Raw genomic sequence first — 72,089 nt, forward strand, 5'->3', positions numbered from 1 at the left:
TTTAAACAAGAACCCAATACTCCTATAATATTAAATAATCAAACATAAAAGACAAGATTGTTAATACAAATACTTCCCTAATCCAATGCTGTATTAATATCCGGACTTCATATTGTTATATCTAATCAATTGTTTTATGCATGTTTTAATATTTTAAACAATAAACAACATGAAATGACATCCAGTCTTGTAGGAACTCCCTGCCAATCAAGTTGGAAAATGCGCTGATGCGCGTTTCTGTGGGAGACCTGGTTGCAGGGGTCACACCTTCTTCAGGGTGCTTTGAGAATAAGATGAAGAGACAACAAATGCCTGGGGATGCTGAGCTCAAAGGGTAACCCACACTGGTAGAAATCGTAGCCTTACTTAGTACCAACATCCAGCGGATAAAATGATGACCTCAGGAGACATGCCTGAGACACTGGGCTAGAGGCACAATGGAAGAAATAAGGCCCTGAGGTAACTGGGCAGGGATGATGTAAATAAAATATGTATTTAATAGGCAATATCCAAATACGGTGAAGTAAATCAAAAAAGCCATCAAGGAAAGAAGATACGATCTGATGAGATAAACTGCATAAATCACAGGGCTGTTTGGGATGGCAGCACCACCATTGTCTCAAAAACATAGAGTTGCTTAATCAAACACCTTCAGGTCTGCAGCATTTATTCAACTCCGTAGACATTTATCTTGAGCTTAATGCTAAGATCATGACAATTGGAGTTTCTCCATTTAGATCATGGCCCTGATGCTCACCAGGGAATCCAATTGACAAGCTATAGGTACCTTGGCATCTTGTTTGTTAACAACAATTCCTTCCAAAGCCACTTTGATTTCCTCAGGGCTGAAGCAGCTACTAACATCTTCTCCTTTAAGGCTCTTTGTGACAAACTAGCCCATCTTTTGAATGTAATTTCAGCTAAATTAATTCCAGCCCAAACTTACAGCTAATTTATTTTTCGAGATAAATATGCCAAATTATTGGACCTGTTATAGGTCAAGACGGTAAATCGATCTTTAGGATTTAGACATACATTGGCGAGCCCCAAATTTGACTAGAGTTGACTAAAGTTTGCCCTTCAAAGGCTGGATGAAAGGATCTAGTGCACCAAGTAGCATTCTTGAAACACTCTCATTCCCTGGCCTCATGGGAAACAGGATCTCTTGCTAACATTTGCAGATTAGCATCCCCAACTCTGCTCATACTTGCCCATGGAGGAGGTATATGATGGATTCCCACCAAGCCTTAGGCCAAAGGGATCATAAACCTATTCAAAGAACTGCAGATTACTTAAAGCACTCAGTGAATCATTCAGCTCCATACATGCGATATTCATTCCTGAGGGTAATACCTGGTGTTTCTCCATCTGAGGAGGGTACTCCGCTATGGTTAGCCAAATCGTAAAAACATATAGTGTGTATATGTTAACATCTAATAAACTTCAGTCGAGTTTTGCTGAGACTCTTTTTCTTAGAAGCAGGGCAAAAACGTGCAATCAAGCTCTGATTTTATCTTTATCTGGCACTTCTGTTCCATTCATCTGCCAGTTTTTCAAGTATTTGGCTGAGAAAAAACTGTCTGTTTCAGATTCACAGCAGTAAGTGGTCCATTAGGATGTAGGGCAGATCACCACCACCCACATGGGGTCCGCCCTACATCCTTCCCCGCCCGCCACCAATTTCCCACGCCATATTAGTATGGGACGGGAAGACCGTCCACCGCTTTTCCGCCTGGTCCACAAGTCGGCCGGGCGGAAATGGGTTTAATTAGGTGGCGGTGTCTGCTAGACACCAACATCCATATCAGGATGCAGGTGGGAGGCAGCCTTTCTGTGGTGGGGTTGCCGCCACAGAAAGGCATGCGGATTTTGAAGTTGGAGGCCCGTTGCGGGCCCCAAGATGTTGGAGTGTGGGGGGCCACATATGGGTACCTAGGTACCCCCCAATGCATGTGCGTGCACAACATGGCAGGCACCCCACGGTGCCTGCCATGTTGTACATGCGTATGCACAACATGCATTTTTGGCATTGCGGCGGGTGATGCTGAAAGCACCACCCGCCACAATGTTAAAAATGCAGGATGCACCCGCCAGTGTGACGTGCACATATTAATCACCCCCATGGGACTGCCACTCATATGACGAGCGGCCCGTTTTCACATCAAAGTCTCACCATCCTAATGATGCCCTAAGTGATTTGCTTTATAATTTAACTTGCTTTCTAACTGAGGACTTTATTGTTTACTTATCAAAAGACAGTTAGCTTAATGAATTATTTTTCATATCCATTAAGTCACTGCATTTTTTGTTTAATTTTTGTGTTATATTAGGGTTGAAATGGGAACATCAGTAAATATTGTGTACCTCAGCACGTTTGCACATGCTTTGTGAATGTGTTGCACATGTTTTTGCTGCTAACATCAGTTGACGAAGTAAAATATGCACTTCACTAATGCATATCTATAGTGACTCATGCATCATTATGGCTATGAAGGATGGGGCCCTCTGGGGCCACGCGGGTTCCTACAAGCACCTGCTATGCCTTCCCCAAAATGAAGAGTCGGTCACACAGTAGAGAATACAAACTTACATTTATTCAGCATATACTCTGCAGAGGAGCCCAGTCCGGTCTTCACCCTAAGATGTCTGCCGAGGGGACTGACACCCCTGCATTTGCTAGTACAGAATAAACCTTTCTGGAGACTGCGGCCACGCCCCCAATGGAAAGTTACTGGCTTTAGCTGGGCATGAACCAAGGAGCCACAGAGAGATGAGCTAGCACCCACCAGATGGGCACCTTTATCAGTTGGCCAGGGCCACTGCGCTGAGTCTCAGCGTCTCCTAACGTGGAAGCAGAGTTACACATTGAGATTGAGACAGAGCATCAGCTTATTAGCAAGTCGGGTTAAAGCCTTGAACAGAAAAAAAGAACAAAGTACAGTGTTCTGCTGAAGGGAGCTGAAATGAAGAATGAAGCCTAGTACGAACACAGCCTAGGCAGTCTAATAATGATTGTGAAATACAAAATGGAGTCACACAAGCTAAATAAAGCTTACATGCTACAAGGATAACACAGTGGGTTATTTATTATTTATTTTATTTTAATAATAACATTTATAGAGCGCGAACGAATGCCCATGGGCATCTCGGCGCTACATATAGTGCATACAAAATGTCGGCTTTGAGCCACATATTGCTAACCTAATATAGCATAATCAAGTGAATTACGGGATGGCTAATTTCAAACCTAACAGACCCTCCTTTTAGCTTATGTTTCTAAAAGCTTTTTTGCTATCCGGTAGGATCTTTATAATTCTAATTGGGTGTGGCGAAACGACATAGTTATTCATATCACAAAACGAAATCAGAATAAATGTGAGTATCAAAAGCATTTTCATCTAGTATTCGAATATTCCCTCGTCTATGAGCATAATTGACTATATTTCTTGCATCATCGTGGTAGAGTACTTATTATCTCGTTTAGGCAGTGTAATGTTGGGCGTGAGTTTACTCACACAATAAGTGCAACAGGCTGGGAGGCAATTGATACATAAACAACAGGTAAATATGACTCCTGCGATAGCCATTAGGACAAGAAATCTCTTTCAACCCCATGAATCTAGCAGACCCCAGAGCCATCCTGTAAGGGACCATGAACCATTATCCTGGTGAATTTCTGAGGCGAGTTTGTGCAATTTCTGTATTGCAGAATATACAGACGGGTCACTATCAGGTACGTAAACACAGCAACTGCTTCCGATGACGCGACAAGCTCCATCCCGGTCAGCTAGAATGACGTCTAAAACCATCCGATTTTGAAACGAAATGAGCCTTGCAGCTTGGAGCTCAACCATAATGTTAGTCAGTATACAAGCAGTAGTGTTAATGACTCCCTCAACTACTCTGGAAAGGCGACGTAGTCGCAGCTATTAAACATGAATCTAGCAGACCCCAGAGCCATCCTGTAAGGGACCATGAACCATTATCCTGGTGAATTTCTGAGGCGAGTTTGTGCAATTTCTGTATTGCAGAATATACAGACGGGTCACTATCAGGTACGTAAACACAGCAACTGCTTCCGATGACGCGACAAGCTCCATCCCGGTCAGCTAGAATGACATCTAAAACCATCCGATTTTGAAACGAAATGAGCCTTGCAGCTTGGAGCTCAACCATAATGTTAGTCAGTATACAAGCAGTAGTGTTAATGACTCCCTCAACTACTCTGGAAAGGCGACGTAGTCGCAGCTATTAAACATGGGACTCCAGAATGGCACAATACCCTTCATTATATCAGTGAATTGCTGCAGGGAGGTATCTGTTTGATCAATATCATCTGTATTGACAACGACCACCCTCTAGCGAGCCAGGTATTAGCTTGTTCCCCACAGATTAAATACACAATTGGAGGTCTCAACGAAGGTGGGCTACTAGTGGTGTTTAATTTATAGGTTTAATTACAATGACTGCCCTACGGAAACATTCCCTAACTGTTCAACACAAACACTGGCAGTTCCATTTATCACAGGGATGGGCATAGCTTTATCTTCAGTGATATTGCTCTCTTGGAAGCATTTAAACCCTTGTATGCACGTGAATGCCTGGACCCGTCATGAGTCATGGTGGGCGTGTGCGGAGGACGTTCCCTGGCTGTCCGAATCCTGCCCACTAATGAAAACTCCAGCACAGCGTAGAAATTTTGCGCGCACGGATGGGGTTAAAATATTCAGTGACATTGATTCCTTGGAAATCTGATTCTTCATTTTGTAAACATGTAACATTTTCGTTAACTGTGAAAACCTTCATACAGGCATCAGGTGTATGGTAACCTCCTTTCCATCTGCTCCAGGCGGTGCACAGACATAATATCGAGTTGGAAATATCGAAGGGACAGAATATCGACATCAAGAATATTGGATGACCAGAATACCAACCTGAAGGTAGGAAATATCATTTTTGTTAATATCAGTAATATCATTTGCAAAAATATCGTTGTTAATAATATTGATGTTTATATTAGTGTTTTGTGTTTTATTATGTATTTTATATGTATGTGCTCTATATTTTTTGTTAAATATTGTATTTTTGTTTAAATATATGTTACATTTGTAAAAGTTAGTAATTGTTTTTGAAAGTAAGTTTTGTATTTTAGTACTGTAGAGGGTTGTGGGTTTATAGGGTAATAGGGTAGGAAGTAATTTAATTATAGTAAATTAAATAATGATGGTTATGAATTATTAATTATTTTTAATAACATTTTGGGGTCGATTCCGATTTGGGAAAGAAAACCGTCCGACGAATCGTATTCGTAGCCGTTTCCGTACAAATCGTACAAATCCGTCCGGATCGCCTAGTACGATCCGTTTACAATAAATACGTCCAAATGTTTTAGAACCGTACGAAAAACAAGCGAAGTTCCGTCCAATACTGACTCCGGATTTGAACCGTACGATCCGGACCGGGGACCGAGAACGCGATTTGTACGGAAAGAGGCGAATGAGCAATTCGTACGGAGAACCACACATACACATACGCACTGTACCCCTGCGATCATGGGGGTACGCACCGTACCCCTATGTTCTGCACCCCTACACACCATACACCTACGCTACGTACACCCATGCACCATACCCCGATGTACCGTACCCCCGATGTACGGTACCCCTATGCTCCGTACCCCGACGCACCGTACCAATTTGCACCGTACCCCTGAGATCATGGGGTGCACTCGCGTACCTGAGGGAGTCCATTTTGCACGCGTTTAGAGTCGAAATGTGCTTTCACGGATGTTTTAAAGTCCCGTAGAAAAAGAGTCATACGGAGTGTCGTCCTGACGAATCGTACTTGCTGGTTCGTAAAAAGCTGCCTCGATCCGTACGAACATTGCATACTGCGTGTTCCGAATGCAATTCGTACGGATTCTTCAGTTGTATGGTCTTCCGGACGATTTGTACGGAGATAGGCGTTGGGTTTGGATCGTACTTGCTCGTACGTACGGGGATGTTGAAGGTGTACGATTCGTATGGGAAAAACGCTCCGTATGGCAATTCGTAGGGGATTTTACCGAATCGGAATCGATCCCTTGTGTTTTTGTTCAGTAGTGGGTTGTGGGTTTATTGGGGAATGGGTGATAAGTAATTTAATTATAAATTAAGCAAATATTAATTTTTATTTATTGGTATTGATTATTAATTTATTGGTAAATAATTATTATATGATCATTCATTTGTATTAATTAATTAATTGATCATTATATTAATTGTGTTCATTTATTTTAGGAGCGGGTTGTGCGTTTATAGGGGAATGGGGTGGGAAGTAATTTAATAATATTAAAGTAATTATTAATATTTCTTTATTGGTATTGATAGTGTATTTATTGATAATTAATTATTAATTGGTCATTCATTTTTATTAATTGATTATTATATTAATTGTGTTCATTTATTGTAGGAGTGGGTTGTGTTTTTTAGGGGAATAGGGTGGGAAGTCATTGAAGTATAATATAGTCATTATTCAATTTTATTTATTTGGATTGATAATTACATTATTGTTAATTAAGTATTATTATTATTATTATTAATTGGTAATTATTTTTTATTAATTGATTATTATATTAATTGTGTTAATTAATCTTAGGAGCGGGCAGTGAGTTTATAGTGGAATAGGGTGGAATGTAATTTAATTTTATTAAAGTAATAATTCATTTTTATTTATTGGTGTTCATTAAGTAATGTATTGGTAATTCATTACAAATTGCTTATTTAATTTAAATAATTATTTATTTGATAAGCATGTTAATTTTAACCCTCTGCTATCCAACACTTTCCCTACAGTTACACTCTCTGGAGTGAGAATAGTAATTTTTACCCCTACTCTAGCCAAACACTTTCCCTACAGTTACACTCTCTGGAGTGAGAATAGTCATTTTATCCCCTCTGCTATCCAATATTTTCTCTACTGTTTTAGTTAATGTAGTGTATAATTTATTTAAAAAAATATATATATTGTAATTTTTTAATTTGTTATATATATATTTTATATTTGTATTGATATTATTGGTGTATCAATTGGTGTTATCAATTTATACATTATTCATAAATATTACGAAGTATATATTATATTTTAGACTTATATATGTGTCATTTATTTTTACATTATATGTACTAGCTATAATTGTAAACATTTCAAATAATTTTAACTGTTTCTTTTAATTATATATATATTTTTTTATAAATCGTTTTATTATTATAACACAAGAGGAGAAATATACATATCAGATGTCATAAACGAATACAACACAACTGTGGACGGGCAAGTGAAGTGAAGAAATACCATACAGTCAGAATCAGCAAAGAAATCAACACCAGCGTAAACCAGAAGCAAAACAATGAGATAGCAATGACTGCAGGCACCCCCCCACAGCACCCGCCCACCAGGAGTACAGGATATACGAGGCAGACATATGACACCCAGATACGTTTAGGCAAAAATCAGGAGAATACGCCACATCTCTTGTGAAGAAAGGAAAAGGGAAATAGAATGGTCATAGAAAATAACAAAGGAAAAATAAAAAACAACCCCCTACCCTACACCCCTGCAGATGGCTACGACCTAACCCCACTAGCAGCGTGCCTGTCGCCCCCTAAACTACGCCCCAAGGAAGGGAAAAAGTTTGGAGGAGGAGAATGTTGCAAAACGATACGAGCTCCCGGACTCCCATCCCCCCGCCAAAAGCCGACACCCCCCACCGTAGTATTAAGCAAAGTTCAGCAAATCAAAAGACAGTCCGTAGGGGAGCCGCAAACAGAAAAAGGACCATCCCGCCCGACCCCCAGCATCGCAGAGGCAGCAAATCCCTTCCCGAGCATATCAGACTAATAATCAGACAATCAGATTCACATCTGGCCCTCGCTCCCACAGATACCACCCAGAAAAGACAAAAGAAACAGTGCATCAAAGTCCAATCAAGTTCAGCCCAAACCCTCGCGATCCATCACGATGACCCCGTTCAGTACAAATAGGTCGCTGCGTTTCTCCACGCAGGCTCTGTCCAGCTGAACCGCCATCACAACAAGATTAATAGAAAATAGTAGAGTGTCAAGATCAATTCAATAGGAGGGAAAGCAGGATAGACGGGCACAGAGTCCAAAAGTCAAAGCAAATCCACTGCCCTCCAGCAAAAAATCAGCAAAGCGGTTTTGATCACTCACAAAAAGAGGCAAAGGTGTAGTCCGACAGACGTTGGAGAAGTCACAATGGCTTACAAAGATAGTCACTTCCATCTCGGGCGGGGTCGACATAGGGCTAAAGAAACGTCCAGTTCTTTCGGGCTCGATAGCCGCCATCTTAGGGTCGCAGTAGATTTCCGTGTCGGTATCCTGCACAGGGTCCTCGGTAACAATCAAGGCGTTCTCCGCGGAAGAAGTATCTCGGCTCTCCAGGAACAAAGGGCCGGAATCCGCTCCCAAGCCTATATGATCGACAATTATGATCATCTCCTGGAAGGTGGCGGTGAATCGTGTGTGGAGCTCCAAAATGGCGGCCATTACAGTACGTAGCGACGGTGTCGTTTCAGCCCGCCCCATCGCCCTTCAATGAGCGACCGGGCGGTTGTCCGAACCTCGGAGGTCGACTTCTCCGGGGCACAGGGCAGAAGCAATGTAGAAACCACCATTAACACGTCTAAAGCACGATAGCAGTACCGTCGCCGCCCACGAGGAACCGAGCCCAGAAAACCCCGGGAGCTCAACGGAACCTCCGGGCAGCGGAAACCCGAACAAATAGTCGGTACAATAGGCCACCGTAGGTGCTGGGTAGAGCTGTCACCAGACCACCATCCATAACGGTAGAGGAAAAACGCCACTTCTGGAGACCGGAGGTCCGCGGCCGATGTTGTTCAACTCCAACCCGGCCGGATTAAAACTCGAGGCCCCGGCTTCAAATCTGGGGTAGGCCAAGAATGGCACACGACCTATCTTTGTCGTCCGAGCAGCTAGAAATTCCGGGAGTGCACCTTTCGAGTCAGGCGCAGTTCACCTGCACGGGAGTCCGGCGGGAAATCAGGATAGGAGTCAGGATTCATGAGCTTCTGGCGGAGGTCGGCGGAGCCGGGAGCTTATGCGGCCATCTTGGTTACGAGCGTGGCTCCTCCCTCTTAATTATATATATTATTTACTTTATTTTCAATTCTTTTTTAAACATTAAAAAAAGATATATATTTTGAACAACAATATTTTTGACAACAATATTTGTTTTCTATTTTTTTTGTACTTATTTTGTAGATAGGATTTCGATACTCTTGACATCGACATTTTGGTGTCGATAATTTTGTAGCTCGATATTCTGTCTATCGATATTCTGTCAGTGATTCGCTCCAGGCGTGTGTCCCTGATGTACCATAATCTAGACCTGCCTCATATTCTGCCTGAGTCATTTTCATGGCATCCGCATGGTAATGCATGTAAACCATAGAGAGCAGTTGAAACCACGCCTCGCAGCTACCTAAATATAACAAAGGCAACAATATCAGTAGATCAATTTTATGCATAACTGAGGGGAGTAGGCCACAAACCTAAAACATTGTGGCGTTAGTAGTGATGTGTACTTGATGAAGCATTTGGATGTATAAGTTTGTCTATGACTTTCTTTATGTGGGGCCAATGTAATAAACTAATGCTCAGCTGGGGCGGGGGTAGTGCCTATTAGGGTATGCAAAGGGTGTTGCTCCTCGAAGTACCAGACTACCCCAAATAGTGGTACCGTCACCAGGAAAATGATTACCACTACCACTACCTTACCCCGAGTAGACCAGCTGGACCACCCTGGCCCATTCTGCTGCATCGGAGAAGCCACTAGAGGCTGCTCCTCTCTCATAATTACAAGACGAAACGGGTACATAGAAAATACTTTAGGAATTGAAGCCACAAAATACAACCAACCAGAGGGTATTTTTCTCTCTGTGTTATTGGCCTCACAGGTAGGCTGCTATTATTCATCAGAGATGCACTCCCATGGAGGACCGGCGGGGTCGCAGCCCTTGCTGTAAAACAATGCAGCCCTTACTGAGAAACAAGTCCTTCTTCTTTCAGGATAGAAAAACCTCCCTCCAGGGCAAATACCCTCAACAATCCTGTCCAGTGTCTAGGACAGTGCACTAGTGTTCTTCACTCTAATCTAAAGCAGGCACCGAGGACACAGCACCTGCGCCCTGAACTCAAATGCTTCCCTAACTCCTGGATTGCCCTCCTGGTTCATTGGCCTTCCGTCGGGCCGCAGATTGTACCTGGTATGCCCAGGCACTTCTTCATCAACAAAGGTATGAATCTGGATTCAGGTGGGCATCGAGACTCAGGTGTTTGTACACCAGGAGCTGGAGCATCCGGGCGGGACTTATCTCATGGGGAATCACCTTGAATAAGACCTCGTCACTCTCCTCATCCGTCTGCGCCCCTCTCAGCCAGGCATCAGAGAAAAAAAAAACGAAGCGGAGTACCAGCTCACCTTCCTGGTCGGCGATCCCTTCCCAAACTCAAGCATCGTATGGAAATGGGAGAAGTACCTTCTTCATGTGTGACGCGTGTACCCAGTGATTCCGACCTTCTAGCTTGACAGCCGTCCGGGTGGTGAGCAGCACCTGGGCTGGTCCTTTCCACCTTGGCTCCAAACAGCTTTTGCGTCGGAACTGTCTCACTATAACAAAATCAACGGGCTGTAGTCGATGCCCGGGCCCCTCTTGTACTGGTTGTAGTACGCCGTTTATCTGTTGATGGAGAGAACGAAGATCTTTAGACAATCCATACAGGTACTCTATCAAAAGGTGGTATTCTATCTCGGAGAAGCGCTCGGGTCTTAAAACTCCCCAGACATTAGCAGGGCGCCAGAAGAAACCCTGTTCTAGAATTCACTGTCACTCTCGTAGACAATAACGCTAATGGTAAAGCATCTGGCCATTGCCATACTGTACTTTCATGATTTTTCGCTAACTTCAGTTTGAGAATAAAATCACCATTTATTTGTTGCCTTGCACCTACCCCGCCCCCGCGAAGCCTTTTCCATGCGCTTTGTCGGTTCCAGCCGATCTTAGGGCTGTATACCGAGTTGAAGGGGAAAAACTCCCAACGGCAGACATCTTGAGTTGGGAGGCGGCAGCTGTCACAGCGCTCTAGCCATCCCTATAAAAGGATACGGACAATCTCCGCGTCAGCGGACGCGCCTCGCCAGCGCCTCGGACGTGCCCCGGTCATGACTAGAGCCATGGCGTCCCCTCCATCAGGTAACAATGACCATTTAGATTTTCCTTCTACAATTAATGCGTTAACAGATACAAATGCCCCTTCACGCATAAAATATGCAACTGAATATCTGTTATCCCTACGACCTGCTAGACATCCCTTATGTAGGCCAATAGAGCCTGATCTAAAGAAAGCTATCTGCCAATGCTGCCAATTCTCCATTGACCCTGCAGAAACAAGAGCTTCGCAGGTCAGAAAACTTAAGAATATTGCAACAACTAGTTAAAAATCGTTTTTATTTTTTAGTATCAACTGTCGTTCATTACCCAAACATAAAACTGACATTTTTAATTTACTTTTGGATGAGCCACCTGAAGCTGTGTTCTTAACTGAAACTTGGCTTCAGGATAGCTCTGGCCCAGACTTAGCCATGGCACTCCCTGACACATACGCTATTGTTAGACTGGACCGTGAAAAGAAATTAGGTGGAGGAATAGCAATTGTTTTTAAAAATAGTTATAATTGTGAATCCAGCAAGCTCCCATGTGAAGGTTGCGAAGGCGCAATTTTCAAACTCTCACTTACACCTAACTTTACCTTTTCTGGAGCACTTATTTATAGGCCGCCAGGAGCCGCCTCTAAATGGCTACCAAACCTGTTAGAACTCATTGGTCCTCTAGTTATGAAAATGGCCAGCTTCACCATTTTGGGGGATACAAATTTACATTTGGAGAAAGAGGATTGCTTAATAGCCAATGATTTTATAGCGGATTTAGCATCCCTTAATCTGACCCTAAAAAATTCCGGCCCCACACATAGAGCCGGTCACTTGTTGGATCCCATCTTTTCCAACTTAAATGACATATTTACACACACTGCCTTCCCATGCCCTGGTCAGACCATTTTCTGATTAAATTCTCCCTTCTTGTAAAATTTTCTAACAAGGATAATGCACCGGTACCTACGCAACTAGTCAGGAAATGGAAAAAGATTGACATGGAAAACCTCAACTCCTTTCTTGAATGCCATCTCCCCTGTACAAAATCAACAGTACAAGAGTTTTCAACATCTGTCCAAAATTGGCTTACAAAAGCAATCGATTCCTCCCTACCCAAAACAAAATTAAAACAAAATTCCCACCGCCCTCCCGCCCCTTGGTTCACTGAGACCCTAAAACAAGAAAAAGGCAGCTGCAAAAATGCAGAACGGCAATGGAGAAAAACCTACTGTCCAGATGCCAAATTAGCTTATAAAAATAAACTTTCAAATTATCAGAGGCTATGTGCTAAAGCTAAAGCTGAACATGCCTGCACAAAAATAACAGAAGCTCTTGGCCAGTCTAAAACACTTTTTAAAACCGTGAGAGAACTAGCTGGTTCCCTCACTATACAATCGCCGCCAGACCTTAATAAACTACAATGCGACTCCCTTGCGTTTTTTTTTTTCGACAAAGTGGACAAAATATATCAGGGCATAGAACAAGACACAATCGACCTGGTCAAGACTCATTTGACTCTGCCTCCTACCCCACCTATTGATACTAGTTTCGAAACTGATACTTCAGATTCCATCACCCCTGCTGAACAGTTCTGTCTTCCTGTCCACCCTCTTCTGACGTGACACCTCCCGCCATTCTTAACAACTGGCCGAAGCTTGACCTTGACCTGGTTCGTAAATTATTAAATACTATCAGATCAGGCTCACCCAATGATCCACTACCCTGCTCGGTCCTAAAAAAACTCAGTAACGGGGCCTTGGATATAATCACCAATCTTCTTAATAAATCCTTACAGGAAGAAACTGTACCGAATGAGTGGAAGCACGCGATGATTCATCCGTTGCTGAAAAAAATGGGAGCAGATCCCAATCTGCCATCCAACTTTAGACCTATCTCTCTGTTACCCACCTTTGCAAAAATATTAGAAAAACATGTTCATAGGGTTCTCACTGATTTTATTACCACTCATGATTTGCTACCCCTCCATCAATCAGGATTCCGCACAGGCTTTTCCACAGAGACGACCTTGTTAGGCGTCACTGAAAACATCCGTCTAATGCTGGACCGTGGAGAAACGGTAGCCTTGCTGTTACTCGACCTCAGTGCAGCATTTGATACTGTGTCACATTCTGTCCTTGAACAAACACTCCATTCCATAGGTATCAGGGGCGCAGCTTGTAACTGGATTAAATCCCTACTGGAACAGCGCACTTTCCAAGTCTTCTCTCAGTCCGCCTGCTCTGACACTATGACTCTTAAACATGGGGTACCTCAGGGCTCCATATTGAGCCCGTTACTTTTTAACATTTATATGAGCCCGCTGGCCAAAATGATAGAAGAGACTGGATTACTTATGTTCTCCTATGCTGACAATTCTCAGCTTATCTTCTCTCTATCATCTACAGAGTCTAATAACACCTCTTCACTTAAACTCGGCTTAACCAAGATCGCGGAGTGGATGAGAAATTTTTTTCTCAAACTCAATGGTGAGAAGACTGAGCTACTTGTCTTAGGTAAGAACAAAGAGCTCTGGGGACCCCAACACTGGCCAGACGAGATGGGTACCCCCCCGATCCCAGTCAAATCAGCCCGCAACCTTGGGGTCATCATTGATGAATCGCTTAATCTTAATCAACAAGCTGCGAAGACGTCAGCTACCTGTTTTGCGATATTAAAGTGGTTGAAAAAAATTTGTTGGATGCTGCCCAAAAATACTCAAAAAACTGTCATCAATGCTTTAATAACCTCCAGACTCGATTATGCTAATGTGCTATACTTGGGGGCCAATAAGGCTACAACCCGCCGATTACAGACAGTGCAAAATGCAGCCGCGAGATTACTGTGGAAAATTCCCATCTCCACACCTACCACCAAGTATATCCGCGAACTGCACTGGCTGAAAATCGAGAATCGGGTGAAGTTTAAATCTTTATGCTTTATGCATAAGATCTCTACCAACAGTGCACCCAAGTACCTACAAAATCTAATACATCCCTACCGCCCATCTCGAACCCTTCGTTCAGCCACGGCCAATCACTTTGTGATTCCAAAAATCAGGCTGGCACGAATGGGCGGAAAATCCTTTTCATATCTTGGACCCTCAATTTGGAACTCTCTCCCGGTGACACTTCGGCAGGAAATCAACTATATGAAATTAAGGAAGGCCTTAAAAACCTGGCTGTTCAACATCTAAAGACCTGAATCAATCAAAACACTGGATCACTAGCGCCGGGAAACCCTTTGTTGGGTAGCTGTTGCGCTATATAAATGAAATAAATAAAAATAAAAAAAAATAACTTTCTACTTCTCAACCAGGTCAGCTTACTCGGGGTAGTTTCCTGCATGAAACTTTTGTGTGAACCGCAAGCCCTTGCACACCAAATCAATGACTTTGGCATTGAAATGGCTCCCATTGTTACTCCAGATCACGCGTGGCAATCTGTAGCATTGGACGTACTCTTTTAAAAGTGCCTGCGCTGTTGCCATGGCCGTATTCTCTTTAGTAGGGTAAGTCTCAATCCATTTACTGAGTGAACAAACTACCACTAGTACATATTTCAAATTATTTACTTATTCCATTACGATGAAATCCATCTGGACAACCTTGAAAGGGAAGGAAGGGGGTGCAAAATTACCAGCAGGTATAGTGGTACCCTTTCCAGGATTGTAATTTAGACAGATAATACAGTGCTTCCTCAAATGCATGGAAACCTTGGAGATATTATCATTTTGCCATACTGTGGCTAGCAACTTGCATATTCCTTTGGCATTAATGTGCTCCGAGCCTTGGGCCATAGTAACTACAGGGAGAACAACTACATTAGGCAACAACCATCTCTACTTCCCTGACAAGTCAGTCTAATACCCATCCTCGTGCAAATGTCCTGTCCTCTCCTCCCACATTGCCAGTTCATCTACAGTTGCCTCTCTCTGTATTCCCTTCACACTTTCTACTGTATCCTCGAACATCACGTTGTCTGGGACCCATCTAGAAGGACCTGCCAGGAGCATCTTGTTCATCTTTGATCTAGCTGTCTCTTTAGCTGTCTGGTCTGCAAGCGCATTGCCCCTCCCGGCATCATCTGTGATAGATTTGTGGGCGCTTCATTTTATTATAGCCAGCTTGTCAGGAAGTGTCAATGCTGATAACAATCTAAGTATTAATGGACCATGCTGTATTCTTTGCCCATGTGAGGATAGAAACCCTCTCTCTGCCCAGAGGCGCCCAAAATTATGGCCCACCACGAACGCATATTGGCTGTCACTGTAAACATTAACAACCAATCCCTCACTGAATTCAAAGGCCCTAATGAGGGCAATTAACTCTGCAGCTTCGTACGACTGATATGGAATGCGGGATGTATCAACTACAGTGTGTAACGGCGTGATTGCATAGGCTGCAGTAGTAGTGCCATCCAGCAGTTTGATTCAAGAGCCATCGACATATAGTTCCCCTTGGGGTCAGATAAGGGAACATCAGTCTGGTCTATCCATCCCTTTGTTTCTTCCTCAGTCTGAAAAAAACAATCAGGGACATTATTGTCTATTTCTTCCGAAGGGAGGGGTAGTAACGTGGATGGATTCAAAGTCGTGCATCGTTTGATGGTAATGTGTGGAGCACATAAGTTCAGCTCAAATCCAGAGAGACGCAAACTAGTAAGGTGCTGCGTCTTCGTCTTGTTCAAAAGCGTGTCCACAGCATGGGGTACCACCACTGTGAGATCAGTATCAAGGACGAGCCCTGCTGATTGTCTGATAGAGACTGCAGCCGCTGCTGCAGCTCTTAGACAGCTAAGGAGCGCTCTGGCAACTTTGTCTTGGATAGAGGAGAAATAAGCGCAGGGTCTCTGCTTACCACCGAAACCCTGTGTAAGAATAGAAATCGCTCAACCTTCCGCCTCATGTACATAGAGCACAAAAGGTTCTGGTAATCAGGAGTACCAAGCACAGGGGCTGAACAAAGCGCAACCTTTAATTGCTTATAAGCTTCCTAGCATGCTGGTGTCCAAGGAAAAAGAACATGCACATCTTTAAGTTAACCCCAGAAACGAGCGTACCTCACGTTGGGTCTGAGGAACAGCCATGTTAGTGATAGCAGCTATGTGTCAGTCTGCAACCCTCCTTCGATGGTAGGCGACCTCAGTAGGTGACCTCCTGTCGACAATATTAACATTTTGATAAGGACAGCTCGTGGCCATGCTTTGCCAAATGTAACAACAATGTAACAATGGCTTCTTTACAGCCGTTTTCAGTGTCTGAGGCCACAAGGAGATTGTCAACATATTGCAGCCAAACATTACCAGGGAGAAGTTCCAACGTATACAATTGTGTTTTTAAAGCCTGACTATAAATATTGGGGCTTTCAGGATAGCCTTGTGGAGCACAGCAGAATCTCTAGAAACTAGATACACGTGGGTGTCTAGAAAACTAGACACCCACGGGAATCGAGGATGCTGTGACTTGTCTGGCTCTCACCAGGTTCTGTTACCCACAATCCCTTGAACACCACAACATTTGTAAAAAACAAAAACATTTTCCTTACATTCCTGTGGTGGAAAGTTCTGGAATCTGTGTGGATCCAGAAAATTCCAGCCATCCCGCATTCCCCAAAGCCTTCTAAGAAAATGGTACCTCACTTGTGTGGGTGGGTCAAGTAACCGTGACAGGCAAGGGCTGATTTCAGGTAAATTGAAGTTTTGCAGGGGATTTTGGGTAAGAAATGACCTATCACAAAACAACCTGGTTTTGCAAGGGGGGTCACCTGGGTTTTTGGCCCCGGGCTCAGCAACCATCCTGGGAATCTACCAAAGCCACACATTTCTGAAAACTAGACACCCGGGGGAATGCAGCGACATATGGCTTGCGTGCACCACCCAATGTTTCCATACCCAGAATGCCCTGCAAACCTCAAAATTAGCTTCTTTCCCCCATATTTTTTGGGGTGAAATCACCATGCCCGCGTAAATGTCCTATCCCACAGTGTTCCTCCAAGTCTTCTGAGTAAAATTATACCTCACTTGTGTGGGTGGGCTAAGGGCCTATGACTGGGAAGAGCCCAAAACATAGGGATTTAGGGTGTAACACTGACAATAATATGCGCAATTTTTTTTCAAAAAATGCATTTTTAGCCAATTCTGCATTGGACACCCACACAAGTGATGTATCATTTTACTCGGGAAACTAAGGAGAATGCTGTGGGGTAGGACATTTGTGCCAGCATGGTGATTCCACACAAAAATATGTGGCAAATTATTTTTTTCAACTAAAGTCGAGGTTTGCAGGGGATTCTGGGTATGGAAATGTTGGTGCACCCACGCAAGCCATACCTTGCTGGACTCCTCCGGGTGTCTAGTTTGCAGACATGTACCATTTTTCTCAGAAGACTTTGGGGAATGCTTGGTGCATGGAATTTTGTGGTTCCACATAGATACCAGACCTTTCCACCACTGAGATGCGAGGAAAATTTGTCTTTTTAACAGATTTTGAGGTTTGCACAGGATTCTGGCTAACAGAACCTTGTGAGAGCCAGACAAATCACCCATCCTGAATTCCTCTGGGTGTCTAGTTTTTAGAAATGTATAGTTTTGCTAGGTTTCCTTAGGTGCCAGCAGAGCTAGGGTTCAAAATCTACACCTAGGCACTTTGGAAAAAAGGGTCCGTTTTCACTGTGAAAATGTGGTGTGTCCACGTTTCATTTCGGGCCGTTTCCTGTCATGGACACTAGGCCTACCCACACAAGTGAGGTACCATTTTTTTTGGAAGACTTTGGGGAACACGGGGTGCGTGTATTTTGTGTTTCCATGCAGATTCCTGAACTTTCCACCACAGAAATGTGGGGTAAGTGTTTTTTTGGGACAAATTGTGAGTTTTGCAAGGGATTCTGGGTAACAGAATCTGGTGAAAGCCAGACAAGTCACCCCATCCTTGATTTCCTTGGGTGTTCAGTTTTCAAAAACGGTATAGGTTTTCTTGGTTTCCTTATGTGCCAGCAGAGCTAGGGTTCAAAATCTACAGCTAGGCACTGCAAAAAAGGATCAGTTTTCACTATGAAAATGTGGTGTGTCCAAGTTGCATTTTTGGCCGTTTGCTGTCACGGACACGAGGCCTACCCACACAAGTGAGGAATCATTTTTCTCAAAAGACGTTGGCGAACAAAGGGTTGGTGACATTTTGTAGATCCACGCAGATTCCAGAACTTTCCACCACAGAAATGTGAGGAAAATCTGTTTTTTAGACACATTTTGAGGTTTGCAAGGGATTCTGGGTAACATAACCAGGTGAGAGCTAGTCAAGTCACCCCATCCTGGATTCCCCTGGGTGTCTAGTTTTTAAAACTGTATAGATTTGCTAGGTTTCTCTAGGAGCCGGTAGAGCTAGGGTTTAAAACCTACAGCTAGGCACTTTGCAAAAAAGGGTCAGTTTTTACTGTGAAAATGTGATGTGTCCATGTTGCATTTCGGGCCCTTTCCTGTCATGGGCACAAGCCTACCCACACAAGTGAGGTGCCATTTTTTATAGAAGACTTTGGGAACACGAGGTGGGTGTAATTTTGTGTTTCCACACAGATTCCAGAACTTTACACCACAGAAATGTGAGGAAAGTGTTTTTTTTGGGACAAATTGTGAGTTTTGCAAGGGATTCTGAGTAACAGAACCCGGTGAAAGCCAGACAAGTCACCCCATCCTTGATTTCCCTGGGTGTTTAGTTTTAAAAAATGTACAGGTATGCTCAGTTTTTCTTATGTGCCAGCTGCGCTAGGGACTAAAATCGACAGGTAGGCACATTGCTAAAAAAAACTCAGTGCCTAGTGGGCTTTCTGCTGCCCTGGGGGGAATCGGGGAGGGGGTTTGCCCTGATATGCCCCCAAAGGGGGCAGAAAGACTGTGGCTATTTTTTACGTATGCACATTCTGGGTAGCCCCCACCCCCACGCAAAAAAAAACCAGTGTAATCGCTGGCGCCTAGTGGGCTTTCTGCCCACCGCAGGGCAGATCAGGGGCCACTGCCCCCATCTGCCCCCTCGGAGGGGCAAAAAGACTGGAATTTCTCGGTGGGGGTGGGGGATTTTAATGCCCATTTTGGGCAGCTCCTACACGAATAAAAAAAGAAATCCCTGGTTTCTAGTAGGCTTCCCTCATATGCCCGCCAGGGGGGCAGAAAGACTGTAATTGTTGCAGGAGGGGTGGACGCATTGGCATGCATTTTTTGGGCAACCCCCACCCTAATTCAAATTGCCTCCAGAAAACACCCTGGCATCTAGTGGGCTTTTTGACCCCGACGGGGGCAGAAAGCCTGTAATTATGATGTGGGGTGAGGGCATTGGCATGTCTGTTTTGGGTAGCCGCCACCCTAATTATATTGCCCAAAAAAATCCCTGGTGTCTAGTGGACTTTCTGCCCCCTGGGGGGGTAGATTGGGGGTTACTGCCCCATCTTTCCCCCAGAGCAGCAGAAAGGCTGCAATTGTAGTGGTGGTGGGGTCATTGGCATGCCCGTTTGGGCACCCGCCACCCTAATTAAAAATTCCCCAAATACATCTCTGGCGTCTAGTGTGTTTTCTGCCCCCCAGGTGGGGCAGAAAGGCTGTTATTGTGGGGGTGGGGGCATTGAAATGCTTGTTTTGGGCAACCCCCACCCTAAAACAAGAGCCCAAAACAATTCATGGCATTTAGTGGGCTTTCTGCCCCCATCTGCCCCTCAGGGGGGGGCAGAAAGACTGAATTTGGCCAAAGTGTTTTTTGGGGGAGTAAAGGCCCTTGCCTAAGGTGCCGATCTCCCCTCGCTGGTGTCTGGTGGGTGGATCCCTGCTTGGGGATCGCCCTCCAGGAGATTCTCCCCTTTCCAATGATACCTCTCCAATCTTTCTACGTGCTCAGGGGGCTGAGATAGCCCCCTGCATGTAGAAAGTTAAACTAAAGTGAGCCTAAAGGCTCATTTCAGTTTCGGTTTCTGTGAAATCAGCACAACGTGCACGCTGATCGTCATTTCACAGAAACGGGGGCAGCATCGGGAGCTGGGGAAGTTCATCCCCAGCTCCCGAGGCTTTGGGGTAGTAAAAGAAATCCCTTTGGTGCCTGCACCTGAGGGATTTAATTTGCAATGGCATTGGACGCGTGGGAGCCATCCGACGCACATTTGAACTTATGCGTCGGACAGCTCCTGCACGTCCGATGCATGGAAGAGGTTAATAAATCTAGTCCCAGTAAGTTTTCACCACAATTGGATGTTAGTAGAAATGCAGAGTCAACCGTAAAGGGGCCAATAGTTAAAGGGAGAGGCTAGGAAATGGGGCTAACAGCCGGCTCGCCTGAAAAAACCACCAAAACAGGTTGTATGACGTAACAATGCATACTTTTACAACGCACGCCTTTACAACACATTTTTTACAACGCAACATCCATTACAAAGCATTCCATTACAACGCATGCCATTACAATGCATTTTTAAAAACTACCTTTACAACTCATTCCATTACAACGCATACTACCTTTACAACGCATACCATTACAACGCATAACATTACATTGCATGTATGGAAAGTATTGGATAGTGTAGGGGTAAAAATTACTATTCTAACTCCAGGGGGTGCAACAGCAGGGTAAATGTTGGATAGTGTAGGGGTAAAAATTACTATTCTAACTACAGTAGGGTAAGCGTTGGATGGTAATGGTATGCGTTATAATGGTATGCGTTGTAATGCCTGCGTTGTAAAGGTTGTTTCCCACCAAAACATTATTCTGCCCAGCGAGAGCTGCCCCCTGGACCAGTAAACGGTAAACAGAGCTATTTAGAGCCCCTGTATCAACTAAGAATTTCTTGGTGTTACCTTGGAAATCTTCTGTAACCTAGGGTCCACGTGGATCTACAGGCACCGGAATTGGTCCCTTGCCCTGCCCCTGGCTGTCCTAACTGTGAGACAACCCTGTCACTTCATCCTTATCATAGTCGTCATGGTAATACTGTCTTCCCCGGGGGTCATCAAAATAGTTCCTTCTCTGCCTATCATAGGACGTGTTTTCTGACTGTGTCCCCCCTTGGCCTCCTCTTCCACGTCTTCCTCCACCAAAACCCCAACCTCTCGGAGCCCCACCTTTCTGCACCAATACCGGGCACTCATTCTGCTAATGTCCCTCCTTTTTACAGTGCACACATTGATTGGGTCCCACGCGCGCCCCTGAAGCACCACCCCTGTTAGATCGAGGTGGCTGGGGCCCGAACTCGAACCTCGTCCTCTTCCACCCCCCTCGCAACTTGCTGCATCAACACTCTTGTCTTCAAATCTTTTGACTTCTTCTCTACTCTTTCCTTATGTTCGTTCTCTCTAAACTCGTAATACTGTGCCATACTCAATATGACTGATGGTGAGGAGGTCATCCAGGTACTTTCCAAGGCCTGCAACCTAGTTGCGACCTCAGAAAGCAAATTAGTGGCAGACCTGTCCACAAACAAACGAACGCCACCCTCCTGCGACAAGTCCTAGCCCCTAAAATCTAAAAACACCCCTTCAAATCTGGTAAAGAAATCCGACACACTCTCTTCCTTCTTCTGGCCACACGCAGTCAACTTATCCCAATCCACTCGCTTCGGTGGGATAAGAGAGTGCATGTACCCAATAATACGCCCCAGTAAAGCCAGGAGCTCTGCCTTTGGCTTCTCACAGGGCTTGTACTCCTTATCCCATGCTCCAATCCCGTCCCTTGTGTCACCCAATTCCAATGCATGGTCCTGCATATGGACCTTTCTCTATATGTCCACCGGTACCAGTAAATTGAAAATAGCTCTATGTTGACTAATGTCATCACTGTGGAGGAGGCCACCACTGTCAATTCATTATAATATGCAGTGTGGTTTTTCTGTGGGTAAGGCAACTGGCTGTTTAGGAAAATGACCTCACTCCTTTTCCAAGGAGTAAAGATCCATTGTTCTTGAAACTGAGCATCGACCCATAGTCTTATTGCAGTATTTGTGGCGTCACGCCGCTCTGGTATTTCAGGATGGTAGATGGGATGGACTTCCCTCATGGGGTGCTGCGTCTCTAGTGTTGGAATATTTTGGAGCAACCTTCCCTGGTAACAAACCAATGTTGTGACATTGCTGAAAACCTCATTCGGGGCCATATCAGTAACATATACTCTGTCTTGTATGTCATAGATAATCTGCGGTGCAACACCCTGGAAGCACTGTTCCCACAGCTCTATCAGCATGGTTGACATGTGCTTAAGAGCGTGATGCTGTATGAAGGGCTCGTAATCTTTCATCTCACTCCACACATCTTCCACACAATAAATTGGATGCCGGGCCCATTGAGCTGCCGGATTTGCCACCATCTGTTTCTCCTCATTACCCACAGCAGATCGCACTAACACTTTCTCCATGTGGTTTCTCGCTGCTGCCCAGTTGGCTGCAGGTATTCCACGTGCAGGCGTTTCAGCATTCAACGGTGTTTGGGGTGTCACACTCACAGGGGAAAGGGCAGATGCAGAAACTGGCACCATCATATAGGGAGACAGAGTTGTAAGGGTGAAAGGGGGCATGGCAGACAAGGAGAGTCAAGAGTCGGGCAGGAGAATGAAAAGACAGGGCAGGGGAAGAAACGGCATCCGCCTCTGCGACTAGCGGGAACACAATGGAGGCAAGTGCAGCTGGGGCAGTGGCAGTAGTACCAGAAACAGTTGCAACACAGTGAACGGCACCAGAGGTCGAGGACCGCAGTTCAGCATTGTCTCTCGTTTATTTATTCCACAGTGTGCTAAACATAATAGGGCCAATACCATGCTTGACATATATGTCAAAATTCGGACCACCCTCAGGAGGTGCAGGCTGGCTCTCTTCTAACTGAGCATCAGTGGAACAACATCTAGATCTGAAACATTCTAACTTACATCTTAATACAAGATACAGACCCTGTCCCTAACCAACTTACATAACACCAATGACTGTAAATAAAGAGAAATAGAATAACGAAAATCGCTCAAGAATCAAAACTAACTGTCCAGAAAGCACAGTCACCACTCACTCAAACAAGCATTACAGCAGCACCGTAATCAGCTTTGGGCCACAGACCTCACAGCACTCAAACACACGGACAAAGCGCAAGTCAGCCCGGAGGCTGCGTCACATCCAAGATGACAGTTCAGAGATTATATCAAGTTACATAATACAGGTTTAAACCCCAGGCCCTTTCGAATGCAGGGTAATTGCCAATCGGCCTGTCAGATTGTTCACAAACAGTCCCAGACATTATCGTGTGCAGGGCCAAATTTCCAGTTGGCCTGTAAGGCTGTTCACAAACACTCTGTGTCTTTTCCAAGCGTTCGCAAACCCATCAGGTATAAACCAAGACATTATTAAAACCGAACCAAGACACAGCCCGTTGACTCGTGTCGTTCAAGTAATGCAGTTCAGAAACTGGAGACAAGACAGTCCGGAGACTGCACCAATACAAGAGGACAGGCCTCAGCCACAGACCTTTTCAAGAGCAAATACAATTTCCAGTTTGTCTGGCATATTACCTGGTAACGGTCGCGGACCTTTTCACAAAGAGGCCAACTACCAGTTGGCCCGGTAGACTACTCACAAGCGCTCTGTGTCCCACAAGGGTCCACAGACCCACCAAGTTCAAGACAAGACAGTCCACAGACTGTACCAGATACAGCCCACAGGCTCGTGCCGGCTAAGAATGGCGCCATTTTCCCAGGAACCAAAGCACTGACCTGGTGCACACAGGTCGAGTCAATTTCTTCTCCACTGCCAACTCTTCAGACCAAACGATCAGCTCCAAGGTTTTGCCTTCACAGGACCCCAGCCAGTGACCACTAGCCGAGGATCTGCCCAATCGGAAGGGCGGGGCAGCTGCGAGAACCGAGCTTGGTCTTTTGTGGAGTACCCCGATCTACCCGACCAAACACCCCCTCGGCCCCTACAACCTGGTTACCGATGAGAGAATCACCTTTTGGGGTCCCTGTTCGGTCACTAACTGAAGGATGGGGCCCTCAAGGGCCACGTGGGTTACCTAAAACCACCTGCTATGCCTTCCCCAAAATGAAGAGTCGGTCAGACAGTAGCAAAGATGAACTTACATTTATTCAGCATATACTCTGCAGAGGAGCCCAGTCAGGCCTTCACCCTAAGATGTCTGCCGTGGGGACTGACACCCCAGCATTTGCTGGTACATAATAAACCTTACGGAGACTGCGGCCACGCCCCCAATGGAAAGTTACCGGCTTGAGCCGGGCATGAACAAAGGAGGCACAGAGAGATGAGCTAGCACCCACCAGATGGGCAACTTTATCAGTGGTCCAGGGCCACTGCGCCGAGTCTCAGGGTCTCCTAACGTGGGAGCAGACTTACACATTGAGATTGGAATGTCGAGACAGAGCATCAGCATATTAGCAAGTTGGGTTACAGCCTTGAACAGAAAATAATAATGAAGTGCAGTGTTCTGCTGAATCGAGCAGAAAAGAAGAATGAGGGCTAGTACGAGCATAGCCTAAGCAGTCTAATAATGATTACAAAATACAAAATGGAGTCACACAAGCTAATTAAAGCTTACATGCTGCACGGATATCACAGTGGGTTACATATAGTGAATACAAAATGATGGCTTTTAGCCACATATTGCTAACCTCATATAGCATAATCAAGTGAATTAAGGGAAGGGGAATTTCAAACCTAATAGCTACCCATGTATGATGCTAATTTTTCTAGATGAATATGGGGGGGCAGTATCACTGATCTAAAAATGTACCAAATAATCTGAAATGTGTTTATCAGGGCAGTGAAAGTCTTTAATTTTAGCTTTCATGTTGAACCAATTTTGAGGTGAAAGCTTTGGTTTTGAAAGTAATCTTTCGACCTTCCAGCACTGCCTGTTATCTGCTGCATTAAAGGGGGGCAAGCATTAATATGGGAGTGCTGGGCTCTGCCAGTCCTGCTATGGCTACAGCCATGGCATCATAACAGATCACATGTGTAAGTAAGTATTATGTGTTCTGGGCACCTGTACCTGGCGCACCGGGGAGTGTACTTTGGTGAAAAACAGTGAAAAAAGTTAGAGTAAAGTAATCATTTTGAGTGATTACAGGTAGGGTAGCCCTGAAAAGAGCTTTTGGGTTCTGTGGCTGATTTAGGTACCTACAAATAGGTACCAATGCACAGTCTTAAATTCAGGAGGAATATTCTATTCCCCTCATCTGAGAAGTGCACACCATCTCCTCTGTAGATATCTTGCATGTTGTAACGCAAGTTGTTGTTTTATATTGAACCCATTCCATAGTCTCTCATGTAAGCAGAAACAGATTTATTCACATGTTTCCGTGCTTTCTCAAATTGTGGACAAAATTGGTTGGACCACTTCCATTTCTGTCTTTGGCATATATTGGAATATACCAAGGCAGTTTGTGGAAAAAGTGTCATCAATTGCCCAAAGGTGTCCTTTAAAACCATTTCCAGACCTACCCCAGTCAAAGTGCCTAGGTCATTTCCACCACAGTGCAAAATTATAAGGTCAGGGTGTGGCAGATGGTGAAAGGTTTTCACCAATGGTAGCAATTGGTGACATCTCAATCCTCTTTGGCTAATCCATTTGATGTGCACATTTGGTAAATCAAGGTTGTGAACATTTCTGAGAGCTGCATACCTTTGAGCCCAGTGGATATAGCTATGTCCAATAATCCAGACAGAATACATGGTGAGAGGAGGTTCTGGTGCAGTCAGATGAAGTGTGGGAATAAATTGGCAGTTGGAACAGTAGGAGTTTGCAAAAAAAAACTGTGGAGTTTCAGTGCTCTTGAATCACAAGCAATGATTGGTGGATTCAGATAGTTGAAAACTGAAAGTTAGGGTGCATGGTTCTGTTCTGTGAAAGAAGTAATTTGAATGGTTAAGAAAAAGTCATTTAAAGAAACATTGCACCTCATAAGCTGGTGTATTGAGAGGTCAAACACCCTTGCTGAGTTCATTTGCCATATTGTAGAATAAACTTTTAACTCTGAGAGCTCACTGAGGAGGGAGTTGCTATGGTAACAGGTAGAAAGGGCTGAGGGGGGGGAAGGGTGTTGGTTTGAAAATAGAGAGGGAAGAGTTTTGATTGGTTAACAAAAAGGGATATGTGTGTAGAATTAGAGGTTTTCTGTGCCATTAATGGTTGCAGTGCCTGGAGAACATACCTTTTGCTCTGCTAAAGAAATATTGGTGTGTGTATCTGACACTGTTCTGAATATCCCAAAGCATGTGTAAAGGTGAGTTATGATTCATTTAGATAGAGAGTTCAGATTAAGAAGCACATTGATTTTTTTTTCCTGTTGGTTTGTGTGATGCTTTTTGAAAATGCATGGTTTCAATATTTGCAAGATAGAGGATTTGTCTTTTGTGAAATAGTGAGGTTTTAGTAGTGAAGTTGAATGGCTGTACATAGGACCTGCACTCTGTATCTAAAATGTTATTTGAAAAACTATTTTAGGGCAAATCAATGGGTTTCAGTAGTGAAAATGAATGCTTGTACATAGGACCTGTGTTCTGTTCCTAAAATGGTAATTGAAAAACGATTTTAGTGCAAATCAATGGGTTTCAGTAGTGAAATTGAATGCTTGTACATAGGACCTGTGTTCTGTTCCTAAAATGGTAATTGAAATCGATTTTAGTGCAAATCAATGGGTTTCAGTAGTGAAAATAAATGCTTGTATATAGGACCTGTGCTCTGTTCCTAAAATGTTAATTGAAAAACGATTTTAGTGCAAATCAATGGGTTTTAGTAGTGAAATTGAATGCTTGTACATATGACCTGCGGTCGGTTTCTAAAATGTTTTTGAAAAAACGATTTTGGGGCAAATGAATGGTTTTTATATTTTTAAGAAGGAATAAATAGTGTGTGCATGATTACATAAAAATATTTGAATCTTTTACAAACATGTCACCTGTGTCACCTCAGATTAGGAAGCACATTGAGGGCCTTATTTATGAAAACAGCGAAGCGTTAATTTTAACTGTGTACTCCTTGTGACACGAATGATGCGTTATATTTAATGTATGACACATCATGTTGCAAGGACTTACAGATACGTCAGTAAAAGTGATGCATTGCTGGAGTGTGTCACAAAAGTGACGCTACTCCAGCAATGCATCATTTCACATGTGGAAAGACCCATGTGAAAGGGCTTGCGTCAGTCTTACGCCTGCTGTGAGGCAGGCGCAAGATTTTGATGTTACAGCGTCCTAAAAGTGATGCAGTGCGTTACTATTATGAGGCTTTTTGCGGGGGAACGCCCCCTCTGCATACATTATACCTGATGCAGGTATAATGTGGCTCAGGGGTTTAAAAAGTGACGCATCTACCTAGATGCGTCACTTTTTAAATATGGCGCAACAAGGCACATGTTTTATGCCGCCGATGCGTCAGAAAAAGTGATCTATCAGCAGCGCAAAACTGACGCAGGGTGTCATGAGGTCCTGAGCTTCTTTGCTGTTGCTTTGTGTCATGCTTTTTGATAATGCTTGGTATCTACATTTGCAAGATAGAGGATTTTTATTTTGTGAAATACTGAGGTTTTAAGTAGTGAAGTTGAATGGTTGTACATAGGACCTGCGCTCTGTATCTAAAATGTTATTGAAAAAACGATTTTGAGGCCAATCAATGGGTTTCAGTAGTGAAATTGAATGCTTGTACATAGGGCCTATGCTATGTTTCTAAAATGTTATTTAAAAAACGATTTTAGGGCAAAACAATGGGTTTCAGTAGTGAACTTGAATGCTTGTACATAGGACCTGTGCTCTGTTTCTAAAATATTATTGAAAAAACGATTTTGAGGTAAATCAATGGGTTTCAGTATTGAAATTGAATGCATGTACATAGGACCTGTAGTCTGTTTCTAAAATGTTTTTCAAAAAACGATTTTGGGGCAAAGCAATTGGTTTTAGATTTTTGAGAAGGAATAAATAGTGTGTGCATGATTACATACAAATATTTGAACGTTTCACAATCATGTCACCTGTTTTACCTCAGATTAGGAAGCAGACTGAGTTTCTTTGTTGTTGGTTTGTGTCATTCACAATCATGTCACCTGTGTTACCTCAGATTAGGAAGCACACTGAGGGCCTTATTTATGAAAACAGCGATGTGTCAATTTTAACTGCGTACTCCTTCCGACACGAATGATGCGTTATATTTAATGTATGACGCACCATGTTGCAAGGACTTACAGATAAGTCAGTATTTCTGACGTATGTGTAAGCACAAAAGTGACGCATTGCTGGAGTGTGTCACAAAAGTGACGCTACTCCAGCAATGCATCCTTTCACATGGGGAAAGACCCATGTGTAAGGGCTTGCGTCAGTCTTACGCCTGCTGTGAGGCAGGCGCAAGATTTTGATGTTACAGCGTCCTAAAAGTGAGGCAGTGCGTTACTATTATGAGGCTTTTTGCGGGGGAACGCCCCCTCTGTATACATTATACCTGATGCAGGTATAATGTGGCTCAGGGGTTTAAAAAGTGACGCATCTACCTAGATGCGTCACTTTTTAAATATGGCGCAACAAGGCACATGTTTTATGCCGCCGATGCGTCAGAAAAAGTGATGTATCAGCAGCGCAAAACTGACGCAGGGTGTCATGAGGTCCTGAGCTTCTTTGCTGTTGCTTTGTGTCATGCTTTTTGATAATGCTTGGTATCTACATTTGCAAGATAGAGGATTTTTATTTTGTGAAATACTGAGGTTTTAAGTAGTGAAGTTGAATGGTTGTACATAGGACCTGTGCTCTGTATCTAAAATGTTATTGAAAAAACGATTTTGAGCCCAATCAATGGGTTTCAGTAGTGAAATTGAATGCTTGTACATAGGGCCTATGCTATGTTTCTAAAATGTTATTTAAAAAACGATTTTAGGGCAAAACAATGGGTTTCAGTAGTGAACTTGAATGCTTGTACATAGGACCTGTGCTCTGTTTCTAAAATATTATTGAAAAAACGATTTTGAGGTAAATCAATGGGTTTCAGTATTGAAATTGAATGCATGTACAGAGGACCTGTAGTCTGTTTCTAAAATGTTTTTCAAAAAACGATTTTGGGGCAAAGCAATTGGTTTTAGATTTTTGAGAAGGAATAAATAGTGTGTGCATGATTACATAAAAATATTTGAACGTTTCACAATCATGTCACCTGTTTTACCTCAGATTAGGAAGCAGACTGAGTTTCTTTGTTGTTGGTTTGTGTCATTCACAATCATGTCACCTGTGTTACCTCAGATTAGGAAGCACACTGAGGGCCTTATTTATGAAAACAGCGATGTGTCAATTTTAACTGCGTACTCCTTCCGACACGAATGATGCGTTATATTTAATGTATGACGCACCATGTTGCAAGGACTTACAGATAAGTCAGTATTTCTGACGTATGTGTAAGCACAAAAGTGACGCATTGCTGGAGTGTGTCACAAAAGTGACGCTACTCCAGCAAATGCATCCTTTCACATGGGGAAAGACCCATGTGAAAGGGCTTGCGTCAGTCTTACGCCTGCTGTGAGGCAGGCGCAAGATTTTGATGTTACAGCGTCCTAAAAGTGATGCAGTGAAATCTCATAAAAATAATTGAACGTTTCACAATCATGTCACCTGTTTTACCTCAGATTAGGAAGCAGACTGAGTTTCTTTGTTGTTGGATTGTGCCATTTTTTGGGTAATGCTTGGTAGGAATGTTTGGAAGAGATAGGAAATGTATTTTGAAAATAGTGAGTTTTCAGTACTGAAGATGAATGCTTGTACATAGGACCTGCAGTCTGTTTCTAAAATGTTTTTCAAAAATGGATTTTGGGGCAAATCAATGGCTTTTTCATTTTTGAGAAAGAATAAATAGTGTGTGCATGATTACATAAAAAAATTTGAACCTTTCACAAACATGTCACCTGTGTTACCTGAGATTAGGAAGCACACCGAGGGCCTTATTTATGAAAACAGCAATGCGTCACTTTACACTGCGCACTCCTTGCGACACCAATGATGCGTTATATTTAATGTATGACGCATCATGTCGCAAGGACTTACAGATAAGTCAACATTTCTGTTGTATCTGTAAGCGCAAAAGTGACGCATTGCTGGAGTGTGTCACAAAAGTGACGCAACTACAGCAATGCCTCGTTTCACATGGGGAAAGTCCAATGTGAAAGCGTTTGCCTCAGTCTTACGCCTGCAGTGAGGCAGGCGCAAGATTTTGAAGTAACAGTGTGCTAAAAGTGACGCAGTGAAATCTCAAAGATTTCACTGCGTCACTATTACGAGGCTTTTTGCGGAGGAACGCTCCCTCTGCATACATTATACCTGACGCAGGTATAATGTGGCGCAGAGGTTTAAAAAGTGACGCATCTACCTACATGTGTCACTTTTTAAATATAGCGCAACAAGGCACATGTTCTATGCCGCCGATGTGTCACAAAAAGTGACGAATCAGCAGCGCAAAACTGACGCAGGGCCTCATAAATGAGGCCCATCGTTTTTTTCACACTACTCCAGTTTAGTCCTGTCCACTGCACTCTTGGACACACCTTTTGTGCTCCTATGGACAGGCTTCATCTCATCTGCACTCCTGCTTAGGACTCACAATCTTTTTTAGAATATCATTTCAAAAACAGAGAAAAGGTCATATGTATATGCTTTTCATTACAGTACTGAAACATCGCTCATTTATAAAATACAATTCCTTTATGCACCAAGGTTTCTTTACCAATTATTATGAATAATGTATAAGTCTCTGATATATTATGTTCCTGACTAACTGTATTTTTACATTAGTCCCCTTCAAACATCCTTTCTGGGACTCATTCCTTTTTACATCCTGATTCTGTGTTATACTCTCTTACACTTTCTCTTTAACTTACTTTCTCTTACACCCTGTCTCTGATTTATTCCCTTTCTCTTATTAGTCCTTGTTACACCTCTCTCTGATTTAGTTCCTCTTACACCCTGTCTCAAACTTACTCTCTCTATCTACCTTTTACAGCCTCTCTGTGTTTTAGTCTCTTTTACATCCTGTCTCCTTCTAACACCGTCTCTCTGTATTACATCCTCTTACACCCTCAGTCTGTCTTACACCCTGTTATATCCTTTTTCTAACTTATTCCCTATGTCGATTTCTTTGACTACTCCCTCTCCTTATTACATCCTTTTTCTGTGTACATATTATACACTATTTCTGTCTTACTCCTTCTCTATGTTTTTCTTCCTCTATCTGTTTCTTTGTCTGACTCTCTCTGTCTTTTTGTGTTAGTTCCTTTAGATCTTTTTCTCTGTCTTAATCCTAGTTACATAGTTGTTGTGATATAAACTTAGATATGTTGTAAAGTAGTGTTTATATAGTTTGTTTATTGTCATTGCTTTGTTCTTTGGTAATAGTGGTCTTAAATGTGTTATCTTTTGTTTTATCACAGATTGAAATCAAGATTTGCATAGTAAGGAAAAATGCCGTCAAGGCAAAGGAGAATAAAGATGTGAAGCGGAAAAAATTAAAAACAGCAACGGAATTAAAGCACTCTTCTACAACCAATACTTCAAAAGAGAGGAAAAAAGCTCCTGGTAAGACAACTAAGTCTTTCTTTCGGAAGATATGTAGATAAAAAAAAAATGTTGATGAAAATGTCCATAAACAGAAGGAGAGACCAAATTTGAAGAAGAAGGAGAGGTCTCCTAAAAATGTTAATACTGCAGGAGCAGAGAATAATATGTATAGGAATAGAAGGCAAAACCAATTTAGGGACATTCGTAAACGAATGTTTCGCAATAGGGTCGTTTTAAATTTGTTAAAAAACATTAAGAAAGGTAAACAGAGAGCTGCTTTTTACAAGAAAAAGAAAAATGTAGAGAAAATTGTTGATCAGGCTTTTGAAGTTAAGAAAAAATTATTTATTTTAGTAATCAATAGAATTAGGACACTTAACAAGACAATTGATGTTTTCAAATCAAAGAGTAGATGCAAAAGAGTAATTAATCGGACTCATTTTTGTAAAGTTTTTTCTGGAGAATTGATGCATAGTTCAAGTTGTGAGCCATTTTTTAATGAGGAGAGTTACTTTCAGGAGAATGATTTGGTGCATGCAGTTGACACCAGTGGTCGAGCATATGAGGTGAAAGATGGTTGTCCGATTGAAAAAGAGAAACTTGTGTCTAGAGATGCAGAAGAGGTGTTAACTGATGAAGTTTTAGGTAGATGTACTAAGGGTCCAGTGTACACTTGGAAGTGTAGTAGTATTTGTAGTGTGCGGCAGGAATCAATCGATTTGCTTCGTAATTTCCTACATACATATAGTAAGAAAAGTCTAAAACAAAAAATAAAGATGTTGCAAGACTTAGATCCTTGCAGAGTGAGAGAAAAGACAGGTTTGCAAGGCCATTCACTGGCTTGTCTTTCAATAAATGTATGTCAGAGTCTTTTTCATCATTTTAGGATGTTAGCAGTGCATCATAACAAAATGAAGAAATTAGTGAGAAGGTTGTATTATGCAAAAAGTCCAGCACTTAAGCTTAAACAGTTAAACAGTGCTCTTTTGCATGGAACTGAATTAGATGTGAAGATGATTTGTGAAGACATTGAGTTTTGTTATTTTAGTGAAAAAGAGGACAGTGTAGAAATTGACACAGTAATAGAAGGTAATGTGGAGACAATGTACAGATTTCAAGTACAGAAAAGTATGACCAGGAAATTATTAAGTTTAAGGTAAAATCAAGTGAAAGGCCTAATTTTACTTGTGTGTGTTTTCGACGTACTCATTATAAGATTCAGACTAGGTTAGTTGATTTATATGCAAAAAGTGAAATGGAAAATAATAGTGAATGGAAGAATTTTGCAACTTATTTGTTGGTGGAGAATTCTTTTGATTTGAGTTCTGATCAGCGTATTTGTAAATATTGTTATAATAAATTAAATGAAACAGAATGCCTGCTAGAGCTGTTCATAATAATCTTTAGTTGGTAGACATTCCTGCTGAATTGATCGATTTAAATACATATGAATCTATTCTGATTCAATGTGTCCATCCTTTTCAGGCTATTGTTCGCATGGAGCCTAAGATAGGGAAATTGCCTCCTTCAGATTTGCAGAGAGGATTAAAGGGAAGAGTTGTTTATTTGCCTCTAGATTTCAAGAAAAATATTGATACAATTGGTGTAGAGAAAGTGGAAGAAGAACCTTTAGTTATTCTAGTTAATGGGGTTCCGAAAAAGAGTAAGAAAATCTGGCAAGATTTAGTGGATGTTAGGAAAGTCAAAAAGGCAACGTTGTATTTAGTCAAAAACAATGAGTACTACAAACATGTATGTGTTGCATCAGAGGAAATAGCTGCAGAAGAAGACAGTGATTGTTCAGCCGGCCAAATTGAAAAAGTTGATGTGTCTAGAAATGAAGAAATATATGAACATTATACTGTTCATCCTTTGCATTCCAGAGAAATAATGGGGAATGCAATTGAATTGTTTCAAATGAAATCAGCAAAAGGAAGTCCCATTAGTGTATGGGAAGAAAGTTTGGAAGCTCGTTGTTTTCCACATTTATTTCCAACAGGTCGAGGTGGACGATATGACGATCGAGCACTTCAAATTCCTGCATCTGAATACCGGACTTTAAGATTATATGCTGAAGATCCAAGGTTTCGTCAATGCATCCCATATTTGTTTCATCTACTATATGAAAGTGACTTGTCTGGGCTTTCTTATGCAGTAAACCATATACTGAAAAGTGGAGCACATCTGCAAAATGTTTCGGCGAGGGACTTTATAGAGAAAGTCAATCTGCAAGATAATATTTTGGAATCTCATCTAATCAATCTCATGGCATGTCAGCGTGGTACAAACGAGTATTGGTACCGTCATCATGGGGAATTGAAATGTATGCTAAGAAACTTAGGAACTCCTACATGGTTCCTTACTCTTAGCTGTGCCGAGTATGCATGGGACGACTTACTTCAATTTATACGCGAGGCAAATGCAAATATACAAAATATAGAATTCAAAACACCTGGAGAACTGTGTTCTTTGGATCCAGTGAATGTATGCAGATATTTCAATCATAGATTTGAAGCTATGATGTCTTTCATTACCAACAAAAAAAATCCTCCCCTTGGAGAGGTTTTGGATTTCTTTTGGAGAAAGGAGTATCAAGCGAGAGGTGCTCCTCACATACACATACCCAAATTTGGAACAGATTCGGATGAAGCAGTGATGAGTTTCATTGAAGAGTATTCAACATGTGCTGTTCCGAAAACTACCGAGGAAAACAGTTTAGGGCAACAAGTTTTACGCTTTCAATCCCATCGTTGTGGTCGTCGTCGAAAATTCAAAAACAAGGAAAAGTTCTACACAAAATGTCGTTTTGGCTTTCCACGACCAGTGATTTCTAAAGGAAGAGTAAATAATTTGATGTCTTCTCTACGACATACTGTGACGAGGAAATCACCAAAAAATATATACAATTTAAAAAGAAACGAAGAGTCCAAGTACATCAACGACTACAACCCAGTGATTTTGTCCATGTGGAATGCTAACATGGATATTCAGTTCGTTGCTGACAACTCTATTGCTGTGGCTCGATATGTGACGTCCTACATCACAAAAAAAGAAAAGACAGAACTGAAGGAAATGTGGGAGGACATTTCACATGAAAAGAGGCTAAGCAAGAAATTATACAGTTACAGTCTGAAGATGTTGTCACATCGAGAAATTGGAGCATATGAATGTTCTGATCGATTGTCATCAGCAAGTCTATATGCCAAATCTAGAACCATCATTTGGGTGAGTCTAGGTCTTGCTGCAACACGAAACCGAGTTTTGAAATCTGTAGAAGAAATAGAGTATTTGGCGGAGAAAGAACCAGAAAGTACAGATATTTTGAAGACAAACATGTTGGATACATACTATCCAAATAGAAGTCCTCATCTTGAGAACGCTTATCTCTATGAAGTTCTGCAAAGGTATATTTACAAGAGAAACATCAGAGAAGATATCAACAATGGAATATATGATGGCATTGGATGTAAAGGATGTCTAGTGAAACAGAGAAAAGGTCATTTGATTAATCATCGAAAATTGAGTTGCGAAAATCCAGACAAAAGGGAATTTTACTATTTGGCTATTTTGCAACTCTTTAAACCATGGCGTACAGAAGAGGAACTACTTGGAGATTTTCTCTGTTACGAAGATTCTTTTAATGCAACCAAGAATACCATAGAATGTCCTGTTTTTCCAAATTTTCTGCAAATGTTGAACGAAGAAATAGATCAAGAAGCCACAATTGCTGCAGAGATTGCTAGAGACAGTTCTCAAGGCAGTCAGAGTTCTACTTCGTTGAGTCAGGATCCACTAGGAGGACCAATTATTCAAAATGAGGCTGCCACTGCCATGGATGAGGTGGAAAGAGCTATGTAACACGCTGAAGAGGATGTAACTTATTGGCAGAAAAGGACTGAATCACCGCTGTCTTGTGTTGTAACCGCTCCAACTGGACTGGCAGCACATAACATCAAAGGGATACATTACATCGTTTACTGATGCTACCAGTTGAGCATGATAATAAATTGCAATACCACAAGTTATCTGGAGATGCGTGTTCGAGGATCCTGAAGAAAATGAAACTTCTTATCATTGATGAAGTAAGCATGGTCTCACATCTAATGCTTGCTTTTGTGCATTTGAGAATGCAAGAAATTCTTAGAACAGACTATGATGTCTTATTTGGAGGAAAACACATTATTGTTTTTGGAGATCTACTGCAGTTGACTCCAGTAAAAGGACAACCTGTGTTTAAAATGCTCACGCGTGAAGATACCAGGAAGTGCCTAGGAAGCATTGGAAACGTTAATATATGGTTAAACTTCAAATATGCAGAACTGCTTCAAAATATGCGACAGGCAAAGGATGAAGATTATAAAAATATTCTACAAGATGTAAGAATCGGAAAACTAAGTGAGCATGGGAAGGAAGCTTTACATGCACGATTAATTTCAAACTTGTATCCAGATGAAAACATTCTTCCAGAGGATATTTTTAAGAAAATTACTGACAACAAATCTGGGATATGTTTGATGCCAACTGTGAAAGAATGTTCTATGCTCAACAACAAAATGTTAAAGTTAGAAAATGAAGAGATTGTGAAACTGGAAGCTGTAGATAAAATAGAGCATATGGGAGCAACAATTATTTTGCCTGAAAATTTGAAATCAAAATTGGATTCATTAGAGAAGACTATATCTAAAACTGCTGGTTTTAAAAAGACTCTGAATGTGTGTTTAAATTGTCGTGTAATTTTGAGAAGGAATTTACATGTTGAAAGAGGTCTGGTAAATGGAGCAATGGGTCATGTTGTTGATTTTGTGAATTACAGAAATAGAGATGGAATTGAATTTCTAAAAATTAAATTTGATGGCATTGAGGAAGTACAACAAATCAGTCATTGTTCTGCTAGATTTTTGCTTGTGAAAGACTTATATGTTCGCCGAAAACAGTTCCCTATTTGTCTGGCATATGCGGTGACAATTCATAAATCTCAAGCTTTAAGTGTAGATAGTGCTCTGGTGAACATTGGAACTTCTGTGTTTAAAAAGGTATGGCATATGTGGCATTATCACGAGTCAGAACTTTATCAGGATTGTACTTGGTTGAGTGTGATGAGACAAAGATTTGTGCAGATCTAGATTGTGTTAAAGAATACAATAGGTTAAGAAGAGAATATGCTCCACATTTGCCTCAATATCCTCTGTTTGAAAAACGTGTGGTAGGCCGAAAAAGAAGAAATGAGAATAATTGCAGTGAGGTACTAGCAAAAAGACAAAAAGTAGATGAAACTGTAATTGTAAGCAGAAAGAAAAAGGATTCTGTTGAAGATGTTGTTGGATTTCAGTTTGAAAATAGTTCTGGTGTCAACTGCTATGCTAATGTAGTGCTTAATGTTGTTTTTTTCTCAAAATTTACAAGAACAGATTGTTGAAAATCGGGATGAAACATTCTGCTGTTTATTGAATTCTGTGTTTCAGAAATGTAGCAGTGATAGAGCAAAAATAGAAAGTGTTTCAGAAATTCGAAATCTTCTAGACATATGTTCTGGTCAAAATCAATTTTCACAGAATATTCAGCAGGATTGTCAGGAATTTTTAATGTATAAGTTTGATGTATTGCAAGATGAAGGAGTAGATATACAAAATATTTTTAGTCTTTCTTATCAATGGCAGCATGATTGCGACAATTGTAGTTTATCATGTAGTACTAGAATAGACACTGAAAGATTTATATATTTGACTTTACCAGACTGCAAATCAGTGTCTTTTAATAATCTAATTAAAGCAGCTGATCACAATATGGTGTGTACTCAATGTAAGTCTGCAATGCTCTCTACATTATTTTTACAAAATTATGGTCAGTATTTCATTTTAATGTTCCAACGATGTAGACCTGATGGAAGTAAATTGACAACTTCTATTAACAATTTTGTGGCTTCTCAGTTATCAATTTCAGGAAGAACTTTTACAACTGTAGCTATTATTTATCATGACGGTCCTTCAACAACATGCTATTTAAAAAGTCGTAAAGATTGGACCCATTGCAATGACACTCATTTGACTTTCAAACAACGTTTGCCTTTTGACTTAAAAAATTCATACCTAGTGTTTTTAGAACCAAAATTTAAGTAAATGTAATTGGCCTATTAAGACGGGAGCAGTTAATAAAGGTTAGTTTGCTGTTTAACATTATATTCTGAGTAAAAGTGATCAAGATAATATAAAAAATTGACTTTTCATATAGGTACTGTAAGTGGATCTCATAGTAAGTGATATCAATATTATACAAAATGATGAACATGAGTGAGTCAGAGATGGTTTTACGAATAGTTAAATATTGTGAAAATGTTGTATGAGCCTTTCTTTCAGAACGTCGGAAAAACGGTAATTTCAGAGATTCTAATAATTAATTTGAAAATATACTCATATATCTGACACTATTTGGCCTAAAGGAAAAGTAAAGGAATGAGTAAAGAGTCATGACTGAAAAAAACGAGTATATGAAAATAATGAAAATATTTCAGATGTTCTTGGAGCTTTTCTTCTAGAAAGTCGATTAAATGGATTTTTTAGTGAACAGCAGAGTACTTTCCAACGAGAAAAGGACCTTCATGATATACTATTTGGCCTAAAGGAAAAGTAAGTGAATCAAAGATTAGTGTACATTTGTCATTTGTCGGTATCTAAGGTTTTTTTAAAAACACAATCATTTAGATTGTGTTTTTTTTTCCCGCTGTCATATGATGAGTAATTTTAACTCACTGTTTTAAGTGAAATTCAATATATTCTGAGAACAGCAAAAATAAACTATGTAACATGTTGTACAAGTTATTCTATACTTTGTATTGTGTAATTTAAATTGTATTCCCATTGTCTGACACTCACTTTCCATTTTCCACCCTCTTTCAGCTCCTTTTACTCAGTTATAATGTCTTTCTCTCACTCTCTCTCACCCCCATTCCTTTACTCCACTTCTTTCACAACCCCTCAGTCTCATTTCAACTGTCTGCATCCCCTGTCTCCCTTGCATAACTTTTCAGCTTTCAGTCTCTCTGCTTTACTTCCCTTTTCCGTATTTTCCTCCTTTGCTCTTTTAGTAATTCCTCTTTACTCACTCAGCAGTATTGTCGCACTCTATCACTATAAATCACCCACTCTCCCTCGCTTATCTTTGTTTGATCCTTTCTTTTGACCTCTTCTCTCTATTTTTCGTTCACTACCTCTATGTCCTCAGTGCCTCACTCTCCTTGTGTTATGTTCACTTGTGTTTTTCTACCTTGTATCATTTCTTTTACAACAACTTCACTGCTCTTCTCTCATCGTTCTTCATCCCATTTCTTTTACTCTGGTTCCATTACTATCCCTCATTTCCTTTCTTTCAGTGTCCTTCTCCTTACTTTCGTCACCAAATCATTTTCTCTCAGTACCACTGTTTTAGTCCTCTTCTCCTTTCTTTCCTTTTTTTGCTCCCTTACTCATTTCCTTTGCTCACTCATTGTACTCCACTTCACTCAGTTATTCTCTTAGTCTGTCTGTCTACTAAATTCCTCACTCCTTTTCCCTCAATGCTTCTATATTATCCTCTCTCCCTTCATCCCTTCACTCTAAGGCTGTTCTTCATTTATTCTCAGTTGTCTTCCATTCCACATTCTTCTAAATGTATCCTTAATCAGACTCTTTTCCGTCTCAGTCATTATCTTTTTACTTACTACTGTTTCCTGATATAGTTTTGCTAACTCACATTGTTTTAGTATCTTTCTTACCTTCAGTTCATTTCTCTGTTCTTCTCTTCCTCTCTGTCAGTGAATCTACATGCCTTACTCTTAGTAATTTGCTCTCCTTCTATTTCTTTTTCTCTCTTTTTCTCCTTCTACCTTACTTTATTTCCCTTTCTTTGTCCTTCACTCTTACTTTATTTCTAAATACTCTGTTATGAATTTTAACCTCTTCATTTGTATCTTTTAATTTAAAATACATATTTTACTAATTATAACTTATTTTTTCTTCTCTTTCACAGATACAAAGTGTAGTAAAAACATTTAATTAAAGTTACATTTATTATATGGTAAGTGTGACTAAAAAAATATAGTTTGTCATCACCCTTTGCTTTAACCTCACTAATATTTTCTCAACCAACCTCACTCCTGTTTCTTTACTCTGCTTCCCTCACTTATTCTTATTCTCCATGTTTACTCCCCTTTCCCTATTTCTCCTCTCATATTCAACTTCTTTCAGTCCCCATTCTTTACTTCACGTACCCTCTTTTCCTTCCTTTGCTTCCTCACTCATTCTCTTTTTCTTAATTATTTACTTCACTCCTACACACACACCTGATCCCCTTCCCAACACATACACACACCTCTGACATACACTCTACACACACACCACACACACACACCTCACACACACACACACACACACCCACACACACTCCTCACCCACCCACACACACACACACACATTCCACACACACACACACATCCCACACACATACCCCCCACACCCATACACCCTTCACACATATCTCACACACCCACACCTCCACCCACACCGAAACACCCCACATACCCACACCCACAGACACACCTTACACACCCACACCCCCACCTACACCCACTGAGTCCCTATAAGTCACCCAAACTGCCTTACTTACCTTTCTTTGCTGTTTCACTCAGACCCTTTCAGGCACTGTTTCCTTTACTCTCTCTGTCCTTTCTCTCTGTCACCCCCCATGTCTTATCCTAATTCAGTTTTTTCACCCTCTTTCAACCCTCTTTACTTACACTCACTGCTCTTTTCTCACCCTCCCTCACCGTTGTTCATTGATCCCGGTTCCGTCAATACCCTTCATTCCCCATTCTTTACTGTCCTTCCTTTTTCTTTCAAAACCCACTCACATTCTCCCAGTACCTCTACTTTAGTCTTCTTCCTCTCTCTTCCCTTCTTTCGCTCCCTTATTCATTTTACTTTTCTGACTTACACCCTATTACAAATTCTCTGTTTTTTACTATATAATAAACAATCCCTCTGTGTTGCTCCCTCTAGCTCTCTTTCTCCTAACATTACTCTCTCTGTGTTCTTCCCTCATGCTCACTCCTTCATTATTTTTTTAAATTTTTTTTTTATGGTGCGCGCCTCAATGCGCGCCCCGGTGCACGTACCGGTACGCGTGCCCTGTTTTTTTGAAAATTTTTTACTTTTTTTGGCTTTTCTGAACAGTTTTATATTTTTTTTGTATTCTTTATGGGGAGAAACAAAAAACAGGGAATTGTAAATGGCTCAACTGGAGCAAAAAAAACATCAGGAAAAGATTAGGTGTTTTTCGGGCACTTGTGGTTATCACCAGCACAGAGGATAAGTTTTAGACTTTGCTCACCATAGCAAAGTGTCTTCCCACAACATTTGCACACGATTCTTGCCTCTGGATCCGATGGAGTGGGTTGCTTTCTTTGGGAGGTGCTTGGTGAAGATCGAGAAGGGTTCCTAGCCATTTCTCGGACCTATTCCCTAGCATAGTTGTTCGGATGCTTCCGCTCCAAATGGCGAATCATGGTGTAATTACCAAATGAATATTTTCTATTAGGGTTCCCCTTGAAAGTTCCATGCCACAGATTAGGCAAGTCACCTTTGGTGCATTTACTTTCTTTTTGCCCTCTGGAATGGAAAAAAACTCCCATACTATGTGCTCCTTTGGCCTACGTGGGGTATTGTCTTCTGGGAGGAATCTCCCTCTCCCCTCCTCATCCTCCTCCTCCTCTTCTTCTTCCTGACCACCAATATATTGTTGTGGTGGTCCTCTTGGTGGTGGTGGTGGTGGTGGTGCAGATGCTCCAGCTGCTGCTGCTACTGTAGCCATTTTAAAGTTGAAAAGATTAGAGACAGATCTCCAAACAGGTCTTCCTCAGTCAAAGGACAAAGTCAGAATAAGGAAAAAAGGTGGGGGCTTTCATCATTTGGAAAACAAAACTTTTCTGGACCAATGAAAAGTGTTATATTCAAGTCACATGATCCAGGCTTTCATCATTTGGAAACCAAAACTGATCTGCACCAATGAAAAGTGTTATTTTCAGATCACATGACCCGACGCGCTTACGCTACGCGTCGAGACGTTGCGCGATGGTATGCGCTCGTGTGCTTCCGGGTGCACTTACGCAGTGCGTCATATGACGCATCACGCGGCTACGCGATACGTCACGATGTTGTTTTCGTTCGCTGCAATAGCGCTAACGGGACGCTCACCGGTACGCACCCCGGGGCGTGCCGTAACACTGCGCTTACCGGTGAGCGCATCGGTACGCGCCCCGGGAGCGCTCCGGGCAAAAAATATTTTTATTTTTTTATTTTTAAACTATTACATAATTATACAATATAAAATTCGTTATGAAAAATATTACTTTTCATACCTATAGAGATTTGCTATTAAAAAACCATTGCAATTCACTGACAAAACCATAGGTTTCACACCAGTTATAGTTAGCTGGACAGCTAGGATATATATATATATATCACCTACTGGCATTCGCCAGTAGGTAGTTATAGTTAGGACCTAGTTTCCATAGGAAATCTGCAACATTCTATTGGGAATAACTTTGGCGCCGGTGGACGAATTTTCGCGAATTTCTCGAATTAGATGGCCAGCTCCGCTCCGCTTCTTTCCTGAAAATTTGGGGGGGGGATTCGTGAAGTGGGGGCCGAGATAAAAGGGGGTCCCAAAACGTGTTTTCCCCATGTTAATTTCCATAGGGCGGTTGGACTCACTTTTAGCCTGAACGGCTGAATGGATTCCCACCAAACTTGGCAAAATTGTAGGGACTGGTAGCCGATGTGCCTTTGCTATGTCTCAAGATATGTGCTCCAGAGGATTTTGAGTAATTTAGGTTCCAAAAAATATATATATCTATAAGCGTGCCCCGGTACGCGCACCGGGGAGCGCACCCGGCGCGTAACGCGAGCTCGCGAGCGGAAAGCTGATTGGCTCTCGGGTGTCTGTCAACATTCCAAACAGTCCGGAGCGGCGGCCATCTTGTGTCTCGGTAGGAGCGAGACACAAGAGGTTGCAAAAACAAAGGTGGAAATGACCATAAGGGGGCAGGGTAGATCCCCACTGACCCTCTAGGTTTGATCTGGGGGCCATAAAAGGGCCCCGCGGGGCAAAAAAAAAAGAATTTTTCGTGGGGGGAGCGCCCGGTATGCGCACCGGGGAGAGTACCGGGGAGCGTACCAATGGGAAAACCCAGTGAAACAGTAAAATAATAATTTAAAGTGCTTAGAGGTAGGGTAGCTTTGAATAGAGCAGTTGTGTTGTGTGGGTGATTTAAGTACCAGCATGTAGGTACTAATACAGAGTTAAATTCAATGTACACCGTCTCCTCTGTAGATAATTTATTGTGGTATATGGAATCTATACCATAGTCTGTCAGGAAAGCAGAAACAACATGGAGGCAGGAGATGAAAAAGAGTTGTGAAATACTCATTGGAGATAATATAGTGGGAGAAAGGAAGTAACTATGAGCAAAATTACTATGTAACACAAAAAAGTTGCACAGTATACTATAAGTCTTACTTTATATTATAATCATTTTGGTACTATTTCATGAATTACATGTAAAAATGAATAATGTCTCGAACAATTTTTAATTATTAAATATACATTTATTGTTGTGATTTTTCAAAATTTAAAAGAACTTCCAAGATTACATAATCTGGAATCTCCTCATTTTGATTCCATGATTCTATTTCTTCAACACAATTAAGTAACTCTTGGTCCAGAGACTGATCCATAAAGTCAAAGTCTTCAATATATTCCTCAGGATTGTTCTCCAGAACAATTTTGAAAGAAATATTAATTTTGTTTTGTTCTCCTTCCATTTTCTTGCTGTAAATTGCATAAAAAATAAATATATCAGTAGAGTTAGGGCACTGTTGGGTTTAAGTTCAGACAGGTACTTCTGAGTTATTAACAGTGAAGTTATCTTTGGGCAGTGTATGGTATCAGGCAGGAAGTAGAAATATAAAAAAGTGTATGTGAAGAAGCCTAAGTAAATTCATAATTATACCAGAGAAGCCTAACTCAATCCATAACTATAACAGAGAAGCCTATCTCAATCTATAACTATAACAAAGGGATAGTAAATAATAATCAGAAAACGTTTTTACAAATTAACTTAAAGTGCCCCTTACAAATTAACAACTTACCTTATAGAAAGCTGATGAAGATGAATGACAAAATCCTTTAATGATGTACCTCAGGTAGTTGTAGTCAAAATGGCCGTGTTTCCCTCTCATTTTTCATTTATATTCATGTCCATAACCAATCAAATGTCAGGAAATAAAAGTAGAAAATGAAAGTAACATTTTAATTGGTTGTAAATTCTAACACTTCATATGTGTTTTTGTCATGTAATTTACCTCAGGATATTTAGACAGGGCTACAGCCCAAATGGCTCAATGGAATTCCACCAAATTTGGGAAAATGGTAGGGACTGGTATGTATTAGGGCCTATTCTATATTTGATGAAAGTCTCTCCAGTGGTTTTTATGTAAATTAACTTTTTTAATTTTTTGGGAGCGCTTACCGGTGCGGTACTGAGGGGGGCTTAGGAGGCCCATATAGGCCAAAAAAACAAAGTTTTTTGTAATGTTTTGCGGGGGGTGCGCCCGGTACGCATACCGCTGAGCGTACCGGGGAGCGTACATTGGTGAAAAACAGTGAAAAAAGTTAGAGTAAAATAATCATTTTGTGTGATCAGAGGTAGGGTAGCCCTGAAAAGAGCTTTTGGGTTCTGTGGCTGATTGAGGAGGAATATTCTATTCCCCTCATTTGAGAAGTGCACATCCTCTCCTCTGTAGATATCTTGCATGTTGTAACACAAGTTATTGTTGTATATTGAACCCATTCCATAGTCTCTCATGTAAGCAGAAACAGATTTATTCACATGTTTCCGTGCTTTCTCAAATTGTGGACAAAATTGGGTGGACCACTTCCATGTCTGTCTTTGGCATATATTGGAATATACCAAGGCAGTTTGAGGAAAAAGTGCCATCAATTGCTCAAAGGTGTCCTTTAAAAGCATTTCCAGACCTACCCCAGTCAAAGTGCCTAAGTCATTTCCACCACAGTGCAGAATTATGAGGTGAGGGTGTGGCAGATGCAAAAAGGTTTTCACCAATGGTATCAATTGATGACATCTCAATCCTCTTTGGCCAATCCACTTGATGTCTACATTTGGTACATCAAGGTTGTGAAAATTTCTGGTAGCTCAATACCTTTGAGCCCAGTGGATGTAGCTATGTCCAATAATCCAGACAGAATACATGGTAAGAGGAGGTTCTGGTGCAGTCAGATGAAGTGTGGGAATGAAATGGCAGTTGGAACAGTAGGAGTTTGTAAAAAAAAACTGTGGAGTTTCAGTGCTCTTCAATCACAAGCAATGATTGGTGGATTCAGATAGTTTAAAACTGAAAGTTAGGGTGCATGGTTCTGTTCTGTGAAAGAAGTAATTTGAATGGTTAAGAAAAAGTAATTTAAAGAAACATTGCACCGGATAAGCTGGTGTATTGAGAGGTCAAACATCCTTGCTGAGTTCATTTGCAACATTGTAGAATACACTTTTAAACCTGAGAGCTCAGTGAGGAGGGAGTTGCTATGGTTACAGGTAGAAAGGGCTGAGGGGGGGAAGGGTGTTGGTTTGAAAATAGAGAGGGAAGAGTTTTAATTGGTTAACATGAGTGATATGTGTGTAGAATTAGAGGTTTTCTGTGCCATTCATGGTTGCAGTGCCTGGAGTACATACCTTTTGCTCTGCTAAAGAAATATTGGTGTGTGTGTGTCTGACACTGTTCTCAATTTCCCAAAGCATTTGTAAAGGTGAGTAATGATTCATTTAATATAGATAGAGACATGTATACTCTATGGAGAAGATTTGGAAGCAAATTGTGTTTTTTTAATGTTGCTTTGTGTCATGTTTTTTGATAATGATTGGTTAACGTTTTTACTGCATAGAGGAATTGTATTTTGTAAAATTGTGAAGTTTCAGTAGTGACATGGAATGCCTGTACATAGGACCTGTGCTGTGTATCTTAAATGTGATGTGAAAAAACGATTTTGGGTAAAATGAATGGCTTTTACATTTTTGAGAAGGAATACATAGTGTCTGCATGCTTAAAGAAATAAATTTGAATCTTTCACAATGATGTCACCTGTGTTAACTCAGATTAGGAAGCAGATTGAGATTCTTTCTTGTTGGTTTGTGTCATGTTTATTGATAATGCTTGGTATTAACATTTACAAGATAGAGGAATAGTATTTTGTGAAATAGTGATGTTTCAGTAGTGAAATTGAATGCTTGTACATAGGACCTGCGCACTGTTTCTTAAATGTTATTTAAAAAACGATTTTGGGGCAAATGAATGGCTTTTACATTTTTGGGAAGGAATAAATAGTGTCTGCATGATTAAATAAATATATTTGAACCTTTCACAATCATGTCACCTGTGTTACCTCAGATTAGGAAGCAGATTGTGCTTTTTTCTTGTTGGTTTGTGTCATGGTTTTTGATAATGTTTGGTATCAATGTTTGCAAGAGAGAGGAATTGTATTTTGTAAAATAGTGAGGTTTCAGTAGTGAAATTGAATGCTTGTACATAGGACCTGCACACTGTTTCTTAAATGTTATTTAAAAAATGATTTTGGGGCAAATGAATGGCTTTTACATTTTTGAGAAGGAATATATAGTGTCTGCATGATTAAATAAATATATTTGAACTTTTCACAATGATGTCACCTGTGTTTCCTCAGATTAGGAAGCAGATTGAGATTCTTTCTTGTTGGTTTGTGTCATGTTTTTTGATAATGCTTAGTATCAACATTTGTATGATAGAGGAAAGGAGGTGGGGCCTGTGTCTAAGACTGCAGTGGGGGAGAGGTTTCATGAAGTACATTCCACTGCCCTCTTAGACACAGGCCTCAACACCTCTGCTCCCCAGGACAGGCCTGACCTCATCTGTACTCCCGGTCAGGTCTCACCTCATCTGCATCCTGTTACTATCTATTTTACCCAATAGATTGAGGCCTGTCCAGGGGTCACGGATGAGGTGAGGCTTGTATAGGGGTCAGAGGAGGTGAGTCCTGTCCACAACACTCTTGGACACAGGACTTACCTCCTCTGCACCCCTGGACAGGCCTCACCTCATCAGCACAATCTGCTTACTAATTGAATGCTTGTACATAGGACGAGTGCTCTGTTTCTTGAATGTTATTGGAAAAACGATTTTGGGTCAAAAGAATAGCTTTCACATTTTTGAGAAGGAATAAATAGTGTCTGCAAGATTAAATAGATATATTTGAACCTTTCACAATCATGTCACCTGTGTTATCTCAGATTAGGAAGCAGATTTTGCTTTTTGCTTGTTGGTTTGTGTGATGGTTTTTGATAATGTTTGGTATCAATCTTTGCAAGAGAGAGGAATTGTATTTTGTAAAATAGTGAGGTTTCAGTAGTAAAATGGAATGCTTGTACATAGGACCTGCTCTCTGTTTCTTAAATCTTATTTAAAAAACGATTTTGGGGCAAATAAATGGCTTTTACATTTTTGAGAAAGAATAAATAGGGTCTGCAAGATTAAATAGATATATGTGAACCTTTAACAGTCATGTCACCTGTGTTTCCTCAGATTAGGAAGTAGATTGTGCTGATGAGGTGAGGCATGTCCAGGGGTGCAGAGGAGGTGAGGCCTGTATCCAAGAGTGCAGTGGAGAGGACTCACCTCCTCTGACCCTTGGACAAGCCTCACCTCCTCCGTGCCCCCTGGACAGGACTCAATCTATTGGGTATAATAGATGGTAACAGGGTGCAGATGAGGTGACGCCTGTCCAGGGGTGTAGATGAGATGAGGCCTGTCCAGGGGTGCAGATGAGGTGAGGCCTGTTCAGGGTTGCAGATGAGTTGAGGCTTGTCCACGGGTGCAGAGGAGATGAGGCCTGTGTTCAAGAGTGTAGTGGGAGAGAGGCCTGTCCAGGGGTGCTAAGGAAGTGAGGCCTGTGCCTAAGAGAGCAGTGGGGTAGAGGCTTCATGAAGTCCATTCCACTGCCCTCTTAGACACAGGCCTCAACACCTCTGCTCCCCAGGACAGGCTTGACCTCATCTGTACTCCTGGTCAGGTCTCACCTCATTTGCATCCTGTTACCATCTATTATACCCAATGGATTGAGGCCTGTTCAGGGGCATGGTGGAGGTGAGGCTTGTCTAATGGTCAGAGGAGGTGAGTCCTGTCCACAGCACTGTTGGACACAGGACTTACGTCCTCTGCACCCCTGGACAGGCCTCACCTCATCTGCACAATCTGCTTACTAATCTGAGGAAACACAGGTGACATGATTGTGAAATGTGCTAATATATTTTTTTAATCATGCAGATACTATCTAATCCTTGTCAATAATGTAAAACCAATTCATGTGCCCGAAATCTTTTTTTAAATAACATTTACAAAACAGAGCACAGGTCATATGTATAAACATTTCATTACACTACTGAAACCTCACTCATTTAGAAAATACAATTCCTTTATGCACCAACATTTCTTTGCCAAGGATTATCAACAATGTATTAGTCTCTATTATATTCTCTTCCTGACTTACTCTATTTTTCCACCTGTCCCCTTCTAACACCCTCTCTCTGACTTATTCCTTTTTACACCCTGACTCTGTGTTACACTCTGTTAGACTCTCTCTTTGACTTACTTTCTCTTACACCCTGTCTCTAATTTATTCCCTCTCTCTCTTTTTTACAGCAATTTGTAAGTCATACTTTCTCTTACATCCTCTTCCTGATTTACTCCGTCTTACAACCTTTCTCTATGTAACATTCTCTCCCAGAGTTACTCCCTATTACATCTTTTGTCTGTTTTACACCCTGTCTCCCTCTTTCTGACTTTTTTATTCTCTTCCTCTCTTTGTGTTACATCCTCTGTCTGACTTACTCCTTGTTACATCCTCTCTCTGATTTACTTCCTCGTACGCCCTCTCTCAAACTTAGTCTCTCTCTCTCCCTTTTACAGCCTCTCTCTGTTTTAGTCTCTTTTACATCCTCTTACCTTCTAACACCCTCTCTCTGTCTTACATCCTCTTACACCCTCTCTCTGTCTTCCACCCTGTTACACCCTTTTTCTGACTTACTCCCTTTCTCCCTTCCTTTGACTTACTTCCTCTCCCTATTACATCCTTTCACTGTCTTACAACATATTATACACTCTCTCTGTCTTACTCCTTCTCTATGTTTTACTCCCTCAACCTGTTTCTTTGTCTGACTGTCTCTGTCTTTTTGTGTTAGTTCCTCTAGCTCTTTTTCTCTGTCTTACTCCTAGTTACATAGTTGCTGCAATATAAACTTAGATATGTTGTAAAGTAGTGTTTATATCGTTTGCTTATTGTCATTGCTTTGTTGTTTGGTAATAGTGGTCTATAATGTGTTATTTTTTTCTTTAACACAGATTGATTTCAAGATTTCAATAGTAAGGAAATATGCTCTCAAGGCAGAGGAGAAGAAAAGATGCCAAGCGGAAAAAAACAAAAACAGCAACGGAATTAAAGCACTCCTCTACAACAAATACTTTAAAAAACAGGAAAAAAGCTCCTGGTAAGACAACTAAGTCTTTCTTACGGAACATATGTAGATAAAAAAAAAGGTTGATGAGAATGTGAATATACAGAAGGAGAGAGCAAATTTGAAAAGGAAGGAGAGGCCCCCCAAAAAATGTTACTACTGGAGCAGGAGAGAATAATATGTATAGGAATAGAAGGAAAGCCAATTTAGGGACATTCGTAAACAAATGTTTCACAATAGGGTGGTTTTAAATTTGTTAAAAAATATTAAGAAAGGTAAACAGAGAGCTGCTTTTTATAAGAAAAAGAAAAGTGTAGAGAAGATTGTTGATCAGGCTTTTGAAGTTAAGAAAAAATGATTTATTTTAATAATCAATAGAATAAGGACACTTAACAAGACAATTGATGTTTTCAAATCAAACAGTAGATGCAAAAGAGTAATTAATCGGACTAATTTTTGTAAACTTTTTTCAGGAGAATGGATGCATTGTTCAAGTTGTGAGCCATTTTTTAATGAGGAGAGTTACTTCCAGGAGAATGATTTGGTGCATGCAGTTGACACCAGTGGTCGAGAATATGAGGTGAAGACGGTTGCCCGATTGAAAAAGAGAAACTTGTGTCTAGAGATGCAGAAGAGGTGTTAGCTGATGAAGTTTTAGGGAGACGTACCAAGGGTCCTGTGTACACTTGGAAGTGTAGTAGTATTTGTAGTGTGTGACAGGATTCAATCGATTTGTTTCGTAATTTCTTACGTACATATAGTAAGACAAGTCTAAAACAGAAAATGAAGACGTTGCAATACTTAGATCCTTGCAGAGTGAGAGAAAACACAGGTTTGCAAGGGCATTCACTGGCTTTCTAGAAAAGTATGTCAGAGTGTTTTTCATCATTTTAGGATGTTAGCAGTGCATGATAACAAAATGAGGAAATTAGTGAGAAGGTTTTATTATGCAAAAAGTCCAGCACTTAAGCTTAAAGAATTAAACAGTGCTATTTTGCATGGAACTGAATTAGATGTGAAGAAGATTTGTGAAGAAATTGAGATTTGTTATTTTGGTGAAAAAGAGGACAGTGTAGAAATTGACACAGAAATTCAAGGTAATGTGGAAGACAATGTACAGATTTCAAGTACAGAAATGTTTGATCAGGAAATTACCAAGTTTAAGGTGAAATCAAGTAAAAAGGCCTAATTTTACTTGTGTGTGTTGTCGACGAACTCATTATAAGCATCAAACTAGATTAGTTGATTTATACGTAAAAAGTGAAAAGATAAATAATTATGAGTGGAAGGATTTTGCAACTTATTTGTTGGTGGAGAATTCTTTTGATTTGAGTTCTGATCAGCGTATTTGTGAATATTGTTATAATAAATTAAATGAAAACAGAATGCCTGCAAGAGCTGTTCATAATAATCTTGAGTTGGTAGACATTCCTCCTGAATTGATGGATTTAAATACATATGAATCTATTTTGATTCAATGTGTCCATCCTTTTCAGGCAATTGTTCGCATGAAGCCTAAGATAGGCAAATTGCCTCCTCCATATTTCGGAATCTCATCTAATCAATCTCATGGCATGTCAGCGTGGTACAAATGAGTATTGGTACAGTCGTCATGGGGAATTGAAATGTATGCTAAGAAACTTAGGAACTCCTACATGGTTCCTCATTCTTAGCTGTGCTGAGTATGCATGGGACGACTTACTTCAATTTCTACGAGAGGCAAATGCAAAAATTCAAAATATAGAATTCAAAACTCCTGGAGAACTGTGTTCTTTTGATCCAGTGAATGTATGCAGATATTTCAATCATAGATTTGAAGCTATGATGTCTTTTATTACCAACAAAAAAAATCCTCTCCTTGGAGAGGATTTGGATTTCTTTTGGAGAAAGGAGTATCAAGCGAGAGGTGCTCCTCACATACATATGTTGTTGTGGATTAAAGATGCACCCACATTTGGAACAGATTCAGATGAGACAGTGATGAGCTTCATTGAAGAGTATTCAACATGTGCTGTTCCGAAAACTACCGAAGAAAACAGTTTAAGGCAACAAGTTTTATGCTTTCAATCCCATCGTTGTGGAAAGTACTGTCGTCGAAAATTCAGAAACAAAGACAAGTTCTACACAAAATTTCGTTTTGGGTTTCCACGACCAGTGATTTCTAAAGGAAGGGTAAATAATTTGATGTCTTCTCTGCGACATACTGTGACGAGGAAATCACCAAAAAATACATACAATTTAAAAAGAAACGAAGAGTCCAAGTACATCAACAACTACAATCCAGTGATTTTGTCCATGTGGAATGCTAACATGGATATTCAGTTCGTTGCTGACAACTCTATTGCTGTGGCTCGATATGTGACGTCTTACATCACAAAAAAAGAAAAGACCGAACTGAAGGAAATGTGGGAGGACATTTCACATGAAAAGAGTATAAGTAAAAAAAAAATCAGTTTCAGTCTAAAGATGTTGTCCCATCGAGAAATTGGAGCATATGAATGTTGAGATCGGTTATCATCAGCAAGTCTCTACGCCAAGTCTAGAACAATTATTTGGGCAAGTCTAGGTCTTGCTACAACACGAAACTGAGTTTTCAAATCTGTACAAGAAATTGAGTATTTGGCGGAGAAAGAACCAAACAGTACAGATATTTTGAAGACAAACATGTTGGATACATACTATCCAAATAGAAGTAATCATCTTGAGAACAGTTGTTTGTATGAAGTTCTACAAAACTATATTTATAAGAGGAACATCAGAGAAGATATCAATAATGGAATATATGCTGTCATTGGGTGTGAAGGATGTCTAGTGAAGCAGAGAAAAGGCCATTTGATTAATCATCGAAAATTGAGTTGCGACAATCTAGAGAAAAGGGAATTTTACTATTTAGCTCTTTTGCAACTCTTTAAGCCATGGCGTACAGAAGAGGAACTACTTGGAGATTTTCTCTGTTACGAAGATTCTTTTAATGCATACAAGGATACCATAGAATGTCCTGTTTTTCCAAATTATCTGCAAATGTTGAACGAAGAAATAGAGCAAGAAGCCACAATTGCTGTAGAGATTGCTAGAGACAGTTCTCAAGACAGTCAGAGTTCTACTTCATTGAGTCAGGATCCACTAGGAGGACCAATTATCCAAAATGAAGCTGCCACTGCCATGGATGAGGTGGAAAGATCTATGGAACAAGCTCAAGATGATGTAGTTAACTTAGAAAATTTGGTGAAACAACTAAACCTTGAGCAGAAACAGATATATGACGAAGTCACAGAACAGATTGAACATGGATTCAGTCATGACAAAAAAGAGTGCTCATGTATATCATTTAAGCCTGTCCGACTGTACGTGAGTGGAGAAGCGGGAACTGGAAAAAGTTTTCTGATTAAGGCAATTGCAACGTATCTGCAGAAAAGGTCTGAATCACCGCTATCTTGTGTTGTTACCGCTCAAACTGGGCTGGCAGCATATAACATTAAAGGGATTACTTTACATCGTTTACTGATGATACCAGTTGAGCATGATAACAAATTGCAATACCACAAGCTATCTGGAGATGCGTGTTCCGAAGTTTCCAGAGTCCTGAAGAAAATGAAACTTCTTATCATTGATGAAGTAAGCATGGTCTCAAATCTAATGCTTGCTTTTGTGCATTTGAGAATGCAAGACATTCTTAGAACAGAGTATGATGTGTTATATGGAGGGAAACACATTATTGTTTTTGGAGATCTACTGCAGTTGACTCCAATGAAAGGACAACCAGTGTTTAAAATGGTCACGCATGAAGATACCAGGAAGTGCCTAGGAAGCATTGGAAACGTTAATATATGGTTAAATTTCAAATATGCAGAACTACTTCAAAATATGCGACAGGCAAAGGATGAAGATTATAAAAATATTCTACAAGATGTAAGAATCGGAAAAGTAAGTGAGCATGGGAAAGAAGCTTTACATGCACAATTAATTTCAAATTTGTATCCAAATGAAAACATTCTTCCCGAGAATATTTTTAAGAAAATTTATGAGAACAAATCTGGGATATGTTTGATGCCAACTCTGCAAGAATGTTCCATCTTCAACAACACAATGTTAAAGTTAGAAAATGAAGAGATAGTGAAACTGGAAGCTATAGATAAAATAGAGCTTATGGGAGCAACAATTATTTTGTCTGAAAATTTGAAATCAAAATTGGATTCATTAGAGAAGACTATATCTAAAACTGCTGGTTTTGAAAAGACTCTGAATGTGTGTTTAAATTGTCGTATCATTTTGAGAAGGAATTGAAATGTTGAAAGAGGTCTGGTAAATGGAGCAATGGGACATGTTGTTGATTTTGTGAATTACAAAAATAGAGATCGAATTGAAATTTTAAAAATTTAATTTGATGGCATTGACGAAATAGAACACATTTGTCGTTGTTCAGCTAGATTGAGTGTGATGAAACAAAGATTTGTGCAGATCTAGATTGTGTTAAAGAATACAATAGGTTAAGAAGAGAGTATGCTCCACATTTGCCTCAATATCCTCTGTTTGAAAAACGTGTGGTAGGCCGAAAAAGAAGAAATGAGAATAATTGCAGTGAGGTAGTAGCAAAAAGACAAAAAGTAGATGAAACTGTAATTGTAAGCAGAAAGAAAAAGGCTTCTGTTGAAGATGTTGTTGGATTTCAGTTTGAAAACAGTTCTGGTGTCAACTGCTATGCTAATGTAGTGGTTAATGTTGTTTTTTTTCTTCAAACTTTACAAGAACAGATTGTGGAAAATCGGGATCAAAGATTATGTTGTTTATTGAATTCTGTGTTTGAGAAATGTAGCAGTGATAGAGCAAACATAGAAAGTGTTTCAGAAATTTGAAATCTTTTAGACATATGTTCTGGTCAAAAAATATTTTCACAGAATATTCATCAAGATTGTCAGGAATTTTTAATGTATATGTTTGATGTATTGGAAGATGAAGGTGTAGATATAAAAAATCTTTTTAGCCTTTCTCATCAAAGGCAGCATGACTGCGACAACTGTAGTTTATCAAGTACTACTACAATAGACACCGAAAGATTTATATATTTGACTTTACCAGACTGCAAATCAGTGCCTTTTAATAATCTAGTTAAAGCAGCTGATCACAATATGGTGTGTACCCAATGTAATTCTGCAATGCTGTCCACATTATTTATACAAAATTATGGTCAGTATGTCATTTTAATGTTCCAACGATGTAGACCTGATGGAACTAAATTGACAACTTCTATTAAAAATTTCCTGGCTTCTCAGTTATCAATTTCAGGAAGAACTTTTGCAACTGTAGCTATTATTTATCATGACGGTCCTTCAACAACATCAGGGCATTTTACAATTTATTTAAAATGTCGAAAAGGTTGGACTAACTGTAATGATACTCATTTGACTTTCAAACAACGTTTGCCTTTTGACTTAAAAAATTCATACCTAGTGTTTTTAGAACCAAAATGTAAGTAAAGGTAATTGGCCTATGAAGACGGGAGCAGTTACTAAAAGTTAGTCTGCTGTTTGAAATTATATTGTGAGTAAAAGTGTTCAAGATAATATAAAAATTCTAGTTGTCATATAGGTACTGTAAACGGATCTCATAGTAAGTAATATCAGTATTATAGGAAATGTTGAATATCAGTGAGCTAGAGTTGAAAATATGAATATTTAAACATTGTGAAAATGTTGTAGGAGCTTTTCTTTCAGAACGTAGGGAAAGCGGTAATTTCAGACTTTGTTTTGAGTAATTTGAAAACATATCTGATACATCTGACACTATTTGGCCTTATGGAAAAGTGAAGGAATAAGCAAAGAGTCTTGACTGAACACAAGAAGGAAATGAAAACATTGAAAAATATTTCACATGTTCTTGGAGTTTTTCTTATAGAAAGTCGATGAAATGGAAGTTTTAGAGAACAGCTGAGTATTTTCCAACAAAAAGGACCCTCATGATGTACTAGTTAGCTTAAAAGAAATGTAAGTGAATCAAAGATTAGTGTACATATGTGATTTGTAAGTTTATATGGGTTTTTTCAAACACAATCTTTTAGATTGTGTTTTTTTCCCGCTGTCATATGATGAGTAGTTTGAACTCACTATTTTTAGTGAAATTCAATATATTCTGACAACAGCAAAAATAAACTATGTAACATGTTGTACAAGTTATTCTATAGTTTGTATTGTGTAATTTAAATTGTATTCCCATTGTCTCACACTCACTTTCCTTTTTCCACCCTCTTTCAGTTCTCTTTACTCACTCACACTGTCTTTCTCTCACTCTGTTTCACCCCCGTTCCTTCACTCCACTTCTTTCACAACCCCTCATTCCCATTTCAACTATCTGTATCCCCTCTCTCCCTTGCACTACTTTTCAGCTTTTAGGGCCAGATGTAGGTAGCCCTTTACCGATCGGAATCGGCCGAAAATACCGATTTTCGGCCGTTTCCGATCGGTAAAGGGCTATGGAGATGTAGGGGCACATTTTCGGTAATTTTACCGATTCGTTATCATTACCGAATCGGTAAATTTACCGAGTCGGTAATATTTACCGATTCGGTAATGATAACGATTCTGTAACATTACCGAAAATGCTATGTAGGTAGCCTATGTTCCATCAGCACATGGCTTACAGAATCGGTATTTTACCATGGAATACAAATCCATGGTAAAAAACCGATTCCTGTGTACATGCACATCTGTGCATGTACACATGTGCCATGTGACAGACAGACGTGCCCTTAGGGCATGTCTGTGTGCCACATTGCACACATGGCCGTTTTGGGGGTGCTAGAGGGTGTCAAAGTGACACCCCCTGCACCCTTGTGAATTCTATAATTTCCGATTCGGTAAATACCGAATCGGTAATGCCTAATCATTCCTATGGGCTTCAAAGCCCATAGGAAAGAATAGGCATTACCGATTCGGTATTTACCGAATCGGTAATTATAGAATTGTTAAGGATTCGGTAACGAATCCAGATGTTGGGACCTACATCCCATTTACCGATTTTAAAATACCGAATCGTTAAGATTCGGTATTTAAAAATCGGTAAATGGGATTTACCTACATCGGGCCCTATGTCTCTCTGCTTTACTTCCCTCTTCCGTCTTTTCCTCCCTTGCTCTTTTAGTAATTTCTCTTTACTCACTCACCTCTTTTGTTGCAGTCTGTCACTATAACTCACCCACTCTCCCTGACTTATCTTTCTTTGCTCCTTTCTTTTGTCCTCTTCTCTCTGTTTTTCGTTCACTACCTCTATGTCCTCAGTCCCTCACTCTCCTTGTGTTATGCTCACTTGTGTTTATCTACCTTCTATCATTTCTCTTACAACAACTTCACTGCTCCTCTCTCATCGTTCTTCATCCCCTTTTCTTTTACTCCGGTTCCATTACCACCCCTCATTTCCTATTTTTCAGTGTCCTTCTGTTTACTTTCATCACCGAATCACATTCTCTCTGTTCCACTGCTTTAGTCCTCTTCCCCTCTCTTTCCTTCTTTTGCTCCCTTACTCATTTTCCTTTCCTCACTCATTTTATTCCACTTCACTCAGTCCTTCCCTTAGTCCCTCTGTCTACTAACTTCCTCACTCCTTTTCCCTCAATCCTTCTATATTATCCTCTCTCCCTTCATCCCTTCACTCTGTGACTCCCCTTCACTCAGTCTCAGTCATCTTCCATTCCTCATTCTTGTAAATGCATCCTCAATCAGACTCCTTTCCCTCTCAGTCATTCCCTTTTTACTTACTCCTGTTTCCTGATTTAGTTTTGCTAACTCACATTCTTTTAGTATCTTTCTTACCTTCAGTTCATTTCTCTCTTCTTCTCTTCCTCTCTGTCACTGAATGTATCTGCCTTACTCTTAGTAATTTGCTCTCCTTCTATTTCTTTTTCCCTCTTTTTCTCCTTCTAAATTACTTTTTTTTCCCTTTCTGTGTCCTTCACTCTTACTTTATTTCTTAGTACACTTTTATGATTTTTAACCTCTTGACTTGTCTCTTCTATTTTAAAATATATATTTTGCTAACTATAACTTATTTTTTTCTCTCTTTCACAGATACAAAGTGTAGTAAAAACATGTAATTAAATTTACATTAATTATATGGTAAGTGTGACTAAAAAAATGTAGTTTGTCATCACCCTTTGCTTTAACCTCACTACTATTCTCTCACCCTACCTCACTCTTGTTTCCTTACTCTGCTTCCCTCACTTATTCTTATCCTCCATGTTTACTCCCCTTTCCCTTACTCTCCTACCGCATTCAACTTCTTTCAGTCCCCCTGCTTTACTTCCCTGTTCCCTTCCCTCGCTCCCTCACTCATTCCCTTACTGATTTACTTCACTCCTTTCACTCCTTCTCTCAGTCCGTCTGTCCTCACAGTTCATCACTTCCGTTCCCTCACTCTGTCTCTCTTACCGTTACTGTCTCTGTCCCCTCACTCTGTCACTACTCTTTCGTCATGCTCACTCCCTAAAACTCACCCACACTCCCTTACTTACCTTTCTCTGCTGCTTTACTCAGACCCTTTCAGTCACTCCTTCCTTTACTCTCTCTGTCTTTTCTCTCTGTCACTCCCCATGTCTTACCCTTATTCACTTTTATCCACCCTCTTTCACCCCTCTTTACTTACACTCACTGCTCTTTTCTCACCCTCCCTCACCGTTGTTCCTTTACTCCGGTTCCATCACTATCCCTCATTCCCCATCCTTTACTGTCCTTCCTTTTACTTTCAACACCCACTCACATTCTCCCAGTACCTCTGCTTTAGTCTTCTTCCTCTCTCTTTCCTTCTTTCACTCCCTTATTCATTTTCCTTTTCTCACTTACACCCTATTACACCTTCTCTCTGTCTTACTATGTAATAAACAGTCCCTCTGTGTTGCTCCCTCTAGCTCTCTTTCTCAACATCACTCTCTCTGTGTCTTTCCCTCATGCTCACTCCTTTATTTATTTTTTTGGGTGCGCGCCCCGGTACGCGTACCGGTGCGCGTACCCTGGAAAAAAAAGAATGACAGAGTTTTTTAAAAATTTAGCATTTTTTTATAAATTGGAGGTATTTCTAAAAAGAACTTTTTTTTAATTCTTTTTGTTGTTTTATATTTTTTTATTGTTTTTTTGAACATTTTTTACTTTTTTTGGATTTTCTGAACAGTTTTATATTTTTTTGTATTTTTTATGTGGAGGAACAAAAAACAGGGAATTGTAAACGGCTCAACTGGAGCAAAAAAAAAATCAGGAAAAAATTAAGGTTTCTTTGAGCACTTGTGGTTATCACCAGCAAGGTTGATGAGTGTAATACTTTTCTCACCATTGGTAATAGTTTTTCCACACAATGTACAAACGATTTTGTATCGATCAAACTTGGTTTGTATGTTTGGGACCATCTCCCTTGCCTCTGGACCCGATGGAGTGATTTCTTTGCTTGTTGAGGCTCTGGAAGACGTTTGGGGAATGTTTCTGCACAGTTTTCTCACCTCTGCCGCAGAATAGTTGTTGGGGTTCAATCGTTGCACGTGGCGAATCATGGTGTGATTCCCAAATGAATATTTTTTGGCAGGGTTCCCCCTGGATAGTACAGCACCACAGATGAGACAGGTCACCTTTGCAGCATTTACCTTCTTTGCATCCCTTGGGAGTTTAAAAAACTCCCATATAAAGTGCCCCTTTGGTTTATATGGGGCATTATCTTCAGGCAGGAACTGCCTTCTCTCATCCTCCTTTTCTTCCTCCTCCTCTTCTTGTTCACCACCAATGTGATGTTGTGGTGGCCCTTGTGGTGGTGGTGGTGCAGATGCTCCAGCTGCTGCTGCTAATGTTGCCATTTCTCACTCAAAGAACAAAGTGAGAATGAGGAAAAAAGGTGGGGGTTTCATCATTTGGAAAACAAAACTGTTCTGAACCAATGAAAAGTGTTATTTTCAGGTCACATGACCCGGGCTTTCATCATTTTGAAACCAAAACTGTTCTGAACCAATCAAAAGTGTTATTTTCAGGTCACATGACCCGACGCGCTTACGCTACGCGCCCCGGTGTGCGCCCGGCGGTGCTTACGTTGCGCGATCGTATGAGCTCGGGCGCTTCCGGAAGCGCTTACGCCGTATGCCATAAGACGCATCACGCGGCTACGCGATACGTCACAATGAGGTTTTCGTTCGCGGCAATGGCGCTAACTGGACGCTCCCCGGTACGCGCACTGGGGCGCGCCGCAAGACTGCGCTTACCGGTGCGCTCATCGGTACGCGCACCGGGAGCGCTCCAGGGCAAAAAAAAATACAAAAATAAAAATAAAAAAAGTATTACCTAAATATACAATATAGGATTCATCATAACATAGAAATTAGCTATTAAAAAACCTATGACATTCACTGAAAAAAACATAGGTTTCACACCAGTTATAGTTACCAGGAAATTTTACTCGCATAAAACCATTGAAATTCCCACGTTATAGTTAGTTGGACTCACTATAAATTGCGCGCCTGCAATGCACTGCTGATGACATCACATATTACATCACTCATGACATGGTCAGTGACATCACTCATGACATCACTGATGACACCATCCTTGTGACAGAGTAACTGACCTCCTTTCAGTGTAATGTAACCCTTGAAACACATATTCGAAAATAGAAACTAAAATTTACAAAAAAATTGAGATACCCATACCAGTTACAACAACCAATTCAGTAATACCACCATCTATATACACATCCACTCATTCACCAACAGTTCTATATAGTCACTCATACATATACTCACTCATCATTTGTAGTGATACACCTATACATCCTGTTACACAGCGACAGTCATCCAAAAGATACTCTCACACATACTCACACATGCTAATAAACTATTGAACATCCATTTATTTGCATATACAGCTATACACACACTAACACTTTACTTCTAAGGAAACTTACACATACTTACTCTCTTAAACAATCACTTATAGAAACACATACTAATTTGAACAGGAACTCTTACAATCCCTCACTCTCACATATACTCACTTATATACATCAATATTCACTTATACTAGACTAAAACATATGTAGTTACTGATAAAGACACTAGTGAGACAGTTATTCACTCACTAACACACACACATACACACTCATCCACCCATACAGTCCTGCACATATGCTGTCTTCAAAACACATACAAAGAGAGAGTCAGTCATTCATGCATCTATGTGCAAAGTAATACCCCCACCAAACCATACAAACACTCATACTGATACTAAGAAAAACATCTAATAACCCATATACATACACATGTAGCTACTCACCAACCCATGCAGCCACTTATACACAAAGTGAAACAATAATACATATATTTAAATGTTTAAACATTACTTACTAATATATGTATTCACTAAGATACACTTAATAAGGCACTTAACCAATCATTTGTTTTTTAAAACATCCATGTAAACACTTATTTAAACATTTATTCTTCCATCAACTTTTACACATACATATATAACACATATTTATTTTTCAGAAAGACACACATTCACTGGATGGTGTCATCAGTGATGTCATGAGTGATGTCACTGACCATGTCATGAGTGATGTAATATGTGACATGATCAGCAGTGGATTGCGGGTGCGCGATATATAGTTAGTACAACTAACTATATATGGAATTTCAATGGTTTTGTGTGAGTAAAATAAGGTTTTCTAAATGCTAATTCCTAACTATATATGGTCTATAACCTATGGTTTTTCAGTGAATTTTCAAGGTTTTGTAAATGCTAATTCCTAACTATATATGGTCTATAACCTATGGTTTTTTCAGTGAATTTCATTGGTTTTTTAACAGCTAATATCTGTAGCTGTAAAATGTATTCTTCTTTAAATCCAAAAATATATTTTATATGTTTATTAATAATTTTTTTTTAAAATATTTTTTTTTCTTCGCTCCCGCTACGCGAATCGGGAAGCTTCCCGTTAGCTGACCTTGATGCCGCGAAATAGACCGCGAGCCGGTAAACGTTCCTTTACCGCAACTGCCGCGTTAGAAAACAACATCGTGACGCCTCGCGTCCGCATGACGTTTCGCGTTGTCGCGTGATACGTCATATGACGTGCTACGTTAGCGAACTGGTACGCGAACCGAGGCCCGAAGCGCAGGTTCCTGGAAGCAAACCGGGAGGCGGCGCAAAGCGCGTAACGTAAACACAGCAGGTCATGTGACTTGGTAATAACACTTTTCATTGGTTCATTTCACTTTTGGTTTCCTAATGATGTAAGACTAGGTCATATAATCTAAAATGAACACTTTTCATTGGTTAAGAACTATTGTTTTTCCCAAATGATGAAAATCCCTCCTTCTTTCCTCACTCTGACTTTCATCATTGTGAGAGAAAGACCCTTTGTTACCAGTGAGAAATGGCTTCTTTAGTAGCTTCAGCTGGTGCTTCCCCACCACCTCCACCACATCCAAGGAAGAGAGGACCACCTGCTGAAGGTATAATTCAGCAAGAAGAGGAAGAAGAGGAAGAGGAAGAAGAGCAAGAAGAGAGGCAGTTTTTGCCTGAGGAGCCCAGGACGTCTCACTGGAAATTTCCCAAAGGTCAGAAAAAAGTAAATGCAAGATACGTAACTTGCCTTATATGTCAAGATAGACTGTCCAGAGGGACCGAGAAAAAATACAGTTACGGAAACTACACAATGCATCGCCATATGACTAGGTGGCATCCTAACAACTACAGTGCTGCACAGTTTCGTAACGACCTAGATAATCTCCCTATTATGGCCAGAAGATCTGTTGTACCGGAAGTGACGGGACCAGAGGGCAGGGAGATGGTGCCAAATATACAAATGAGATTTGGTGAAGTAAAACAAGTCTGCGTACATTGCAGTGGATTCATTTGCTACAGAGAAAGTAGCATCACTCTGATCAACAGAGCTATTGACAATCATATGCAAGTTTGTACGAAATGCCCCAAACAATAAAAAAATTTTTTTTTGTTGCTCCTGTTGAGCCCTTTACAATGAATCGTTTTCGTTCCCCCCCCCCGAAAAAAACCCCAAAAAAATATAAAACCGTTCAGAAAAATTCAAAAAAAGTAAAAAAATGTTCAGAAAAATAATAAAAAAAATATAAAACAATAAAAAAAAAAAGTTCTTTTCAGAACTACCTCCCCGTTATTAAAAAATTGGTACAATATTTGGAACTGTGCCAACCTCTATTTCTCTTAGTTCGCTTCCCAGTTCGCTCGCCGGTACGCGAACCGGGAGCGAACCAAAAATTCTTTTTTTTTAAAAAAGAACAGTAAGTATAAGGGAAGGAAACAGACAGTTATGTTAAAAGAAAGACAGCTGTAGGGGAGTAAACTAGAGATACTATTACCCGTAATCCACTGCTGATGATGTCACATATTACATCATTCATGGCATGGTCAGTGACATCATCAGCAGAGGATTGCGGGTAACAGTATCCCTAGTTTACTCCCTATAGCTGTCTTTCTTTTAACATAACTGTCTGTTTCCTTCCCTTATACTTACTGTTCTTTTTAAAAAAAAAAATTTAGATCAGTCAGAAACAGTGAAAGTAATGAAATATAAAAGACTACGTAGAATATGAGCACTGTATGCAACAACTTTGACACTTACAGAAGCCTCACCTCCTCCATGCCTCCTACACAGTTCTACATGTACATCATAAATGCAAACAGAACAGAATTAATTATACATGTTAAATGGTTTATTTTTGCTGTTCTCAGAATGTATCAAATTTCACTAAAACAGTGACTTGAAGGTATTCATCATATAACAGCGGGGAAAAAAAAACACAATCAAAATGATTGTGTTTAAAAAACCCATACAACATAACAAATCAGAATTCAGAACTCCTTAAAGTTAACTTACTTTCCATGACGGCGAAGGATGTCCTATGAACAGCTTACACTCTGTTGTGCTGTTATTACTTTCAACCCGCCACTTTCTGAAAGAAAACCTCCATCGTTTTCAAAAACATGTTACATACAATAAATGACTTCTCGCTCTCTACCACACGTTTCCACAAGGCCAAATCGTGTCTGAGCCATTTATAACTCTTAGAATTCTTGTAAGCCAATCCCGTCATGTTGTATTTCCGCAACTTTCACAATTAAAATGTTGAAGATCATTTTCACAATCCTGGACTAGTAATATCTTCCCCTTCTTGCTCAATCATGTTCTACATTTCCTATCACACTGATACTGCTTACTATGAAGCAGACTTACACTACCTTTATGACTAGTACAATTATTTAATTCTCTACATCACTTTTAATCACAAAGCAATGTAAACCAGTAGACAGCATTGCAGACTTACATTCCCTCTACTCCATGTTTTGATTGGCTGCTTCAATTAGCTTATAAAAAGAAACAGTTTTTCTGAACTCATTCAAAGTGCACGTATTTCTCCATGACGTCCAGTGTTATGGTAAGAAGTTATGTCTCTGTACTACACTTATCCTCAAGGCCAAATCGTGTAGGAGCCATTAGAACTTCTTGAAATTCCTCAGAGCACATCCCGAGATTCTTTCCCTAAAATTTTGGTTTTAAAAACACCAGGTAAGAGTTTTTAAGGTCATACGGCAATTTTTTTTTGAAAATTAAAACAGAATCATTGCAGAATGACCAGCCATTTCTACACTTTAAATAAGCTGTGTAATGTCCTGATGTTATTGAAGGACCATCATGATATATAATTGCTACAGTTACAAAAGTCCTTCCTGATATTGACAACTGTGAAGCCACAAAATTCTTAATTAAAGTTGTCAATTTTGTTCCATCAGGCCTACATCGTTGGAACATTAAAATGACATACTGGCCATATGTTCGTATAAATAATGTGGACATCATTTCAGATTTACATTGGCTACACTCCATGTTGTGATCAGCTGCTTTTACTAGCTTTTAAAAGAGACTGATTTACTGTCTGGCAAAGTTAAATATATAAATCTTTCTGAGTCTACACTAGTAGTACTTGATACCCTACAGTTCTCGCAGTCATGCTGCCATTGATAAGAAAGCCCAAACAGGTGATCTACATCTACACCTTCATCATGCAATACATCAAGCATATACATTAAAAACTCCTGACAATCTTGCTGACTATTTTGAGAGAATTGTGTTTGGCCTGAACATCTGTCTAACAGATTTCGAATTTCAGACACACTTTCTATGTTTGTTCTATCAGTGCTACATTTCTCTAACACAGAATTTAACAAACTGCAAAATCTTTGATCAGAATTGACCACAATCTCTTCTTTTACATTTTCTAGAGAAAACAAAACATTAACCACTACATTAGCATAGCAGTTGACACCAGAACTGTTTTCAAATTGAAAACCAACAACATCTTCAACAGAATCCTTTTTGTTTCTGCTTATAATTTCAGGTTCATCGACTTTTCGTCTTTTTGCTACAACCTCCCCAGTATTGGTCACATTTCTTTGTTTCCGGCCTACCACACGTTTCTCAAACAAAGGATACTGAGGCAAATGTGGCGCATACTCTCTTCTTAACCTATTGTATTCCTTAACACAATCTAGATCCGCACAAATGTTTGTGACATCACACTCAATCAAGTACAATCCCGATAAAGTTCTGACTCGTGACAATGCCACATATGCCATACCCTCCTTGAACACAGAACTGCCAATATTCACCAATGCACTGTCTACACTTAAACCTTGCGATTTATGGATTGTCACCGCATATGCCAAGCAAACAGGAAACTGCTTACGGCGAACATATAAGTCTTTTACAAGCAAAAACCTAGCAGAGCAACGACCAATTAGCTGTACTTCCTCAATGCCATCAAATTTAATTTTTAAAAATTCAATTCCATCTCTATTTCTGTATTTCTCAAAATCAACAACATTACCCATTGATCCATTTACCAGACCTCTTTCAACATGTAAATTCCTTCTTAAAATTATACGGCAATTTAAGCACACATTCAGAGTCTTTTCAAAACCAGCAGTTTTAGATATAGTCTTCTCTAATGAATCCAATTTAGATTTCAAATTCTCAGACAAAATAATTGTTGCTCCCATATGCTCTATTCTGTCAATAGCTTCCAGTTTCACAATCTCTTGGTTTTCTAAATTCAACATTTTATTGTTGAAGATGGCACATTCTGCAAGAGTTGGCATCAAACATATTCCAGATTTCTTCTCAGTAATTTTCCGAAAAATATTCTCTGGCAGAACGTCTTCTTCCGGATACAAATTTGACAGTAATCGTGCATGTAAAGCTTCTTTCCCATGCTCGGTCACTTTTCCGATTTTAACATCTTGTAGAATATTCTTATAATCTTCATCCTTCGCTTGACGCATATTTTCACGTAGTTCAGCATAATTGAAGTTTAACCATATATTGACGTTGCCAATGCTCCCTAAGCACTTCCTGGTATCTTCATGCGTGAGCATTTTGAACACAGGTTGCCCTTTCACTGGTGTCAGCTGCAGAAGATCTCCGAAAACAATGATGTGTTTGCCACCAAATAACACATCATACTCTGTTTTGAGAACTTCTTGCATTCTCAAATGCACAAAGGCAAGCATGACATTGGAAACCATGCTTACTTCGTCAATGATAAGAAGTTTCATTTTCCTCAAGACTCTTGAAACTTCAAAACAAGCATCTCCAGATAGCTTGTGATATTCTAATTTGTTGTCATGCTCCACTGGCAGCATCAGTAAACGATGTAAAGTAATCCCTTTAATGTTATGTGCTGCCAGTCCAGTTGGAGCGGTGACAACACAAGACAGCGATGACTCTGTCCTTTCCTGCAAATAACATGAAATTGCTTTAATAAGGAAACTTTTTCCAGTTCCCGCTTCTCCACTCACGTACAGTCGGATAGGCTTCAACGACGTACATGAGCACTCTTTCTTGTCATGACTTAATCCATGATCAATTTGCATGGTAACTTCGTCATATATTTTCCTCTGCTCAACGTTGAGTTGTCTTTCCAACTCTTCTAAGTTAACCGCATCCTCCTGAGCATGTGCCATGGCTCTTTCCACTTCATTCATAGCAGTGGCAGCTTAATTTTCGATAACAGGTCCTCCTAGTGGATCCTGACTCAATGAAGCAGAAATCTGACTGTCCTGAGAACTGTCTCTGGCAATCTCGGCTGCAATCGTTGCTTCCTGCTCAATTTCCACATTCAACATTTCTACATATTTGGGAAAAGCAGGACATTCTATGGTCTCCTTGGCAGCATTGAAAGAGTCTTCGTAACAAAGGAAATCTCCAAGCAGTTCCTCTTCTGCACGCCAAGGCTTAAAAAGTTGCAAAAGTGCTAAATAGAAAAACTCCTTTTTTTCAGGAGATTCGCCACTCAATTTTCGATGGTTTATCAAGTGGCATTTTCTTTGCTTGACCAGACATCCCTCACTTCCTATTACAGCCTACACTCCTTTCTCAGTATCTTCTTTGATGTTCCTCTTGAATATGTAATTTTGCAGAACCTCATACAGACAAACATTCTCGAGGTGACTGCTTCGATTTGGATAATATGTATCCAACATGTTGGTCTTCAAAATGTCGGTACTGTTTGGCTCCTTTTCCGGCAAATACTCAATTTCCCGCACAGGTTTGAGAACTCGATTACGCGTTGCAGCAAGACCAACACTCGCCCAAACGATACTCCTGGACTTGGCATAGAGACTTGCTGAAGACAACCGGTCAGAACATTCGTAAGCTCCGATTTCTCGATGCGACAATATCTTCAGAACGAAACTGTACAACTTCTTGCTGAGGCTCTTTTCATGGGAAATGTCCTCCCACATATCCTTCAATTCCGTCTTCTCTTTTTTGGTGATGTAAGATGTCACATACCGAGCCACAGCCATAGAGTTATCAGCCACAAACTGTATATCCATGTTAGCATTCCACATGGACAAAATCACCGGGTTGTAGTCGTTGATGTACTTAGACTCTTCGTTCCTCTTCAAATTGTATGTGTTTTTAGGTGATTTCTTCATCACATTATGTCGCAGCGAAGACATCAAACTGTTCACTCTTCCTTTAGAAATAACCGGTCGTGGAAAGCCGAAACGACATTTGGTGTAGAACTTGTCTTTGTTCCGGAATTTACGACGACAGTACTTTCCACATCGATGGCTTTGGAAACGTAGAACTTTTTCTCTTAGGCTTTTTTTCTCCTTTGCGTTTGGAACAGCACACGTAGAATACTGTTCTATGAAACTCATCACTGAGTCTTCTGCATCTGTTCCAAATTTAGGTGCATCCTTAATCCACAGCAACATATGTATATGAGGAACATCTCTTGCTTGGTACTCCTTCCTCCAGAAGAAATCCAACACCTCTCCAAGAGGTGGATTCTTCTTATTCATGATGAAAGACATCATACCTTCAAATCTATGATTGAAGTACCTACATACATTGACTGGATCCAAAGAGCACAGTTCTCCGGGTGTCTTGAATTCGATGTTTTCTACGTTAGCATTTGCCTCTCGTAGAAATTCAAGTAAGACTTCCCAGCCATACTCAGCACAGCTCAGAGTGAGGAACCATGTGGGAGTTCCTAAGTTCCTCAGCATACATTTTAAATCACCATGACGATGGTACCAGTACTCATTAGTACCACGCTGACACGCCATGAGATTAATCAGGTGAGAATCCAAAATACTGTCTTGGACATTGACTTTATCCATAAAGTCACTTGCCGAGATGTTTTGCATGTGTATACCACTTTTCAAGATGTGGTTCACTGCATATGACAGTCCAGACAGATCGCTTTCAAACAGGAGATGAAACAAATAAGGACTGCATTGTCGAAACCTAGGATCTCCTGCATACAATCGCAAAGTCCGGTATTCAGAAGCAGGAATTTGATGAGGTCGCTCATCATATCTTCCTCCCTGACCTGTTGGAAAAAGCTGTGGGAAACACCGAGCTTCCAAACTTTCCTCCCAAACACTAATGGGACTCCCTTTCGCTTGTTTCATTTGAAACAACTCAATAGCATTCCCCATGACTTCCTTGGAATGCAAAGGATGAACACTATAATGTTCATATATTTCTTCACTATTACAGGGTTCTACTTTCTCAATTTGACCAGCACACAAATCGCTATCCTCTTCCTCACGTACTTCCTCTTCTGCAACATATACATTTTTATAGTATTTATTATTTTTTTTCAAATACAATGTTGCCCTTTTGACTTTCCTAACATCTACTAAATCTTGCCATATTTTCTTATTCTTTGTCGGAACCCCATTAACTAAGATAACAAGAGGTTCCTCTTCCACTTTTTCTACTCCAATTGTGTTAATGTTTTTCTTCAAATCTAGAGGAAAATAAACAACTCTTCCCTTTAATCCTCTCTGTAAATCTGATGGAGGCAATTTCCCTGTCTTTGGCTCCATTCTTACAATAGCCTGAAAGGGATGGATACTTTGAATCAAAATAGATTCATAAGTATTTAAATCCTTCAATTCAGAAGGAATCTCAACCAATTCCAGATTATTATGAACTGCTCTAGCAGGCATCTGGTTTTGATTTAATTTGTTACAACAATAAGTACACACACGTTGATCCAATCCCAAATCAAAACAATTTTCTACCATCAAGTATGTTGTAAAATCCTTCCATTCACTATTATTTTCCTTTTCACTTTTTCCATATAAATCCACTAACTTAGTCTGATTCTTATAATAAGTGCGTCGACAACACACACAAGTGAAATTTGGCCTCTCACTTGATTTCACCTCAAACGTCGCAATTTCCCTCTGGAAATTATCTGTACTGGAAACCTGTACACTATCTTCCACTTTACTCTCTTCTTCTTGGTCAATTTCAACATTCTCCTCTTTACTTCCAAAGTAACAAAACTCAATTTCTTCACATATATTCTTCACATCTATTTCAGAACCATGCAAAAGAGCAGCACATAATTGTTTAAGCATAATTGCTGGACTCTTAGCATAATACAACATTCTAACTAATTTCCTCACTTTATCATGATGCACTGCTAGCATCCTGAAATGATGAAAAACACTCTGGCATACTCTCCTGGAAAGACAAGCCAGTGAATGACCATGCAAACCTATCACTACTCTCACTCTGCAAGGATCTAATTCTTGCAACAACTTCATTTTCTGCTTCAAACTTTTCTTATTAAATGACCGTACAAAATCACAAAGCAAATTGATGGAATCCTGTCGTACACTGCAAATACTACTACACTTCCAGGTGTACACAGGACCCTTAGGACGTCTCCCTAAAACCTCATTACCTAACACCTCTTCTATCTCTGTTGTCACAAGTTTTTCTTTTTCAACTGGACAACCATCTTTCACTTCATAAGCTCGACCACTGGTGTCAACTGCATGCCCCAAATCATTATCCTGGAAATAACTCTCCTCATTAAAAAATGCCTCAGAGCTTGAACTATGCATCCATTCTCCAGAAAAAACTTCACAAAAATTACTACGATTAACTATTCTCTTCCATCTACTGTTTCTTTTGAAATCATAAATTGCCTTGTTTAGCTTCCTAATTCTATTGATTGTCAAAATAAATAACTTACGTTTAATTTCAAATGCCTGATCAATAACTTTCTCAACTATTTTTTTCTCTTATAAAAAACCACTTTCTGTTGACCTTTCTTAATATTTTTTACAAATTGCCAATTATCCTGTTGCGGAACATTCGTTTACGAATGTCCCTAAACTGTTGTTTCCTTCTACTTTCATGCATAGAGTTATCTCTTACTCTAGCAGTAACATTTTTCATTGGCCTTTCCTTACCGTTTGAATTGCTTCTCCTTTTCTGGACTGAAACATTTTCTGTAGTAATATTTTTTTTACTACAGATATTTCTTATGAATGTTTTTGTACTCTTACCCGGTGCTTTCTTGGTGACTTGACAAATCTTTTTGTTAGAGGACTGCTGCTTTTTTTCATTCACCTGCTGTCTTTGACGTTTTGCAGCCTTTCTCACTCTTTCTTTGGTTGGCATGCTGAAATCTTGAAATGATCTGCAGTTGAATCTGTGGTAAAATATAATAAAAAATGTTATTAAGCACTATTACCCAACAGTAAATTAATAACAGTCATCAAAAACTTAACACACTACTTAACATTTTTACATAGAAGATTTTTTTGTACATGGCAAATTTAGAATACAGAAATAGCAGAAAAGAAATGGAATTTATATTCATTTTACCTGTGCTGTTTTATATATGAATCTGATCTAATTTTATGACCATATTTTAATATTTTATTGAAGACACTACACATAACCTGTTTTTGAAGGTGTCTTTATTTTTAAATTAAACGGTTTACATTTTTACTATTTATTTATTATAAATTTATAAAATAAATGTTTATAGTTCCATAGGCTCAAGCACGTCAGCTTCCCATCCTATGTCATACAATTCTGACAAATCTGCATCCTCATCACGTTCTTCTTCATCCTCAGGATTTAAATCATCCAAGAGATCAACATCCACTGATGTTTCAATTACGAGTTCAATGATGAGGTCGAAATCAACTGATTGCTGATTGTCTCTCATGTTGATGTTGTCTTTATCTTTAAAGAAAGATAACAACAATGAGATGTTGCAGAGTAAGAGACAAATCTCAGAGATTATAATAGTAAAATTGTTTAACAAGAGTAACATTTTGCAGCTATTATTTAACCATGTCCAGCGATGCTGAGGAGCGGAGGTGAAGCCTATGTCCAATTTTTCACTGAACAGGACTCATCTCTTCTTAACCTTGGATAAACCTCACCGACTCTGTGTCCCCTGCACATAATTAAATGTAAAGGGGCAGATTTATATTAACTAGCACATCCCCAGGGATGCACCAGTTAACGTGCACCGCTGCTCTGCCACCCACGGTGTGCCGCATTTACAATCAGATAGGACAAAGCTGCATCAAAACCCTGCGCCTGCTTGAAGCAGGCATAGATCTTGACGCAGGTAGGCTGAAAGCTAAAGCAACAACTACGTGTCGTGTGCAGAAGTTGCAAAAAAGGAAAAATGGCGTTTAAACCAGTAATGAGCCCATGCTAACTTAACACAGTGTAAAGATATCCAGGATCTACATCAGTTTGGGGTTCACGAACCTGGCAGGTACAAGGCACTGAGGCTTTGCACCGTGCATGTCTCATCCCAAATCATATGTTGTTTGTGAATGAAACAATTTCCCAGACCAAATGCTTTGGATTGGCTACTTCTAAAAAATTAAACACCCCTACTATCCCGGAGTTAGAGGAATATGATGGTTGGAGTAATTTTACTCGGTTGTCCATTAGTGATTTACAGGCCCTACTCCGTAATTCTTCCTTTAACATTTCCAGTATAAATCCAAAAGGTTGGCTGCTTTGGCAACGTGCCTTATCCACGGTTTAATAACGCTGCCTTTTGCTTTATATAAGTTTTCAAATTGTATGAAATATATACCAATAGGTCGTTATGAACCTTTAGGTAGTGGTTTTCTTCATGAGGTCTGTTCGCTTCCATACACATACAGATGTTTCAAAGATGATCAAGAAGTTTATCTGAATGGAGAGGAATGCACTGAGACGCCAGATCATTCACTAATGTGTAGGCACATACAGTTACACGGTTCATGCAACAAAGACCGACCAAATATGGCTTGCGTGTTGCAAGGCACGCCAGTTCCTGCTATCATCCCCACGTTCAGTTGTTGGAAAATGGTAGTTATTTGATGCTCAATAATGAAGATTGTTCTGGGT

This window comes from Lissotriton helveticus, chromosome 4_1 (genome assembly GCF_964261635.1).
Source record: "Lissotriton helveticus chromosome 4_1, aLisHel1.1, whole genome shotgun sequence".
Taxonomy (NCBI): Eukaryota; Metazoa; Chordata; class Amphibia; order Caudata; family Salamandridae; genus Lissotriton; species Lissotriton helveticus.